Genomic DNA, 72089 nt, shown 5'->3' with positions numbered 1-72089 from the left:
AAACACCAATGAGGTCACTAGGGGCATGGGCAGGATGACCAGTGCTCTTGAGGCGCTGTTGAATGCTCAAACTGCTCATACAGCTGCTCTGGATGTGCCTGTAAGTGAGGAGAGCACTAGCAGGAGCAGCATAGGAAGCACCCTTGTCCCTGAAACAAGGAGGAGCAGGCGCCACGCTGAGGCCACAGGCCAGCAAGACAGTGAGCACGGTGAGCAACCTACACTTGTTACAGGGAAGCGAGGAAGGAAATTACTTTTACAGTTCATGGTGAGGTGAACCAGGACTGACATCATTGCAGTTAAATACTTTTTGTTTCAAAGTTGTGCTTTAATAAGCTACCTCGTTACCAAATTAAACTACATTTGGTGCATACTCCACCTGTCTGTGTCCCTTTACTTACTTAAAAGTAGTTGCGTGTGATCTCATCCCGTCTGTGTCTGCCATCAGTTGGTGTTGCAACTCCAGATGCGTGTGGTTCAGGCACTGCTTCCTCATCATCATGGTCCTCATAATCTGAGAGTTCCACTGCTGTGCCCTTCTTGACCGCAAGTTTGTGCAGCATTGCACAGGCTGCAATCATCTTGCAGCAGGTGATTGGTCTGTACTGGCGGGCACCTCCACTCCTTTGGAGGCAGCAAAACCTGCTCTTCCACATGCCAAAGGTGCGCTAAACAATGTTTCTGGTTGTTCTGTGTGCCCTGTTGTATCTCCTCTGGCTTGGTGTTGTAGGGTTGAGGTAGGGAGTGAGGATGAAGGACCGGAGGGCATATGCACTGTCCCCTATTATTAAGAGACAAATAATTAATCACATGCACACACACACACACATCCACCTGTAATACGTAGCAAGAGAGTTTCACACAGTGTGTTACCTAGCAAGTATCCTTCTCCAAATTCCCCCGCTGTCAGGCGTGCATAGATCCCACTGTTTTGGAAGATGTATGAGTCGTGGGTACTCCCGGGGAATTTGGCTACTAGGTCAGTGATCATGTACTTGGAATCACCGATCACCTGTACATTTATGGTGTGGGTGGACTTCCGGTTCCGATAAATGTACTCTGTGGCAGCCGGTGGGCATATTGGTATGTGGGTACCATCAATACAGCCAATTATGTTTGGGAAATGCGCCATCTGATAAAAGTCTGTCTTTGTCCTTAGCAGTTCAGCATGCGTTGCAGGGAAGCTGATGTAGAAATGCATTCTCTGCAACATGGCATCAAGGAATTTTTTAAAGAAACGTGACAGACAGCTTTGGGACACCCCACCCACCGCAGCAACCACACTCTGGTAACTCCCAGATGCAAGCAGGTGTAGGCTGCACCGCACCTGCACATGGGGTGGGATGGCGTGTGCCCTTGTGGTTGGATGTTCCAATAGTGGGTGAAGGTCCCTGATTAGGTCCAGGATAGTTTGGGGAGCCAGCCTGTACCTTTGTAGGATCTCTGGCTCAGTTAGCTGGGATAGAGTGATCCTCTGCCTGTACACCTGCTCCTCCCTCCTCCAGACCCTCTCTCCTTCTGCCTGTAGCCGTAGCCGCCTCGCAATGACATAGAATGCCGCCATTCTGGTGAAAATGTTGCATTTTGGGGCCTTTTTTTATACACTTCACCTGTTCACCACCTGATTTGAATCCATGGTAAATACCGACTCTTAAATACCGAATTTCATGCAAATTCGGTATTTCTGAGGTTACCTACAACTCAAATACTAAATTTTACCATTTATTATTTTCCGAATCGGTAAATTTACTGAATCGGTAATGTTTCCAAAACGGTAAATTTACCAATTCGGTAAATTTACCGATTCTGTAATGTTTCCGAATAGGTAAATTTACCGATTCGGTACACTTTCCGAATCGATAACTTTACTGATTCGGTAACTTTACCGATTCGGTAAATTTACCGATTCGGTAAATTTACTGATTCTGATGTTTTTGGCTCCCCTACATCCCAAATGCACAATACTGGTCGGTAATGGCCGAAATTCGGTAAATTCGGCCAATACCGACCGGTATTGGCCTATCTACATCTGGCCCTTACTGTTTAGTTGGCTTCCCAGCCAGAATTTCTCTTTCTTATGTAAGCTGAGGGATGCGAATGGGGATCTGAGGAAGGTGAACTAATGGATGCAGAGATCCACGCAATGTTGAGCACTGTTGTACACCTACAGCAGGAGATTGGGCCCTAAAACTCTGCCACTGATAATCTGTAGAGGAAGCGGCTAGAGTGATTAATAGAGTGTAGAGAGCATGTAGTGAGGGGTAGGAGTACCTTATTGAGGTGGCTAATGTAGAGCCTGCAGCATGCCTGGTGCTGTCCATGGTAGGGATGCGGGCTGGTGCAGATAGGCTTGCCTTTGTGGCGTCAGTGGAGCCAATGCTCAGATCTTGGCTTTTTATGGCTAGCCGCTACTAGCATTGGAAGAGCTAGACTGGCAACCCTCACAAATAGGAGGACGGGAGTTGCACAATAATGGTGGTTTAGTTCTGCTTGTCCCCGGCAAACTGCAGCACAAGTAAATGCAGTAGTCAAAGCAATGGATAAAATATTAAAACAAATTGCAATTCCCTGTGCAGCCATTAGCACATACAGAAAGTGCTAATTTGGAGCTCTGAATTTACACTGTGCGTCTACGCTGATCTTGGCTTTTTTTATGTGTGTCCGCTGCTAGCATTGAAATAGCTAGAGCCGCAACCCTCTCAAAATGGTAGCCTGGCGAGGCACATTAATGGGTCCTTCAAATATTTTTATAGTTAGTCTCAACCTGAATTGAGCACTTATTAACTGTTATAGTGTGAACAAGTATTATGCGATGAGCCAGCCTTGCCTGGGTAAAAACGACTTTGGAGGTTTTTCACTGCCAGAACATGTAAAACATTAAATATATATATATCCCTATGGGCTTTTAAGGCCTACATTAAGAGTGACCTTTTCCCTATAGAAGGTATGCCTTTTGGCATCCGTTAGCAGAATTGTTGGAGAGGTAGGAAGGGTCTTTCCAATGATTATGACTAAAAATTAGACCTCGGTATAATGCACATGCCAGCCTAGAATTTTCGTATCTCTCCTGGAGGATCCGTATCTGAGTGATGGCTTATGGTTGGGAGAGTCGAAGGTTAGGGAGAATATTGAAGTTCAATTGGCAGGTCTCTGATAAGTAAGGCAGTATCAGAACCTTTCTCTCCTGGCAGCGAAAAAAGGGTGGTCCCGGATGGAGGTGCTGTGGCAGGAAATCTGAGGCTAATGAGGACAAAAAAAAGAGCGACTTATAAGTATAACAAGCATTGGCATAGCCAATAGGTCTCGCATTTGGGACCTTATAAGTGTTTAGCCATGCAACAGTTGGTGCTGTTTCACCAAGGATATTCTGCTGCATAACTAAATACTTATAGGGTCCAAAAAGCGAGACCTATTGGCTATGCCAATGCTTGTGGTTGGGTCTCCCCCTGGAGACCACTGTATTTTGTGCTACTTACCTTATTGCAACTGCAGTATTATTGTGTATTTGTGTTGATATCTCTGTGTAGGAGATATACTAATGTGTTAGTGAGTGTTGTGTAATAAATAGACATATTTTATAAATACACTGTGTGGTTCTTTTTTATTTAACCTACACTACATGATTAAACTGGTAAGATAAGCCTGAAGGCTGCTTTCCACAGCTACCACTCTGAGAGCTTTCAACAATCTTATCAATGACCACTAAAATCACCAAAAGGGTTGTCTGGATTATTTAAGTGTGCACAATACGCTAAGCCAGCCTCCTACACCCCCATAACATTGTTCTCTTGTAGCTGCCCTTCTGATTACAAATGCGCCTGTTGTTCACATGAAGAGCCTTATACCCTACATATTTTTACCAAATGGTATTTAATCAATTTATTGATTTTTGTGATATGAAGTTGGCTATAATACAAAGTGATGAGAACTACAGTATCTGAAATCTATCTGGGAACTGCTGATCTCCTGTTTAAACACAATATCCTTAGAACAAATGTATTGAGGTATAATTAATTTACATGATCGATTAACTCTACTTTCTAATTAATTATTGGTATTTAATAATGTTTAATTTTTGCTGGCACATGTTTTTGGTCTTTAATTTACATCTGAATAACATTTAAAAAAAAAAGCCCAAACACCTGTCTTGAAGTGTAAACTGGCTGCACCACTGATAGCTGTGCCCCTGGCACATTGTTAAGAGGAATATATATTTCAAAACTTAGTTGTACTGGAACACCCATGCACCACCCATGGTATGCCCCCTTGACACAAAGTAGAGTGCTACTTTTAGAGTAACTTTAGAGCTACTTTACTTGTTTCTACTTGTTTTGTACAGGAAACTAAATCCCAATACAGCATTTTTCACTGGCTTGCGACACTTTTCTGATGCAATCCCAGCACAAAGAATTAGTGAATCTGGGCCCAAGTTTCTGCAAACCTATAGTAGCTGCTACCAGTGAGTGTGGGTGGAAGCCTAGACATTGTAGGAAGATTTGTTATTTTTTGCACAATGCAGTGCAGCAACAAAGTGGGCCTGCTGGTGCACTCATTCCCTGTCGAACATAAGCAGGGCACCTAGTGCTAAACGCAGCCTTTACACCATGGTGCAGAGGTGTATGTGTGACTGCTAGCACAGTATGACTACTGAACACCTACCCTTCCGGTACAACATCCTATGCCTAGGCACATTCTGAACCATTCCCCACACTTCCGATGTTTGCTCTACAGTGCAGCAAACATGCAATATGTGAAATGATTGAAGAAATTACATTATTTCTCCAAGGTAGCCCCTGTTTCAAGGAGGTGGTTTTTTTTTTACGCAGGGCCTCATCTACTAATTTTAGTAGATTGGGCTTTGTGTCAAAAACTGTAGGTGGTTCCGCTGATCTGCAAAGTTACACCCATGCAACAGCCTTAGACTCAAACTGGCGAAAAGCTGCTCAAAGCCGTATTTGTGCTGAGAAAAGGCCTCCTTTCCAGTGCATAAAATACCTTTTGAACTGGAAAGTGAACATCCTTCCAAGGCTTTGCGTTGCTCTGCATTACTCTGTAGTTCTTGGAAAATCTGCCCCTGCGTCTCTCTACAGAAGGAATGATGAGGTAACAGGGTTTGGATGAGCTATGTCATGGCTGTGAATGCAGGGGGGTTGCCGGATGTGCTTCCACTGCAGCAAAGTCTATGTATGGATGCTACGGAAGATTCCAGAAGTGAGAAGAGGGGCTTTCTGAACAGAGGAATGAGTACAGAAAAGAGGCAAGGGCCCTTATACGAGATGAGAGGATGACGGGCCAGTCCCTCAGCACCCAAAGACATGTTGGCGTACAAGTTGGGTCAAGAGATGGTGGTCAGTAGAGTGGCCATCCTGATACAAGCCAATAATGAGATGGGAGAGGCAGAAGTTATACCTTCTGTGTGGACAGTACTTGGGCAAGCCACACTGGTCACCAGTAATAGGCCTCAAAACCTCAGAGGTTCAGCACTCCAGACCTGTCCCTCAGAGAGGCACACACATGAGCTTCCTGTGATGAGCTCGAAGCACAACCCACCTTTCTGCTGCATCTCACAGGACTTAGATGGTCTGGACCCAGCATGAGCTCAGAGATCCGGTGCTGCTTCTCTGCACGCGTTGGTCAAGAGCACTTCCGGGTCTGTGTGTGTCAGAGAGGAGGGTGCCACTGCCCCTGCAAATCAGCATTAATGATTAGTGTCACACTCTTCTCAGAGTGACACTCGGCTGCTAAGCAATAGTCATTCCAAGTTCTGAGTATGATACATGAGTATAGCGTCGATGGGACCCAATGGCCCAGTGGAGGCCACGGGCGATGCTGAGACAGTAGTGTACACCCTGTGACCGAATCACATGCAGGAGCAGGACCACACTGACATGATGCCGCCGGGGCGGGGGTGTTGCAGAGAGGGGAAACTTAGATGCCTCTTGAGAGGAGCAAGAGGAGACTGTGTGTGAACATTGCCTCGACATGAAGTGCAGAGTACCACATAATTATTTATCTCCTGTCCCTTGGAGCATGTGCACAGTTACAATGACTTGGACAAGTATTTTTAAAAGAGCATTGTAAAGGCTGGAGAAAGGAGTCGAAAAGTGCGAGAGGGTACTCAGTGCGAGCAACAATAAACAAAATAGCAGATGTGCATAGTCATAATTGACATGTACACCGAACATGAGCCACAGGGTCGAGGGGACAGTGCTGTCAGTCAAGGGGCCAAGCGAAGGAAAGGGACCGCCGGTTTCAGGAGCGGGGGTTGCGTCGTTGCCCCAGGCGCTCGGGAGCGCATATGCGGGCGCTGGGAGTGATGCAGGTGTGGCTTTGCGGGCAGTTTCCCCGGCGGCTGTTCGCGGCCGGGGGGGTCGGAAACGGAGTGCTAAGCGCTCGTCTTCGCTGACGGATAGGGAGCGGCAGGACGGAGGGTATGACGAGGTGCCACAGCGCAGCGGGCGCAGAGGCTCGTTTGCGTTCGGTGAGGGACAGCAGGGTTTTGTGTCAGGCGGGGAGACTGTTTCCTCACAGCGCGTGGCTCCGGGTAGTTTGCATTTGGATCAGGCATTGGTGGAGGCCGTGAATGTAGCGGTCTATGATGTCCCTCATGATGTTTTGAGCCAGGTTCATGTCGATGGAGATAATACCCATGAGGAAGGGGCATTTGAAGGGGCGCATTGGATGCATAGCCCCTTGTTGTTTTCTGGCCCTCCTTCTCAGCATGAGGAAGCGGTGTCTGTGTTGGGGAGCTCGAGAGGGGAGGGGGAGTGGGCTCAAGTTGGGGAAGGGGGTGTCAGTGTAGGTGATGTTGTTGAGGTAGGGGTTTCTAGGTCGGGGACTGGTGGGCAGGTTGTGGAGTTATATGAGGATGTTGCATTCAGTAATGTGGAAGGGGAGGTTTTACAGGGGGAGACTGGCTCCATTTCTCGTGTTGATTGTAATTTGGGGCACAGTGAGGCTTTTCATGGTAGAGGTTTTGTAAGGGGTAGGGGTGTGCGTGAAGGAGTTGTGGTGGGAGACAGAGGTTCTTCTAGTTCCCTTTTTTATCCAATCGGTGTGAGACAGGTACCTGTTGGGGAATCCACAGTGGTACACTTATCTGAGGCGTGGCATGATGTTTCTCATGTTGGTGTTCGGAATGTGGTTCCTGATTCTTTTTCACAGCATGGTAGGGGTACTTGGAGGGCGTCTTCAGAGGCTGTTTCCAGTTTTGTGGTGGGTATGGTGGGCTCACAATTTGGTGGCCAGCCTTGTGGTAGGGAGCGTTTTGGAAGGGGGCATTTTCTTGGGAGTGGGATGCAGAAAGAGAGTGGGGAGGGGGGTTTGACTGGGAGTACTGCAGGTAGAGTGTTTTCGGCGGGGCTGGCGCATACAGGAATGGTTTCAAGTGATGATGAGGATGTGGTGCGGGATTCACCGGTGAAGAGGGCACCTTTGAGGAGTGTAGGTAGGGGCTTGTCTCTTGACAGGTCGCAGGCTAGGTCGGTTGATCCGTTCTTGATGCAGCAGACTAGGTCTGGCACGGGTTTTGTTATGAGGGGCCCCAGCACACCAGTCCAAACCTTTTCTTTTCAGGTAGTGGATCAATTCGGCGGTCCAGACTCGGTAGGGCGCGGTCCAGTCCACTTGCGCTGAGGTAAAGTGAGGAGGGAGCCTAGCGCGGCGATCTCTATTCCACCGAGGGAGCCCGTCGCGGTCAGCACACGAAGGGACTGCGCACCCTCGTTGGCCCCAACGAATAGCAGGTCTAGGTGGTCGGCCTTGCCGTCGGCTATGGAGCTACAGAGTCAGCATGGGGGAAGGTACAGGCGTGTACAGTCTCCTCCCCCTCCAGGAAACCGTTCTATTCATTCTGAGGTTTCTGTTTCTAATGACGGGTTGGGTAAGACCCGAGGTGTTGTGGCACATGACAATTTGGGGCTTCTGGAGATGGAGCCGGTGGTATTGGATTATGACGATGACACTCCCGAGGAAGGAGAACTGTGTGAAGGGGCGGAGGGGGAGTCCTCTCATGTGTCCCGTAGTGTTTTACAGGTGTCGTCATTTGCAGAAAAATCAAGGGAGAGACAAGAGCATGGCACATCCAGTAGGGTTCCTCGAGGAAGGACCAGGGTGGATTTCTCTGCGCCACGGAAGGAGGTGTCAACGGCGATTAATTTAGAGCCAGATGAGAGAGCACTTACACGGGCCAAACCAAACATGGTGTCTGTGGGGACGGGAGTGGAGAGAGTTGGGGGGGTGGGGAGGGGAGATTGTTGAAAGGGAGATATGTAAAGGATGCAGGTGTGGGTACAGAGGCCAGTTTTGGTTCAGTTGACGGTAAAACCGAAAGTGGTACAAATACGGAATTTATAGAGGGAGTTAAAGACCCCCTTCACAGTAAGAAGTTGAAAATTAAAAGACTGCCATATATGGGAGTCACGAAACCGTTGGGCGCTCATCTTATGTTGGCAACGAAAGAACGTATTTGGAAGGGTGAGTATGTGGAGATACTGAAGCTCCTCCACCGGGAAGTTAGGTCTAAAGAGGGCTCAAAGGAGGAAGAATATGAGCTGGCAAAACGTCCCAAGGTACCACTGATGATTGAGAATTGGACTGCGGCTTTTCTCATTTACGCAAGCGTTTATTGTGAGAAATTTCCTGAGCGCAGCGTATCTATATTTAAATACATGGATGTGATTCGGAAAGCGCAGCTAACTGGTGGGGGTTATGCTTGGGCTCAGTATGATGAGGAATTCAGGGCCAGGATGGCATGGGACTCGGAAGCAAAGTGAGGTGAACTGGATACTGATCTATGGCAACATACGATGGGGGCCGCCTCTGGGGGCAAGACCATTTTCACGGCCAGTGGTCTTCCTTTAATTTATCAGCCCTTTCAGGGGAAGCCCACCCGGGGAGGGGTGGGGAGTGGTTCAGGTTCACACTCAGGCAATGGGGCTTGCTGGGATTTTAATAAAGGATTGTGCACTAGAGAGTATTGCAAATATAGACATGAGTGCTCTGGCTGTGGAAGGCGACACCCGTTGGCTAAGTGCTGGGGGCCCAAGCCGGGAGGGGCCCAACAGGGGAATCAAGCAGTTTCAAGTGCGTCAGGGTCGTCACAACAGTTTAGAGGGGGACGGGGAGGTAGGGTCGTGCAGGGTTCTGGGCCAAAGGGCTCATACACCAGTTAGGCTGCCTCAGTTACAACGGGCCCTTCAGGAGTATGAGAACGCAGCGGTTAGGCAGAAGTTATTGGAGGGCTTTCAGTTTGGTTTTCGTTTAGGCTACTTGGGTCCAAGGGAGAGACGATGGGCGGACAACTTAAAGTCAGCTTTCGAACATAAGGCAGTGGTGCGAGATAAATTGCTTAAAGAAGTGCATGAAGGTCGGATGGCAGGCCCTTTTCATGACTGGCCGATCCAGAATTTGATTGTGTCTCCAATTAGGGTGGTCCCTAAAAAGGAGCAGGGACAGTTCAGACTTATCCAGCATCTATCATGGCCGGAGGGCTCCTCTGTGAATGATTTCATTGATGAGGAGGCGGCTTCGGTGTCATATTCCTCAATTGACGTGGCCATGTCACTTGTTGTGACAGCGGGCTCAGCTGCAGAAATGGCTAAGTGTGATATTAAGTCTGCATTCCGGCTGCTTCCAGTCCATCCAGATGATTGGTGTCTTCTGGGTATCCATTTTGAAGGTAAATGGTACGTGGACAAAGCGTTGCCGATGGGTTGTTCCATGTCCTGTGCTCTTTTTGAATGTTTCAGCACTTTTTTACAGTGGCATTTCACACACCATTCCGGTCACTCCCTGGTTACACACTGCCTAGATGATTTCTTCTTTCTGGGTTCCCCGGGCTCCGCGGAGTGCCAGGCAGCTCTGGACACGTTTCATGGGCTCATGGAGGAACTAGGTGTGCCCTTGGCTCCCGAGAAGACTATGGGCCCTGCCACAGTCTTAGCATTCCTAGGCATTGAAATTGATTCTGTGACAATGCAGGCTCGTCTGCCGGAAGATAAGAAGGCGAAAATGCTTGAACTATTGAATGGGATGTTGTTAAAACAGAAAGTACAGGTGAAAGAGATTCAAGTGTTGTTGGGGCACCTTAATTTTGTATGCAGAGTGGTGAGAGCGGGACGGACTTTTTGTCGGAGGTTGGGCAGGGCTCTAGCTGGAAGACACTTGCCTCACCATCGTGTGCGGCTGTCAGCAGGGGTCAAAGAAGATTTGAGGATGTGGACATTTTTCCTTGCCTCTTTTCATGGTGTGCCTTTGGTTAGAGACATGGATTTTCAGTGGGATGTCCAGATGTTTTCTGATGCTGCGGGCAGTGAAGGTTTTGGCATTTATTGGAATGGGAGATGGTGTGCAGAGAGATGGCCAGAAGAATGGTTGAATGGTGGCAGGAGTATAACATTTCTGGAGCTTTTTCCTTTGCTGGTGGCTTTGTCTTTGTGGGGTGAGGACTTGGCACACAAGAAGGTACTTTTTCGTGTGGACAACATGGCAGTAGTTGAAATTGTCAACCGGCAGTCAGCCAGAGATGAGCAGGTTCTGAAGCTACTGAGAGTCTTTGTGTTGGGTTGTTTGAAGCATGATATTGCATTTCGAGCCTTGCACATTCCTGGTGTGGACAATGACATAGCGGATGCTTTGTCTCGTTCACAGTGGGGGAGATTCCGTAGATTGGCCAGGGAGGCGGACAGATCACCGACCCCGATGCCGATTCATCTGTGGCAAGTAGGCAACAGCGGGTATTACAACTGGTGGTAGGTTCTTTGTCTCTGTCCACGTGTTCAGCTTACTCTTTGGCCTGGAAGGAGTTTTTGGAGTCAGGGGTGGCTAGGCGTGACGAGGTTTGGCGCCGTTCCAAAGATGTGATCCAATTTATTTTACACCTCATGGATAAAGGCTTGTCTAGAGTAACCATTGCAGGCAAGCTAGCAGGGATATCCTTCATGGGTAAACTTTTTTGGGGCTATTCCCCTTCAGCTGGTGAGATTGGCAAGAGAATGCTGGAGGGTTGGGCCATGGAACAGGGAGGTTCCACAAGGGCTAGAGCTGCTTTGTCCTGGCAGACATTGGCCCGGGTATTAGCTGCCCTGCCTTCTGTTTGTAGCGATGATTTTGAAGCTTGTTTGTTTTCCATGTTAATGGCCTTTATGTTCTTTGGAGCCTTTCGTGTTTCAGAATTGTTGGGGTCTAAGGATAAAGTGGGCATCTGTTGGAGAGACGTTATTTTGCTCTGAAGAGCGTGTTCATGTGTGGCTTTCTTCTTCCAAGACTGATCAACGGAAAGTGGGCAAAGGGGTGTGGTTGGAAGCCCGTTCTCCTAAGATTACATGTCCGCTGAGATTGGCTCGGCGCTGGCGCACTTTATCAAAAGGTTCTGACGGTGATCTGGTTTTCCAGCACATTAATACAGCTCCGGTTACAGCATACCAACTGCGCATGGTTTTGCGTAAAGCGCTGACGCAAATTGGTTTGGATGAGGACAGCTTTGGAACACACTCTTTTCGTATTGGTGCGGCAACGGAGGCGCATAACAGGGGATGGTCTGAAGGGGACATCATGAAGTTGGGCCGTTGGTCATCTAATTGCTTTCAGCGTTATGTGCGGGGAACTGCGGGGGAGGCGCATGCGTCATCCTCTTTTTCTTGAGCATTCACTGTTTTCTCTTTTGCAGGTACTGTGGCGGGGCCTCGATCACAAGCGGTGACGGTGTGGATTGTGGGCCATTCTTTCGTCAAGTGGGCCCGGGTGCAGGCTGCCCGAAGTTATTTCGGACAAATGTTGGGATTTAACGATAAAATGTTTAATATTGTTTGGAAAGGGAAAGGGGGGATGCTTTGGAAGGAATTACTTCCGTGTCTTAACAGGAGTTTGGTGGGAAATTGCTGCCCGGACATTTTGGTAATCCACTTAGGCGAAAATGATCTTTGTGCAACAAAAGGGGTTGTTCTGTTGAGGGCCATGAAGAAGGATTTACTCTCCATTAAGGAACTTTGGGCTGGTTGCCATGTTTTTTGGACCGAATTGATACCCCGCAGGATTTGGCGTGGAGCGGTGAATCCGAGAGCGGTGGATAGGGCTAGAAAGAAGGTGAATACCGAGGTCTCTCGTTTTGCCGCCAGCTGGGTTTTGGGAGAATTTCCCACAGAGAGATTCGTTTTGAGTCGGTGGAGTTTTTTAGGGATGATGGAGCCCATCTTTCCAGGATAGGCATGGATTTGTACTTGTTAGAATTACGTGAAGTTTTGGCGAGGTCTTTGGCTATGCAGCGTTGAAGGTTTCTTGTGTTTCGTGATTTTTTCCCCCTTTTTTCCTATTGGGGGGGCAGAAAGGGGGGGGGGTGGCTGGTGTTGCCCCTCCCCCTCCTTCCTGGGTGGCGGGGTCTACTTGTTTCTGGGCAGTTGGTGTCAGAATTTGGTTGATTGCTGTTTAGGTTTGTGTTACCACAGGGAAAGGATAAGTTGGTCAGTGATTGGATGATCATATGTTTTGAGGGTTTGACAGAGGTGAAGGGGCAGGCAGGGGATTGGTTGAGGATGGGCCTGGTATGGGTAAGTTCGGGATTGATATGATGACTGTTATGTTTATTAAGGATGATGTAATGTTGTATAATTTTGCTATAATGTTTTAAATGTTGTATTGCATGGGTGGGGGTGGGGCCATAAAGATGTTTAGGGGAGGGGGTGGCAGTGGGGGTCAGGTTTATTTATTTATTTAGTGAGGTCTAGTTTTGGAAGGTGTTGCCGAGGTTTATGATTTTGTAATGTGCACCTGTTCCTAATAAAGCGGCCTTTTCCACAATTCAGTTTCTGGTCTTCTTGACCCCCCCCCCTCGACCTCCCTCCCAAGGGCCCAGATATCCGCTAGTCTCAGGAGAATGGTGATGGGGAAGGTTGGAGGTCACTGCCGGAAGCCCCTGCAGGCCTGGTACTTGTTCCGGGAGGTTATGGGGGGTGGAGTAGACCTCTGTTGGGGCTCTTTAGGGCAGCATCAAACTCAAGCAGAGAAGAACACAAGGGAATATTTATGTTTCAAGAAAGGCTTTTTATTTGATTAGGTCTGGACGAATACAGGGCGCTGAAACTTGTAATAATAAATATATGCACCGAAGAACAGGTAACAGGACTGGTTAATGTGAAGAGATCTTTGAGAGGTGTGTGCTACTGTACCTTGTGAAATAATAGAAGCTAAAGTACTGCAGTGACACAAAAAGCCGAAACCAAGCACAAAATGAGAGGCGCAGCTGTGCTCATTCAAACCTCACGGAGGTAGGTGTGTGTATAGAGCCTTTAACATGGGTAAAAAGGTGGCCTGCGGTCAAGAATATGTGATAATCTCACATCCCTGAACGAGAACAGACCGTTCACGAGGCCCCTGCGCGTGACCGGCATCTCAAACTTGAGGTAAAGTGAGGATAAATTAGCAGTGTGAACAATTCAAAGAAGCCGGCCCTCGGTGTGTGCTATCAGCACAGGCACACAGCCCTCACCGGAGCTCATCAGGGGACACAGGGGGTGGGGGGTTGTTGGGGCACAGATAACACGTTGAGCCATAGCTCACGCCCCTCAGCTGGAGAGGAACGGCAATGGGCGAGCTGTGCCATGTAAATGTGTAACTACAGCTTTTCAAGCGCTGTACGAAAGCGACACCATTTCAAATCGCTCTACAAACAAGCATTAGCCGCGCGACCCGGCCGAGAGTTGTGTGCACGTGTGTGTGCGCAACAGGGAAAAGTGCTGTGCACGTCGCGCGCGCCTGTGCGTGTAATAGCAAGCTGGTGGCCGGCCTGGGGAGCACTTTTAAACCACCTACTAAATTTCTCGCCAGAGCAGTGCATGGCTGGGTCTAGCAAGACCTAAAAAAGGAAGGTGTAGGTGTGGCAAAAGGTTTATTGTTCCTTGTCGAATTGGCAGTTAAAAACTTCACACCAACACTGTAATGGTTCGCATGGAGATGTTTTACAGTGCTGCTTTAGTGGGTGGCACAGTGAGTGGTTAATCCCACTAGTAGCATTAAATTTGCAGGTTGTGTATGAGTGGTTCTATATACTAGGTAGGGGTGGGCGGAATTTGGGTAATCGCGTTACGCACATCTCCGCGAAACGGTAAAAAATCTCCGCGAACAAGCACAAATTCCGCGAACAAGCAGAATTGCTTGTTCGCGATGCCTTTTTACTGTTCGCAATCGCTGTTTGCGTGCTTGGGGGGAAATATCTTCGAACACGCATCTTGAGAACACGAACAAGCAAACATTTTGCGAAGTCTCGGAATGCAGAATTCTGGGCAATTTTGCGTTCTCCGCGGAATGTGAAATTACCCAAATTCCACGAGCGGAACGGAATTTACCGGCCAGGCCTCATACTAGGGATTTGAAAGTAAATTAAAAGCGTCAATAGGTGTTTAACAATTGTAGCATGTTTGGATGGGAGAACACGTTCTTTACCTCTGGTTAGCAGGCAATTGAAGGGAAAGATCTGGGGGAATACTATACAATACCCCCAAACTGCACTTTTTATAGTAGCACAATAGGGTTACTCATGTACTACCAAATGCTTTTCACACTAACCTATGTGCGGATGTTTTTGTCAACCCTGGCCCAATCTTTTCTATGTGGAGAGTTCTGCCATGGTTGTAAAGGTCCACACGCATATAGGTACAATATTTTGTAGTAAGTGTGGGAGAGACGGTGGAGGGACTATAAAATAAGGAATACTTATTACTAAATGGAAGAGGTTTAGGGAGGGGTAAACACGGTTACAGACAGAAAAACACCCACACACAAAATAATAAAGCCCATTCCTATTCACACACAACGGCACTCATAATGTTATTATTGCCAAAAATGACCCAAAACATTGAATAAATGTGCTCCAACTCACCCTTGAATCAAGTCTAGCTCCACACTTGGGCAAACACTCGGTCAGTTCAATTTTACCTGGTCTGTGAAGCCCGGGTGCAGAGTTGTCCTGGCTGCCCCTGGTACTGAATGGAGCTGTGGGGGAGATGCTTTTACTGCTTACATGGTGCTCCTGGGAACAAGATGGAAAAACACAACAACGGGGTGGTTGCTGATGTTGGTCAAAAGTTGGACAGAGTTTCCCCTAGATGCAGTGTTGAGTGCAGGGGTCAATTGCCAGACTGGCGACCAACAAGCCTTGGCAGCTGTAATGCTTGGAAAAAGGTACTTCGACGTTCAGTGGACCCGGGGAAAACTGTTGCTACCTGTAACTACTAAGGCAGGACTACAGTTCTCACAATGCACTAGACTATCTGAATTTGTGAAATACCTCAGAGAGTCTGATAGCCAGCAATCCTTTGGATCTGGAGCATTGCTTACCTGCAGTTTACGGGGGACTAGTGCCACTAGTCCAGGGAAGCCTCAGGGGGCCCTCTCTCTGGGGTAACCAAGAGTTAGCCTAGGACGAGTCTTGATCAGGTAGTTCCTGTGGCGTTGCCACATGGACAGGGTATTGGTCTTTTGCTTTGTGCAAGTCCTGTTGTTGCAGACACAGGTCTCTTCTTTGTCCTCTTCGATGCAGGTTGCTTAAAACTGAGGTTCTGGTGTCAGGGGTTGCCTTTACATCCTAGATTTAGGTACGTTAGGGGTGTGGCCAATGCGCTGCTTGCCCCAGTGGTTAATCTGGCCCTCAGGTGTCCAAATCCAGAAGTGAGAGGTCACCGTTTCTATCCAGAACCCACTTTTCTACCACTTTTTAAAATGGCAGAAGTCTTCCTGAACTGTATAGACCAGGCAACCCACCCAAGAGTAGTGGCCAGCTTTTTGGGGGTGTGACCGTCCTGCATTCCTAATTTCCCATGTGCCCGGGTTCAAATGTGCCTCGGGCAGGGGAAGGGCTTTTTCCTCATCCTGGAGTCAGCCCTGATGCATATCCAAGGAGGTGTAGCATTTGAAGCTCGCAGCCTTGATGTGCCACTTTACTATTCTTCCTGGAAGGGAGAAGGTGTGTTCGCCTTCTTGACCAGGCGTTTGTTCCAGACTCCTGGAAGTGATCCCACTGCCTGGCAGGAGGTCAGAATCCTATCTCAGTGGAAGCATGCGCAGGCTACCAGCCAGAGCACAGAGAAGCTGGAGCAACCAGGTGGGCAACGTTTAAGGTAGCCGACTGGGTGCATGCCACATTGCCCTCGACATGAGATTTGTGTTAGGGGACATGTTGTTTGATACCAAACATGACATATTTAGGTGGTACATAGGAGTCCACAGACCTCGGTCCTTGGAGCTCACTCTCCTCAGCAGCTCCGCTTTGCCCTGCGTCACCTCTGAAGCCTGACAGCCTGACTCCCCACTGCATGGTTCGAGTACACCCTGACTGAGACTCCCGCTCTGTGTGCTTTGTGATGATTTTTGTCTCCTTCATTTTCCTTCACTGTGCCTGCCTTTACTGTGTGCTTATTTATTTTTGTGCTTCGTGCCTATTTTGTCTCCTTAATTTTCCTTCACTGAGCCTGCCATTACTGTGTGATTATTACTTTTGTGCCTGTCGCTGTGTGTCTTCTACAGTTTCCCTGCTGCCGCTGACCCATGACTCGTCCCCCTACCACCCTGCTTTCACCTCCCAGCTGCTTGGCCCTCCCCCTCCCCTTTATAATGGCACCTGCTGCGCGGTTGTGCCGCTGCACGCCGAAGGCGCGCCTAAGGCAAGCCCAGTCGGTGCCTGTCCATGCATGGACTGCGCCCAGCGCCAGACCCCCTGGCCCTGCGAGAGCTACAACACCCGACGCCGCTACGACACCAACTTCCTCCATGATCTCAACACCGGCCACTCATCCAACTGTTCCCAGGCCTCCCTGAAGCTCACCCACAGACCCTTCTCCTGCCGAAGCTGCAGTTTCGCCAGCCTACAATCACCAGCATGCCCTGCCCCACCCGCCAGGACAGGACACAACCATCTCAGATGTATAACACTCAACACCTGCTCCATTCACAAGCACGCCATAGAACTCTGGGACTTACACGACTCTGCCTCCCAAGACGTCGCCTTCCTGATGTTGACCTGGATGACACCCTCCTCGGCGCCCAACATTCCCATAGCCATCCCGGACGGCTACAAGATAACCCGGAGGGACCGCACCAACAGACCAGGAGGAGGAATCACCATTGTCCACAGAAATACCCTCAGAATCTCGACCAGCACCGAAGACAGCTCCAGCGCAGCCAAACACCTGCACTTCCAGATCCACACCAACCCCAACACCACCCTCAGAGGAACCCTTATTTACAGACCCCCGGGACCCCGACCACAGTTCTGCGACTCCATCTCCGACATGGTCAGCATGTACACCCTTGCATCCACAGACTACATCCTCCTCGGAGACCTGAATTTCCACCTCGAGAACACCAACAACAGTAACTCCATCATCCTGTTCCAAAACCACACCAACCTCGGACTCAAACAGCTTGTCAAGTCCCCACCCACTGTGCTGGACACTAGCTCGACCCCATATTTTTGGCCAGCAAACACGTCACCTTCAGCCACACCACCAAACTCCACTGGACCGACCACCATTGCATCCACTTCACCTTCAAGAAACCCACATCGCACCACCACCCGCAACGGATCCCTCAACGCAACTGGAGCAAGGTCACTGATGACCAGCTGATCAGCACCCTCGCCAGAGATCCACCAACTGACACCACTGACACTGACTCAGCTGCCCACAACCTCAGGCAATGGATCGAGGACTGCGCCAACACTCTCGCCCCTATCAAGAAATCCCAAAACAGACACACTGATAGAAAGGCCAAATGGTTCATCCCGACCTCCAGCAATCAAAGCGGACTTGCAGAAGACTCGAGAAAAAGTGGTGCCTGAACACACAGGACAACCACGCAGCCTACAAGAATGCCAGCCGCAAGCACCACCAACTCATTCGTACCACCAAAAAGACCTCCTTCAAGGAACGCATCGATAACAACGCACACAACAGCAAAGAGCTATTTATCACCGTGAAGGAACTTTCAAACCCCAGCTCCAGCTCCAACAGCATCCCGCCGTCACAAAACCTATGCGACTCCCTAGCCACCTTCTTTCACCGCAATATCACAGACATCCATGACAGCGTCAACGCCCAGACCCGCCTGACAGCCACCGACACCACAAACTCACCCCCCCAGCTGCTCCAACCTCCTGCTCTCCTGGACCCACATCAATGACGACGACACCATCAAATTCATGAACACCATACACTCCGGCTCACCATCCGACCCCTGCCCTCACAACATCTCCAACAAAGCGAGCTCATCATCGCACCACAACTCTGAAAGACCATCAACAGCTCCTTCACGACCGCCACCTTCCCGGAAATCTGGAAGCACGCCAAGGTCAACACCCTTCACAAGAAACCCAAGGTGGACCCTAAGGACCTCAAGAACTTCCAGCCCATCTCCCTGCCCTCGTTCCCAGCAAAAGTAATTGAGAAAATCATCAACCAGCAACTGACCCACTTCCTTGAGGAACATCCTGGACCCGTTCCAATCTGGGTTCCGCAGCAACCACAGCACCGAAACTCCCTCATCGCAGCCACCGACGACATCAGGACCATGCTGGGTAGTGGCGAAACCACTGCCCTCATCCTCCTGGACCTCTCGGCCCCCTTCAACACCGTCTGCCACCACACAAATCGTACAGGCCTCCATGATGCAGGAATCCGTGACAAAGCCCTGGACTGGACCTCATCCTTCCTCACCGACTGAACCCAGAGGGTCCGCCTCCCTCCATTCTGATCTGAAGCCACGAAAATCACCTGCAGCTTACCCCAAGGATCTTCACTCAGCCCAACCCTTTTCAACATCTACATGGCACCGCTCGCCAACATCGTCCGATCACGCAACCTCAACATCGTCTCTTACGCCGACGACACCCAGCTAATCCTCTCCCTCATCAACGACCCCACCACCACCAAAACCAACCTCCACAAAGGAATGAATGCCATCACCAAATGGATGATGAACAGCTGCCTGAAACTGAGCTCGGACAAGACAGAGGTCCTCATCCTCGGCTCCACCCCCTCCACCTGGGACGACTCGTGGTGGCTGACCGCACTGGGAGTCGCACCGACACCCACCGACCATGCACGCAACCTGGGGTTCATCCTCGACTCATCACTCTCAATGACCCAGCATGTCAATGCCGTCTCCTCCTCCTGATTCAACATCCTCCGCATGCTTTGGAAGATCTACAGGACAGTCACACATGCCCTTGTCAGCAGCAGACTGGACTACGGCAACGCCCTCTACACAGGATCCATGGCCAAACTCCAGAAAATGGTACAACGCATACAGAATGCCTCCGCACGACTCGGCCTCGACATCCACTGCCGCACCCATATCACAGCTCACCTGAGAGACCTGCACTGGCTCCCAGTCAACAAGAGGATCACCTTCAAGCTCCTCACTCATGCTCACAAGGCACTCCAGGACACCGGACCAGTATACCTCAACAAAATTCTCACCTTCTACACCCCGAAGCGTCAGCTTCGATCTGCTGACCTTGCCCTGGCCAACATCCCACGCATCCACAGGATCTCAAGAACTTCCGGTCCATCTCCCTGCCCCCGTTCCCGGCAAAAGTCATTGAGAAGAACGTCAACAAGCAACTGACCCACTTCCTTGGGGAGAACAACATCATGGACCAGTCCCAATTCAGGTTCCGCAGCAACCACAGCACCGAAACCACCCTCATCACTGCCACCGACGCCATCAGGACCATGCTGGATAGGTGCGAAACCGGCTGCAGGTCTTTCTCCTACCTCGCTGCCAAGATATGGCACACCCTCCCCACCCACCTGCGACAGATTCAGGACCTGCTGACCTTCAGGAGGCGATTCAAGACCTGGCTGTTCGAGCAGTAGCTGCAACCCCCTCTCCCCTCAGCGCCTTGAGACCCTTACAGGTGAAAAGTGCGCACTACAAATGATTGATTGATTGATTACTATAATGGAGCTGCCAACCTTGGCTTTGCTGGATGCCAGACCATGTCATCGCAAGGGCTGCATATCACTTATATTGTACTTTATTGGTAAAAGCTGCTATAGGGACATACAAGCTTGCACTTACATTGCCACACCTACAATGTAAGGAACCAGCCTCCTGGGCTCAGGAGGCCTTCCTTAAGGGTGAGTGACATATATCAGAAGCTCTGCATTAACTTTGCCGCACATGGTGAGGGCAAAGTTAAAATGGAGCAGTTCACGCTGTTCCTTTAGTTTGCAATGGAAAGCCAGCTATTGGTAGTTTGCTTGGGTCACTCAGGGTGGCACAAACAGCGCTGCAAGTCCTGGGGACCCCTTTACCACCCATGCTCTCGGTACCCCTGGAACCATATACTAGGAATTTAAAAGGGGAGTAAAGTCCTTGTCAATTGGGGATGTCAACTTACACATAACAATTTTATGGAGACAGCACTTGTTAGAAATGGGGGCCTCTAGTTGGCAAGGTATGTACCTTTGTTCAAGTAGGGACCCTTGCTCGTAGTCTGGCTAAGGGGATACACACTTTACATAGCCCCTTCTCACCCCCTTGGTAGCTTGGCATGAGCAGATAGACTTATCCCAAAGGTAATGTGTAAAGTATTTGTACTCAAAACACACAGTAACACAGTGCAAACAGCACATATAGATACCACACCAGTTTAGAAGAATAAAGTGTCTTTGGGGCGTAGCTTGCCTGTCTGCAACGGAGTAGAGCTCCGACAGCCTGACTGCCGCTGAAGCAGAATTCTGGCACCCACAGAGATAAATTGTACTAAAAAAGCAAATCGCAGCAATCCAGACTGCCTGGTACTAAGAATTGGGCCCTTGGAAACAAAGTAAAGTGGCCACAGCTTTCAAACTTCTAATCGAAACTGGGACGGTCTTGCAACTGTCATGGTGGCTGAGAACAAAGGCCCCTTGAGCTGTGTGCAGATAACGCTGCAGAATGCCACAGAGGAGAATATCAGCAGCTAGTGAGATGGGATGAAAAAGGTTAACCCACAGTGATCACCTGAAGCTGGGATCCTGACAGCGAGATCGCACGAGCCCCTGATGACATAAGACACTGTGTGCACAACAGGTACAAGGCCCAGCTGCGACTTCACCCACGGCCTAATGCTGCAGGCTGCAGGCTGCAGCGGCCAACCCGAGAGGTGCATAGAATGAGCAGGTAGGGCGCTCTGACCCAAATTAACTCTGCACATCAAGAGTAGCAAACTTACAGCGTTATTAATGGAGCTGGCACAGGAAGCACAGAGGGAAAGGAAAAGCCCACGACTGGCTGCATTTGAGAGATCCAGGAAAACTCTAAGCGGTCCGAGGAGAATACATGCTAGCGGGACACACAGCGTCACAACACAGGAGGAGACACAGGGAAGAAGAATGGTCTAACGAATACGACAGCCGACAGTACAAAATAAAGTCACAGGGGCACACCACGGCCTGAAACAGTTCGAGGGGGCTACTGCAACCCAGCACACGCAACCTATAAAGAGCAGAGAGGTTGTAGGGAAGCAATGTGTGGGCACAAGTAAGCAATACGCTTTGAGAGACCCAAAAACAAGCATGGTACAGCACAACCTTCCCAGTAGATGCTAGAGTAAAGCAGAAGGAATACACTATAGGCACATAGGAAGGGAGCAAACACAGAGGCTTGCAGAGGAGAGGGCTGTGGGACAACCATGAGATGTGAGCCTACAAAGCACCATGGCGGAGGGCGTGCTTAGGAAAAGCACAAGAGACAGACTATAACTGGAGACCATACGTGACTCTACTGGAAAGTCAATAGAGACTTGGTAGCCAGCCGGACACGGAATTACCACTCCACACTGCGCTAATATACAATTTATCATTCTGATTTGAAAACACCTGGCCGTTTTCTACACTTTCATCCTGAGATAGTCCAACCAAAGACATACAGGCGGTCATTTGAGCCTTAGTAGGCCTCTTTTCTACCATTCGTCCAACACTGGACGCACCACCGATGCCTTTTACCTTTGCATGATGTTCATAGTGCTTCTCATCGCCCTGAAGAAGCCCATGTTTGGGTGAAACGCGTTTGCTGTCTAAACTGATGCAAATTGAGCACACTTGAAATACAGAACTCAAGACTGCAATCAATGACTTTTGTTTATCTAGTTGTATACCTTAGATTGCATTGCCTGCTTATATTGCCTCTCATCCTTCACTGTTTGCAAGTGGCAAAAGTTCTACAGCTCCTGAAAGCCAAGACTGAAGTTTTGGATGCATGTTCCAGTATGAACAATATACGCATAGTGGGAGTAGTGGAATCTTCTTGCATAGACAAAATGGAACTATTTGTGGAGAAGCTATTGATCACAATCCTGGGCAGAGACACATTCACAGAAATGTTTGTGGTGGAGCGTGCACATTTCTCGCTGGCCTAAGACCGATTCCGGGAGGGCATCCAAGTCCCATAGTTGCGAGACTCCTGAACTATTGGGGCTGAGATGCAGCACTTCAAAAAGCACAGGAGGTGGGCTCATTGACGTATGAGGGAATGGAGCTATCTTAGTTCTCGGATTTTACGCAACAAGTACAGGAGGCAAGCAGACAGTTTGTTCCAGCTAACTGAAAGCTTTTCTAGCCCCAACTGGAATATAACATGAAGATACCCAAGCAAACTATGGGTCCAGGCGGATGGTAAGGCACACTACTTTACAGATCCAAAATAATTATTCCACTTCCTTAAACAGCGGGGAGTCTCTGGAAGTAAACACAACTCACCACGTGGGCAGCATGGTGACGCTTAAGCAACACTAGAAAAAGAAGAACAATAGGAGTAACAACTCAATGTACAGACAGACAATTGAATGTACTTCCTGGCAGGCAGGCAGCAAGATGGCAAGATGAGAGCCAAATGTGCAGCTGTGATGCGGTTAGTTCATAATGTTGCAGAGGTAAAGCACAGATTGAGATGCAAATTGTTAAAGAGTAAGGAATGGATTTATGTGAGCGGGAAGGGATAGCATGTATTTGATCGCATCCAGGACTTAAAACAAAAAGTCATTCATAGCTTCTGTTTCACAAGAGCGGGGGAGCCTAAGTTAATACTATACAACAATTCGTAAGGGAGGGTCGGAGGGAGGTGTTTAATGACAAAACAGGCTAATACCCCCTGTGTGAACTACTTATATAACAACAAAGCCTGTAAGTCAATTGGTGCTGAGGTATAATGGTTGACACTGGTGATTTTGCATAAGAGTGAATAGGAAGAACGACTATCAACAGTGGCTGATTAAGTCCTATCAGCCCACCAGATGGCGGAGCCTCATCATGTAGGACTCCAGTACCAAGGTAGGAGTGCAGTCGCCCAGTTGTAATTTGACGACGCAACCCCAAACCATGGTATGGTCACCACAGTTGTTAGACCAAAGAGTGAGGCTGATATGTGCAGTGCAAAAAAATAAATGAAGTGAGGTGTGTTAAAATGGCTATCGAGGCAAACAAAGACCTTTATTCGCGTTTGCCTGGACGTCAGGTAAAAATAGTGAATTAACAGTGTGAAAGAATCACTGTTTTAGCTTGCTTAGTAGAAGACGAAGTAAGATATATAAAGGGCCAACATGTTTCTGCCTTAACGTGAAGGGTCACTGGCATTCGTCAGGGCCTATGTCAAAAAACTGCTACTGCAAGGGCACTATAATATGTGCAAAACTTTATAAGAAATTAGATTACAGAACCATCCTACCACATCTTCTCAGTATTTGTTCTGGTGATGCGGTAGGTCTTTCCTATATAGGAAAAAAAGAAAAAACAGAAAAGAGAAGAACAATGTAGACATTGCATATAATTCTTGCTCAAAATTCAATCTGCATCAACCATTCACAAGTGGATGATATAACTGTGCAAAACCAGTGAAAACTCAAGATACCCTCAGACTGGGCCATCACTAATTAATGATAGTCAAATGTGAAATGCATTGCATTATGTCACTCAAGGGTTAACGAGATGTACAAAATAAAAATGTTGTCACTTACCCAGCTGTGTGTGGGAAGTGAACCTCACCTCACCCGGCAACTGCTCGGACGGATAAGGCACCGCTCTAAACACATGAAGACAGACTCTGTAAAAGGTGCTTGTCTAGAGGACACGGCCTCTGTGTATTATTAAAAACCCACATACTTTCTCAACTGTCTATCACATGTATCTCACCGGTGTCTAAGGTGGCCACATCTAGTGACTATGACATACTACCCCTTCCAGTGTACTTATTAGGAGTACTAAGGCAACTACTGTGTCAAGTAATGATGGTAATTAATGATGGTTAGGACTAGTAGATAAGTAGTCACATGTTATTTAACAACAGAAATCTAGACAGCAGAATAATGGTATTGTTTACTGCTGTTCAAAACTAGTGGAAGGCACTCACTACATTTTTATCTGTTCAATAGGGTAAACCAAGGTAAAAGAATCCACCCTTAACTCATTGACCCCTTAAGTCTCTATAACCCAGGTCACTCCTTACCTGTCCGTCGGTACCTTGAGGCTCAATGACGAGCCGAAGGGGAGGCACCGATCGGACGGTCTGGCGTCTATTTATAGCGCCACTGAATCACTAATAGGGCTCAGCTGGGTTTCTTAGTCGAAGCGTTTGATTGCGCGAAACGGAGCTGCTGCACCCTCGCGCATGCGCTCAACTCGTCTCTAAACTCGCGCGCATGCCTGAAAACAGGGACGCGTGGTAGCGCATCGCGCGCATGTCTATTTTTACCGCGCTTGCATTGAATGGCGAGACACTACTGTCTTGCGCTTGCGCGTTGTGACATTGATACAGCACTGTATATTACGAAATGATACACAGTGATGGCGCGGTTGAAATGCTGGTAGCTCCGCGATCTGGTCGCTTAATCACAGGGCAGGAGCCATGTATAAACTAATAAATCCACGACCTGTTTATAAATAACCGGGCAATAGCCAAGTTAAAACAAGCATAGTTAGGAGTACTCTTTTTCTAATGACCCAATAGTTAGTACCTGAACCTAGGGGGCGTAATTAGACCCTGTACTGCAAAGTCGGCAGTGACTCAATATAGGGCTGAGATGTAAAGAAAGTCCTGGAACATCTATCATGGAGACCTATACCCCATCTATGGACGTTAAGTCATAGTTGGTGTAGGTCAGTCAATGATCTGCTGTAAGGTCAAGGGTGAGACCATGATAAGTTGTCTGCTGTAAGGTCAAGGGTAAAACCATGGACTATCTAAAACTTAGGAACCTGAAGATAGTTAGCAAAGAGCCTGGTAAGGTCAGTGCCACAAAAATGTAGCAGTCTCCAGCTCGTTACATAACTCGTAGTGACAACGAAGAGCACCAGATGGCAAGTGGACCATTTAGATGGATACCCATGGAATATTGTCATTCAATCCATCGACATCGGAATGTAATCTATAAATCCACCGTTGCTCTTTAACAAAGAGGAGATGGGAGACATTGGTGATGTGTGGAGGGATGTATGGCTGTTCCAGCACTATCCAAAACAAATCCTCAGGTTTGTGTTTTGCTTCAAGGAAGTGATTGGTTAGGCCTGTAGATTGCTTCCTGCACCGGATTGTGCTTTTGTGTTCACTGATACGAGCCTTGATCATCCGCGTTGTATGGCCCACGTACTGTTTTTTGCAAGGGCAGGTGATCAAGTAAATTAGTTTCTCTGAATTACAGTTCGTATGTTTTGTCAGTTTCCAGGGTCTATTGGTGCCAATATCTACTGTTAGGGTTTTGCGTGTCTGTGGGCACGCAGCACAATTCCCACACGGGTAATGACCTTGAACTGGATTGCTGTTCCAGAGAGTATTAGTAATTTGTCTCGTATCGGTGCGAGGTCTAGTGTGCACCAGATTATCCCGAATGGAGGGTCCTCTTTTGAATGCAAACAAAGGGCGAGGTATTGTGCCTGCTGCTGTATTGAGAATTTTCCAATGCTTAAGTATGGTTTTCTTTACTTGATTGGAAGATGTAGTGAAGGTTTGAACCATCGTCATCTGGTCTCTTGTAGTCTCTGGCCTCTTGTGTTCCAGAAGTGCCTCTCGATTGTTATTAAAGGCTCTCTTCCGCGCTTGACTTATTAGGTGACTAGGATAGTGCCGATCTTTCAGGTTGTGAGCTAGTGCTTTGGCATGTTGTTCGTATAGTATGTTGGACGAACAATTCCTCCTCACCCTGAGAAATTGGCCAACAGGTAAATTCTCACGAAGGGATTGAGGGTGAAAACTCTGGTATGACAAAAGAGAGTTGCGTGCCATTGGTTTCTTAAAGAGCTCACTCTGTAAACCTCCTTCTGCCGGAAAGATCTGGAGATCCAGGTACGCCAATTTCTCTTTGCTGCTCTCCATGGTGAACTTAAGGAACTGATTCCTAGAGTTTAACCATGTGTGAAAGGATGAAACCTCCGTTGACGTCCCTCTCCAAATTACCAGAATGTCGTCGATGTAACGTTTCCACAGTACCACCTGATGGATAAAGGGGTTACTGTGGTTCAATACATGATCCTGTTCAAACTGGTGCATGTATAGGTTTGCCAAGCTTGGCGCAAAGACACTACCCATTGAGGTCCCTGAGACCTGGAGGTAGAGATCGTTTTTATATTGAAAAATTTTTTCCATCATTGCGATCCTCGCACACTCCATAATGAAAGCGACGGGTGTAATGGTGTCCATTTGCTTAGATTCTAGGAGGCTCCTGATGCAATCCAAAGTTTCTTGTTGAGGGATTGACGTATACAGCGATTCAACGTCGAAACTCACCAAGAGGTCTGTCTCAACGTCGAATTCCACATAAACTCAATGTGGATGCCACATGCGACTCCTCCAATCTTATCTACCTTCTCAAATGCCCATGTGGCATGATCTACGTGGGAAAAACTACCAGAAAAATTAAGGTTCGCCTTAACGAACATAAATCAAACATCCGAACAAAAAATCAGAAATCCAACGTTGCCATTCATTTTAATGACTTTAACCACAACGTGGCTCAACTAAAATATTTGGTACTTGAGATTATTTGCAAAAAAGAAGGTAAAGACAACAACAAAGTTCTCCTCCAACGTGAAACGGCCTGGATTTACAGGCTTCAGGCGATGAAGCCGCATGGTCTAAATGACCGCATTGAACTCAGTGCCTTTTTGTAGTACCCAGTGTGGTACCTTGTTCACACTTTGCCCCTTGGCAGCATTAGCTTGAATGTTATTACTGTTTTTGAATCATATTCTTATGTATGTTCCTTACTACACCTTACAGCCATGCACCTATAAAACTTTGGTTTTTACCACACCCTACACCCCACCTGTCCGCCTTTTCCCTCAAACCTCACCATTCCATAACCTTTGGTCATAACCTCCCCACTTCAATATGGCGATTTGAATGCCATCTCACCCTTAGTCCTTTCACCATGTTTAAGATCGAGCCACATGACAAGTCACATGGCTCCGTCTCACTTCGCCAATCATAACTTTATGTTCCACTCCGCGGCAACTCCGCATCAGATTGCTGTTACCACAGCAGTTGACAGAACACAACCAGAAGCGTCTTGTACGCGCTCGATAAATCCTACAAGTAAGTCGGGGCCCCGACGAGTATCAAAATGCTGTTTCACCGTTTGGTTTGAAACGTACATTTACGATACTTTCCTTATTTTTCGCCTAGGTTTTCACCAAACAGACCAGCGACCCTGGCGTAAGTGTTTCAACAAGCGCTTGCATGACTCATTTTTTACCCAGTCCACTATTTTTTTACCCAGTCCACTATTTTTATTTCCAAACATCGTCACGTCTAAATCAATCCCCAAGGGTTATAAGGTATTTTTGCACACGCTATTATGCGACTAGGTTAGCATGTTTACTAGTGGGTTTTACACCATTGTAATGTTTTTTGAACATATATATATCTTCGAGTTAGTTCTACATTTTAAAGGCGTTTATCATTATGTTTTCAGCGCTCCTTGAGAAAGGGCTTTTCGGCCCGAAATGCATTGGAGCATTTGTCCTGTGTGAAAAACTACAGTTTCGAATCAATTTATTCATATGCATTAATATGGATTAAAGGAGTTCATAAAAACAAAATACGTGAACAATGTTGAAAAATTTGAACTTAAAATAAAAGAAAGCCAATTTGGAAACCCAAAGGAGTCTGTCGTGATTATGACGAACCAATAAGGTGTGCCCAGTCACAAGGATGCGTCTACACACATGGTAACGCACTCAACCAGCCATAAGACAGGAAAGACACTTAACGCCCTAGGTGACAATACTGACTAGATAGTGGATGCGCTGACCTTATCATGCAGCAGGTTTCCCATCTCACACTCAACGAATACTTATATGGGCAGATAACCAAACAGGGATGCAGCTGACTAATATAAAGATTGACAAGGAGGGAAGATATGTTATAGCCACATGCCGGAAAAAATATTTAGAGGTCGAGGTGGTAGGAGTATGCGGCCCCAATAACGATGACCCGCACTTTTACTATGGTCTCAGTAACTACTTATTACAAAGAGGTAGTATGCTACAAGTTTGGGGTGGGGATTTTAATTGTATACTAGACCCAGATTTAGATCGGTCTTGAGGCACTCCCCGCTGCCCATCAGCCCCCGCTGAAGCACTTAGGGATGTAGCGGACTGTACAAGTCTAGTAGACATATGGTGATACCTGAACCCAAATGTGGGGGGCTCCATACATTGTTCATCTACATACAACACGCACATGCAAATTGACTACTGGCTCATATCAAAGAGCATTTTAACTAGGGTGGCAAAATGCCAGCCACTCCCTCGCACGTACTCCGACCACTCCCCAGTGATCTTAGATTTAACACTACAACCACACCCCATGGCACTATTCACCTGGAGATTCCCTCCAAATTCACTGTCTGTAAGTCAGAGACAGTGCACGCAATAAAAGAATACTTTAACAACAGTTTCAGCACAGTGGACAGTTTCAGCACTGTGTGGGAAGCCTTTAAGGTGTACATCAGGGGGATCAGGCTCACCAAGCATGCAGGGGTACTGAACTATATCAGGAATAGGTTGATATATTTGGAAAAACAAATAGCAGAGCTAGAAACACAACACAAGAGAACAGAGGATGCTAAGACTTTGGGGGACATTAATACCAAAATAGCTGAATCTCAACATACTGCCAATGATGAGACTCGGCACATGGGGAAGTATGCCACGGCCAGGAGTTATGGTGAAGGGGAACGCCCTAGCGCTGAGTTAGCAACATTCCTATGTCCAAATAAAGAGCATGCAACAATAGCAAGTTTACTAGATGTAGAGGGCAAGACACTTTCGAACACGGAGCAGATAGCAGACAGGTTTAAACAATATTACGCCAATCCATACAGCACTCGTATCATATACGACGAGGCCACTACAATGGACTATTTAGAACATATACATATGCAATGGTTCGCCACAGAACACAGAGAACACTTAATGGCCCCCATGAGCCCCCTTGAAATAAAAGTAGCATTGGCAGAAATGCAGACAGGGAAAACACCAGAAAATGATGGCTTAACAGTGGCCTTTTATAAGGTGTTTCAGGATATTCTTTTCCCACATCTAGTCACGCTATATGAAGAAACGGCAGAGGCAGGAATTATGCCCCCATCAATGAGCAAAGCATTAATAGTCACAATACTAAAACCAGGCAAACAACCGCAGAACTGCTCTTCATATTGACCGTTATCTCTTTTAAATGTGGACACTAAAATATATGCGAAAATCCTAGCCAACAGACTAGCGCCCATATTACTGGGAGCTATTAGTGCTGAACAAGCAGGATTCGTCCCGGGCAGAACACTAACGAATAACCTGCGGATACTGTTTGACACCATGCAATATATTGATCCGAATGTGACGGCAGCAGCGGTATTTCTAGACGATGAAAAGGCCTTTGATTTGGTGAAATGGTGTTTCCTTAGTGCCGTTCTGTGTAAAATCGGAATAGGTGACATATACCTTCAATTCATAGATTTCCTGTACAATAAGCCAACCACAAGAATAAGGATGGGGGACACGACCACAGACCGCATTATAATCACGAGAGGTACCAGGCAGGGATGCCCTCTTTCGCCACTTCTGTGTGCCATAGTAGCGGAACCATTGGCTTGTGCCTTATGAGAATTTCATGACCATAGAGGAATACGGTATTCTGACTACAGACTTATAATATCAGCATATGCCAATGATGCCTATTATATATTCGAGATCCAGAAAGAAAACTTTCTCCAGCGAGAAATAGTCCAGTTTGGGGGCCTCTCTGGCCTCCAAATTAATTGGGATAAGTCCATTATAATCCCACTCTCCCCCAGCACGACACAGATAACATCGGAATTCCCTCTCCACTGGTCAGAAAAACTGGTCAGATACCTTGGCATACAAATACACACAGACCCAGAGTTAGTGCTCAGGGAAAACTATGGCAAAGCAATCCAGAAATTAAAGAAAGATATTGAAAGATGGATTAAATTACCCTTGTCCATGATGGGGCGCTTTGCAATTATCAAGATGGTCGTGCTCCTCAGATTCCTGTTCCTGTTCCAGAACATCCCAATGACACTGTCATGTGTGTTTTTTGACAAATTGAGATTTATGCTGCTGCGATTTGGTCTGGGTGGCTAAACAACCCAGGGAACAGTGGAAGATACTGGTGTTACCCTACGACATGGGAGGCCTCAACACCCCTGACATGGAGTTATACTACATAGCTGCACAAGGAGTCCCTGCGCTATATTGGCTAGATGATAAAAACATGACACCACATAACCATATTGAGGAAGACGCCACCTCCCCAAACACACTCCCCAGAATACTATTCAGCAACTCCAGCAAGGAGCCATCGGGTTCTAAATTCACTGAATTCGACGACACATGCCTGGAAAAGAATACTGTAATAGTATGCGGGCTCCCTGCTGTACTCCTCCCATATGAAAATATAATGGAGCACTTGGTTGTGAATAAGTCAGGAAAGAGGGGTGGTGAAGGCTCTGCTAATGCTGGGCATCACAAAAATAGGGGACCTTTTCAACAAGCATTTGCAATGCAATATGTCTCACATTTGCGAGAGTTTAAGCTATTGGCAATGTAAATGACAATGCCTTATATTTATAGGTTTTGATTATTAACACACAAATAAAAAGGCATTGCCATATACATTGCCAATAGCTCAAAGTCTTGTAAATGTGAGAACTATTCAAAGAAGTGGCTGCTCTTCTCCCGGGCTTCATAGGAAATGAAAGTGCACATGCTGCACTGAATGTTGCAGAAAAGCATGTCGTGCCTGCAGTAGGAGAAACAATTTGAAGAAAATAGTGCTTACAGACTAAAAAGACTCACTGTGTAACAACCGAAGTAAAAGAGCCAGTCCTCATGGGAGACAGCCAATGAAGACAAGGTGGTACTAAGGAGGGACTAACAAGCCTATTAAAGAATCAGAAGCCAGGATTTATGAAGGACAATGACACAAGCCAATGACAAATATGGGCGGAGAGTGGGCGGGGCTTCTATTCCATACTCTCATACAGCATGGCTCCCAGAGCAGCGCAAATGCTGCCCAGGCTTGACCTAATAAAAAAGAGCACTACTATTTCCTAATAGGTAGCCCTAACTGCTCATGAGATGCTGCAAAACATAACTATTTTGTGAGTTCCATCTTCTGAGATCCACAGACTAGAGTGTATAGTGGTCCTTCCACCCGTGGGAGGGGCAAACCTCCTACCACACTTGTGGTATGAGCAAATCTTTCTGAAGAGAACTGTTTGACCGCATGAATATGAAAACTGTGACACCTGTCGCTTTATTAAGGGTCATTACAATTTTAAAGAATATATACTGATAACTTGGAAAATCCTGATTATATGATAAATGATAGCTGACTGGATGTGGAATTTAAATACATATTGTTTCAAGTATGTATTTTAAAGTATAATTTTATGGATGCTTTTATTTTAGTCTGCAAGTGTAACATGCCCTTTTTCACTATCTGATAGATAAAGTTATGTTACATGATTCTATCATTGTGTTTTTAGGTTCAATAAAGCGATTACAAAAATGAATGCAGCGATGGCAACTGAAAAAGTCAGATAAAAGTAAACAACTGGCATTTACCTTGTGCAGCAAGAATCATGTGTGAGGGCCAGAACTGCCTGATTTACATGCCTCATTCTGATCAGTATAAGGAAAACTGTCTATGCTACATACAGGATTAAAACCTCTGGCAAATGCATTAAAATTAACATCTGATACGCCTTGCCAAGACTTAGATTGGTGCCAAAAACAAACTCCAAAACGCTGAACTGTGTCAACCGTGGAAGACTATGCATGCACCTATGCTCTGCTCTACAATCGTTTACTTAGAGTTTCTTATTGTTTCAAGATACAATGCTTTTCCTCAAAGATAAGTCAAGGCAAGTCTCCACTGTTAAATGCACAGTCTACAACGGAGCTTTCCAAACTCTGTGTCGGGACACAGTACTGTGTCGCCTGCCATGTGTGGGTGTGTCACTGGATGATGCATAGCTGCCAAGGTTTCAGATTGCCATCATGGTTCCCTCTACAATCAACGTGCACTACAAAGGATTCCACTGCATTCAGTAAATACTTCACATGAACCTCTGAAGTGCGGCTGATGGTGATGCTGCTGCGCTTCCAAATGGATTTCTAAAGACTTGTTTTTCGTCTTTAGAAATGCTAACGGGGACGTTTAAATACCTACAGGGCTGTCATTAAAGAGCAGGAGACACTTTCCAGAGCTTTCTCTGCAGCCCGAGTTCCGTTTGCCAAGTCCACAGACCTCTGGCTCCTCCACCTTTTGTTTTCTCCTTCTCTTTCTGGCTGTGGCATCATACGTGCTTGTCTGAGGCCTTAGCAGTTGGTATGCTGGTTGGCCTCATTTCAGCAGCCTCTGCTATTTTTGCTGGCCATTCACCTCTGCAGTACTTGTTAAACTTTTCTGTACTAGACTTTTGGTTCTCGTTTATAAAATGCAAATAAAATATTTGGAAATAAAAATAAGTAAGAGGCACAGCTAGAAGTCTGTGCTGATCTTGAAGGCTGGTGCTTTTTACCTGAAATGTTAGATTTAGAAACAGGCATTTGCAAAGGGGTAACCTGATTTAGTCCTTACAAGACTGTACCTCACCTGTAACATCTGTACTTCAAGAACCCCCCCCCCCGAAACTCCTTAGGTGCATCGGGCTCGCTCGCTACGCTCGCAACACTGCTTGACCGTGTCGCAAAATGATGCATGTCTAGAAAGTGTGTCATCAACATGAAAAGTTTGGAAAGCTGTAGTCTACAAGTTCAAATCTCATGGGACCAAAAGAAAGACTCTTCTGTCACTAAAATATCAAAAAATAGTAAAGCCCAATTCTAACTTCCAGCTCCATTTGCAGTTCAAATAAACAGCCACACTTGTGCTCTTGAACGTTTAGTAAAACTTTGAATTATATTAGCAAATTATAAATCCTTAGTCTAATCAGTATTTGTAGATTTACCAAAGGGAAAATTCACGTACACTGTAGTCTACCATTCTTCGTGGACTTTTTTGCATAAGTAAATCTTTGTTAAGGTAATGAAAATGTGAGGCCAGGGGTGTTATGGAAGAGAGAAGGGGATCTGTTAAAAGTGTTGTGAAAGGCCACAAGGTGGGGAAACTTTGGGGCTTATTTACAAGCCCCTTGCACAGCAGGTGCGCCACTTTTAAAATGGGAAAAAGGGGCATACTTGAGGCGCAATGGGCTTGTAAATAAGCCCTTTGTGGTTAACCTTACAGGTTTTTTATAACTTTTCCCATTCTAACCACAACTTCTGCGAAGGTCAGGAATAAGTGTTTTTCCTGGGGGAAGGGAATATTCTAGCTTTGGAAACTGTTATTCTACCATATAAAGTTGATTCTTTGCAGAGAAAAACAAAATAAAATCGGTTTAAAAAAGTTTAAAACACACTGTGAACCCCTTCCCAAATGTCATTAGACTTATGAAACTAGGCTAATGGGCTATTTATGGACATTTTCCAATGTCGTGGATCTACAAATAAGAGAGTAAGCTGAAGACAACACTGACTTAAAGGGATTATTTAGATGAGCTCATTTTGAAAGTGATTTGCATACAGTGTAACATGTGTGCATTGAGTATGGGGATTTCTCATGGAGATTAGTGCTCACATCGTCTTAATTTTTTAACTCGACCTTCATCTGCAATGAATAATAAATTGGAAAGAGCAACCTCACAACCTTCTGCCCCTTTTTTAAGTTAAGGACATCAGTAAAAGATTACATGAAGAAAGATTGGAAAAATGTGCGAGACAGAAATTCCAGAAGTCCATTTAAAAATGGTTTGTACTGTATCATAATATAGGTTTTTGCCACTGAACTATACAGGACAATGGTTTACACAAGGTCAGTCCTATCGAATTGAAACCGTTCTGTACTGGTGAAGTTGCATTTTTATGAGCAGTCTTCAACATGCCACACTGAGCTTGCGAGGCTAAAGCAGCAATTATAAACCCGAATTAAAGCAGTGCCTTTGTAACTAAGCTTCTACTATCATAACAACCTGATAATATACTAAAATCACACTTTTAGGTTTCCCTCCTGGTAACCAACATTTGAAGTGCAACAACACCACTGGTGCGATATGCAGCGCTATACACACAAAACAATAAGGGTCATTTTGCTGTAAGCAACCAAAAGTCTAGTCTGTAAATGTCTGGATAAGGGGCCTGCAGTGAATTCCGACAACGTCCTCCGGCTCCAAGACACCCCTTGTGCCCCCGGTACACTCACAAGTGTTCGACCATTGTGAGCAGAGGGGTATTTTCGTATTAATGATGTAACCTGCTTGGTCGTGGGTTCACAGACCTCCGTCATGAAGGCAAGCTGCCTTTATCAGCAGAAGATTTTGGGTACATGAGTTCTCAGACTCATTCATTTACACAATTTATTCTAATATATTTAGGTCAGGGGTCTCCAACCTTTTGTGTAGTCAGAGCTACTTCTGGCCAGTGAAAATCGTCGTGAGCTACTGAACCCGAAGCAACTCGCGCATTTTTCCGAGAGACCTCTCATGCCCAGTTTCATTGACTTTAAGCCTAATTTCATCAGAGCCCATACTGTGGTTTGAACAAAATACCCAAGACAGGCCTGACTTAAGAGTTCCCTAGAACACCAAAAGGCCACTCATTTTTCCCTTGTTTTCGTGCCCCTTTTGCCTTCTGTTCCATTCTTTTTTCCCTCGTTTTTTGTGCCTTTCTGCCCTCTGTTCCACTTGTTTTTAGTTCGTTTTTTGTGCCTTTCTGCCCTCTGTTCCACTAGTTTTTGGTGCCTTTCTGCCCTCTGTTCCACTCGTTTTTCCCTCGTTTTTTGTGCCTTTCTGCCCTCTGTTCCACTTGTTTTTAGTTCGTTTTTTGTGCCCTTCTGCCCTCTGTTTCACTCGTTTTTTGTGCCTTTCTGCCCTCTGTTCAACTCGTTTTTCCCTCTTTTTTTGTGCCTTTCTGCCCTCTGTTCCCCTAGTTTTCCCCTTGTTTTTTATGTCCTTCTGCCCTCTGTTCCACTCGTTTTTGTGCCTTTCTGCCCTCTGTTCCACTCATTTTTGTGCCTTTCTGCCCTATGTTCCACTCGTTTTTGCTTCGTTTTTTGTGCCCTTCTGCCCTCTGTTCCACTCGTTTTCCCCTTGTTTTTTGTACCCTTCTGCCCTCTGTTCCACTCGTTTTTTGTGCCTTTCTGCCCTCTGTTTCTCTCGTTTTTTGTGCCTTTCTGCCCTCTGTTCCACTCGTTTTTGCTTAGTTTTTTGCTGCCCTTCTGCCCTCTGTTCCACTCGTTTTTTGTGCCTTTCTGCCCTCTGTTCCACTCGTTTTTGCTTTGTTTTTTGTGCCCTTCTGCCCTCTGTTCCACTCGTTTTCCCCTCGTTTTTTGTGCCCTTCTGCCCTCTGTTCCACTTGTTTTCCGCTTATTTTTTGTGCCCTTCTGCCCTCTCTTCCACTCGTTTTTTGTGCCCTTCTGCCCTCTGTTCCACTCGTTTTTTGTGCCTTTCTGCCCTCTGTTCCACCAGCGCTCTCTGACGCCTTGTCAGCCATCCTTCCCACGGGATCCCTAATTCCACCATTGAGCTTACCTGCGGTGGAAGGCACGTCTCCTGGCGTTGGAAGGCACGTCTCCTGGCTGCTTCTGGTGGTGGAAGTCACATCTCCTACTGCTCCGCGCTGGCACCCGTCGCACAATGGCAGACAGTGCCAGCGCGTTTTCAGTACACGATGACGTCACAAGAGACAGACTCTCACGAGAGGATTCTGCAGCACCAGGAGAGTAGCGTCATCCTCTTCGCCCACCCCCACCCCAGCTTGGCTCCAATCTGAGCGGCTGGTTTGGGTGAGGTCTGGCAAATGGAGCCGGAAAGGCTAATAGCCCAAAATACCACCAAATACTACTGAAGGGCTACACAAGCTACTCCTGGGGTCTCCGCGAGCTACCGGTAGCTCGCGATTGACTGGTTGGAGACCCCGGGTTTAGGTACTTGCAAGCAACAGAAAGAAGATGCATGACAGGAGCGAGTTACTTTCATCAGGTATATAAACAGTAATGTAAGAATCTATTAAGTATGGAAATGGGTGTATGAATAGAGTTCTAATCTGTGGTGTTGGTTTGTTTTACCGTTCCCCTTTTTGTATTAAACAATACAGATTACAACGTGATTCAGCCCTGACGATAATCCCCATACTCAGAGGGGGATTGGAAAGGCGTCAGCTTTTTTCCTCTTCCGCCTATGAGGGATCCATATTAAGTGGGACTCTTGTGAGGGTTTACCAACAAAAAATATACCCCTAGAGAGAACAAAAATATTGATTTCCCCGTAGCGAGTCTGCTTTTGTGCTTTGAAAAACAAAAAAAGTGTAAATAACCTTAGCACAGGCAGGCTGACTACTAGTACTATTGACTGGTGTAACCATGTGAAAATGTTTAGAAGGATTAATGCATTGGCATTGTTTTAATGTTCTTGTTGTATTTTGCACAAATTTATGTTACCTTGTTAAATGAGTCATGTTCTGTAAAATGAAATGGGTAACCTTGAATGCAACAAAGAAAAATGACATTGCTTAAAAATGGTTTGAATAGATTACAATTGATAAAGTAAGGTACAATGACTGATTGTTTTGTACCCAAAATCTGCTGAATAAAAAAGCAGTATTGTAAATTGGAGGCCAGGTAATTTTTCTTTTGCATTAGATGAGTACGTCCTACCAGGCCCCCGTAATGGACATGACCCCTATGGCTTGAATTTATCAGCAGAAGAACAGCATCGGCACCAAACGTGGGTCGACATGGAAGGCTGCCATCAATGTACAAGCCACTAATTACGGGACGGAAACTTCCGAAAACCAGACTACCATGTATGGCTGCTGGTATAACAAGAAACAAAACACTCAGCAGAGGGTGTGGGGACCTACAGCACAGCAGCAGACCATAAGGAAGTGAATGAGCCAGGAAGGTTTGGAGGGAGGGACCCCTAGAGAAACAGATAAACTGAAGAAAGCGTAATGATACTGTACTTAGTCACTGCTGCTAGGGAGGAATGAAAGGGAAAAGGAGGGACAAAGAGGCAGGACTGACCACTAGAAAGCAATGATTCTTAACCACTTGGATGCTACGGTCCCCGATATTCTTCCATGTAATTTCCATTGAAATCAATGGAAACTCCATGACGACTTACCCTTGTCATTAGCATCCAAGTGGTTAAAGGACACTGCAAAAACAAATCAGATGAATTTAAGCCCACAAGAGAAGTATAGTAAAGTATACAAGAGGTTGTTCGCTTAAGCTCAACCTAAAAATGGAGTGGCGAGGGAATGGGATTCCTTCCAGAAACTTGCAGAGTCAACCGAACCTATAACGAGGTTTCAATACTTTAGAGTGAGGCATGTATAAAGGGAAATACTTAGAGAAGATATGCAGGAGCCGCTGGACATCACTGCACTAATGACCCTAATACAATCGGATTCTCCCTCAAAGCTGATAAGGAAAATATATACATCAGTGCAGGAGACACACAGACCCACCATTTCTAAAGCACAATTAGAGTGGCAGAGAGATCTGACAGAATAATAGACGTCACATTTTGGCAACATTGCTGTTCTCTGACCCGGTCAGTATTGCTGAATGGTAGACATAGGTTGATTAATTTTAAATACAGAAATAGAACATATTACACTCCGGAGAGACTTTTCAGATACGGGCTGAGCGATACAAAGGAATGTGCATATTGTCATGCAAATACATGGGATTTCATGCATGTTGCATGGCGCTGCCCGGATATTGCTAGTTTTTGGAGTAAAGTCTTCTGCAAACTGCGCTCCATTCTAGGCATTGCACTTGAAATGGACCTGATGCTTGCACTACAGGGGTAGGATAGGGAAGTCGTTTCTAGCAGCAGAAATCTGGTGGCTATTGCTGAATGCCGAGTGGTAATAAGGTTTGCGGAAGGCCCAACTCCTACAATAACGGAATGGCAATCGGACAAGGTGTACTGCAACACACAACCCGATGTATATAATGAATAATTACCCCCGCTAGCCATTACCCTAAAAATGACTGGTCTCCATTTCAGGCATATTTGGTGGGAAAGGAGGTGGGAGAAGCTGAAGGCGAGCACGACACAGAAGGGCAACATGATCTGGATAGATACACAGAGACTTTATAGAATAGGTGAGACGAGATGACAGGAGGACAGACAGACACCCAGAAAATAACAGAAGGGAAGGAAGTAATAGGTCCAGAGGTGTTAGCAGGGTAGGTGTACAACCAGGTAGTAAAACAGGTAAAGTGCGAGGGAACAGAATGTTATGGACATATATTTAACCTGGGAAAGATGGAGGATTGTGCCCTCTTGATTTACCAAAATGAGTCTGGAATAATTATCAATCCATTTTCTGGCATTTTTCCGTGCTTTGTTTTTTTATTTGAATTTTCATACGTGAAATAAGCAACAGACCAATGAAAGATAGCCGACACGTGTTTCGCCCTAGTGGTCCATTGACCGTGGGCTTTTTCAAGGCAAAGCTTAGTTGTATATTGAAGTAATCTTCGTGTTTCTCGGAAAAGACGATGTTTGATCTCTGCATTTTTTGGGTTTTTTTTTGCCCTGGACAGCAGAGATCAAACATCGTCTTTTCCGAGAAACACGAAGATTACTTTAATATACAACTAAGCTTTGCGTTGAAAAAGCCCACTGTCAATGGACCACTAGGGCAGCACCAACCCCACAGTTATCAGGGCCAATGAACTGGAATTGGCATACTTTAGAAATCAGAAGTCCAGGTGTTGGTCAGTGAGTTGCAGGTAAAGTCTCTCTGTCCCAGAGACGTCACAAAAGGAGGCAGCATACACATGCCCTTGTAGATTCTTCTTTAAGCAGGTTCAAAGCAAATTTCCAATCTTTGTCCTTTCCTTAGCAGAAGCAGCAACTGCAGCCAACCCAGCAAAGCATACAGCAAAGGGGCAGTACTCCTCCTCAGAGCTCCCCAGCTCTTCTCCTTGGCAAATGTTCCTCTTAAGTCTAGAAGTGATCTAATTCTCTGGGGTTTAAGGTCCAATACTAATACCCCAGTTTCTCTATTTTCTCCTTGTGGCGAGGATCTCTGAGTCCAGTCCAAACTAGTTCTGTCCTTTCTGGTGGAGCATCACTTCAGGAGGAGGAGACAGCATTGTGCAGAGGAGACACTGCCTATTCAGGGGCAAGCGCAAAACTTCTTCTACCACTCTGAATGCAGTCAAGGTCCATTCAGTTCAGCTATGAGTCACCCAGGAATGGAAGGACACACCTTTGTGGCTGTCTACAGTGAATGCACATCCCCAGCCCCTGGCACTCCAAAACCAGACAGTCAATACATAAAGTAGCAGAGGCACACAGGATGGTTTAACAAGAAAATGCTAACTTTCTAAAAGACTCCCTCAAAGGGCACATTTCTCCTGCACCCAACTGTCGCGCTGCTGAAAAGGAAATCCTTCCTGAATGAAACACTTCCCCCAAAGTTGAATAATTTTTACCATTTCATCAATCTTAATCCAAAACCTTATGTCATATGTCTTCCTTTTTACTTCACCACCACGGAGACAGCATGTTTGCGCTATGATTCTTTATTCAACATTTTCAAGTGCCAAACGTTGCCAATCCAGGATTTAACAGAGGCATGTGATGTCAAACATGTTTTGAAAGTGGTCTTATTATATTAGCGTGCTCCCAATGCATTTAGAATCTTTACAATTCTTCGTCAGGGGTTAACTAAAATGAAATAGAAAAAACTGTTCAACTAGCTGCTCAACCTTACTTTGTGCAAAAACCCTACTCGTTGCTCTGCCTCCACCCTCACCCTCACTAAACTCTACTGAAAACCATCTGGTATTAACACTAAAAGTGATACCCCCACCATACTCACAACCTTTCCAGCTCTCAAAGTGTACATCCCCAGTTTTACCATCATATAGAATGAATCACAATTTCCTACCAACTGACGAATTCCCCAAAACTCCAAACCACCCTCCTTATCTACCATTTACCTTCTCAGAGCCACAACCGGCAGCATGACCTCACTTCACTGCCTCTTCCCAAAACTCATACTCCCTTTCCCTGCCGCTCGGGCTGTTTTTAAACAAGGAACTCTCCCACCTGTAAACAATCAAGCCGTGATTCACTCCTCCCCCTGTGACATGTACCTGTGCAATAAACTACAAATCCCACAACGCACTCCCCGGGTGTGACAAAAGTATACCCAACAAAAATCGTATCAACCCCCCTTATACTCCAACATGTGCCAAAAACACAATCTGACATTGTGAATGACATACACATACAACACCCATTAAATTTGTGATCTAAACATGAAAAGATGTTGAAAATCGCATTTAATGAAAGAAACCCATTAAAGTTCCCCATCATTCCAATGTCAATGTTAGAAATCATTTCATTTAGGTAAAACGTTCAACTCTAGATGTTCCTTTTCTTCTGTATCCGTGATGATAATTTCTTAAACTTTATTTCAACTTGAAACCGTGGGGTGTAAGCTAATTTTTGAGGCGATTCTATTGCAAAGTAGATAAGTCATTGTTGAGCGAATGCACTCCTTTAAAGGGAAGGAGTGCATTCGCTCAACAATGACTTATCAACTTTCTAAAAGAGGCATTTTTTAACACATAATTTAAAAAACATTTTCCAAAAAGATAGATGTGTTAGTAAATTCTGCATTCAGAGAGTCTAAACTCCATTTTTACATCTTGTCCCAACGGAAAGTTATACTTGTAAGATGTTACAAAGTAACTCCAAAGTTAGCCTATGGGACAGATAACCTTTCAATAGTGAAAAACGTAATTGGCAGTATTTAATATCAGGACATGTAAAACGCACCTGCACATGTCCTACCTTTTACATACACTGCACCCTGCCCATTGGGGTACTTTGGGCCTACTTGAGGGGTGCCTTATATGTTAAAAATGGGAAGGTTATGGCCTGGCAAGTGGGTGCACTTGTCAGGTCAACATGATAGCCTAAAACTGCACGCACAGACACTACAGTGGTAGGTCTGGGATGGATTTATAGGGCTACTCAAATGAGAGGCACATCCAGTGCTGCAAGACCACTCGTAGCTTTTGATTTACATACCCTGGCAAACACTGTGCACTTTACTAGGGACTTACCAATAAATCAAAGATGCCAATCATGGATAGCCAATCATATTCCAATTTAGACAGAGAGCATTTGCAGTTCAGCACTGATCTGCAGTGGTAAAAGGCCCAGAGTCCTAAAGCCAACAAAAATAGGTCAGGAAAAATTGGAGGAAGAAGCAAAAAAACTTGGGAGTAACACTGCAAAAAGGTCATTTCCAACAGCACTGGCACTGGAGCCCGGGCAGCAGTCTCCTGCTCACTTTCGGAGTCATAGCAATCCGCATTGAAGCAAAAAGCGGAGGTGTGACCATACAAAAAGGGCACTTTTCAACACAAACACACTACAGAGATTTGGGACCTCATCTCCACCCTCACATCCAACGTCCTCTTCCTCACTGAGACCTGGCTCAACCCCACTACCATGCCTGAAATTGCCACTTAATATGCAAAGGATACAAGATCACCCACAGCATCAACAAGCCTGGTGGGGAGATCTCCATCATACACAAGAAATCCATCCAATGCACCACCACAAGTGACAATATCACCCCAGCCATGGAACACCTCCATGTCATACTCCGGACAGCAAAACCATCAACAGGGGCAATCAAGCCTCCTGTCCTCCAGGACCACGTTCAGCCTTCTGCCTTAATTGCTGACTTCATTGCCCCCTCATCATAGACACCAACAACAAACTTTTCTTCAGCAACCTCAACTTCCATCTTGATTACAACAATGAATTAACACTACCAACCTCCTGGACAGCATGAACAACAACTGACTCACCCAACTCGTCCATGACCCCACGCACACACTGCGGGCCATATGCTTCATCTCCTGCCACTAAATCAGGTACAGCCACACCACAGAATTCATATGGACCGACCACTCGATCATCCACTGCAACATCACCAGCTCACCGACCTCTGCTCCAGTCTGCTCAACACTCTCCACCGCAGATGGAGCAAAGTCCCAAAAACCAAATGTATCAACACCATCAGTGCTACCCACCTCATTCCCTCCAACAACCTAGACCTTAATGTCAGAAACTTCAATAACTGCATCACCATCTGCGCTGACAGCCACAACATTGAAGAGCATGGCGAGTCTGTTACAGGAATCTGTTTCGGCTTGCTTCGTGGTCGCAAACCCATATTGAGTTTCTTCGACCCCCACACTCGCCAGCTGATTGTTCAAGACACTGTCCTACCCAGGATGGACAATTGCAATGTGCTGCTCCTTGACTCCAACAAGTACGTGATTAAAAGGCTACAGCGCACTCAGAATGCTGCAGCCCGTGCACTGTTTGCCATACCTAGGCAGTGCTTGGTCTCTGGGGTGCGGTGCCATCTTCACTGGCTGCCCATAGAACAGAGAATTACATTTAAAGCATTCTGTTTTATTCATAAGATTCTTTCTGGTTTGGGCCCTGTGATTCTGAGCGATCTATGCATTCCCTACATCCCGACAAGTGATCTACGCTCGACCAACCTCCACCTGGTGCAAGTTCCCCGGTTTCTCAGAACCAGAATCAGAACCAGAGGGCTTTCCTTCAAGGTGCTCCCATCGGCCCTCTAGAATTCCTTGCCTCTTTCTATCCGAAACATCCCCAACCACCTGATTTGTAGAAGGGCGGCCAAGACCTGCCTCTTTTGCTGACAGCTGATTCCTCTCTGATCCTCCTCTCTCTGCTCTAGCGACGGGATGTCTCTTTGCCGTCACAGCTATGGACTCTACAAATTACATAACAAACATAACATCTACCAAAGACAGTTGAGAGAATCAAATAAAGAGACCGTAGCTTCACACAACAAGTCAAGCTCCAATAAAAGCACAGAACTCTTCAACATCATTGAAGAATTCTCCAACCCCTCAGCTGCAAAAACAACATCACCCCCTCACAAGAAGTCTTATGGCAACCTTTCAAACATCTCTCACAATAAGATTGCCAACATCTACAGATACTTCAAACCCCAGCCCATGGCCACTGACTTCTTCAAGCAACACAACAACCTCACTTCCACCATAGACATTAGACTAACCAAATGAATAGACAGCTCACCCCACAGAACATCCCCTCCATGATGAACTCGATCCACTCCGGGGCCCACACTAATCCATGACCTCACCACATCTTCTACCTAGGAGATGCAAGAATCAGCCATGTACTTACCACCTTGTTCAATATATCATGAGCCCCTACCAATGAAACCAAACCATTAACAAACCCCAGCAAACTCAACAACTACAGGCTAATCTTCCTGCCCCCTTTCCTGGCCAGAATATTAAAAAAAGCCATCAACCAACAACTCTCCTCACATCTGGAATGGAACCTCCCACTCAACTCCTCCCAATCTGGATACCACCACAACTACAGCACTGTGACAACCCTACCATGACTGCTGACAACATCCAAGCCCTACTTGACTGGGAAACAACCTTTACAACGCAGTAATTACATCGCACTACATTTACAATGCAGTGATTACAACGCATACCATTACAACGCATAGCACCACTACACTATCCAACACTTACCCTACTGTTGCACCCCCTGGAGTTAGAATAGTAATTTTAACCCCTACACTATCCAACACTTACCCTACTTTTGCACCTCCTGGAGTTAGAATAGTAATTTTTACCCTTACATTATCCAACATTTACCCTACTGTTGCACCCCTTGGAGTTAGAATAGTAATTTTTACCCCTATACTATCCAATACTTACCTTAAATGCAATGTAATGGTATGCGTTGTAAAGGTAGTTTGCGATGTAATGGAATGCGCTGTAAAGGTAGTTTTTTAATACGCGATTTAGTGTCATCCGATGTAATGGATGTTGTGATGTAAAAACTGCAATGTAAGTGCATGCGTTGTAAATGTATGCGTTGTAAAGTCATACATTCACTTGACTGAGTACAGACTGCGACTCTAATCCTCCTAGACCTCTTGAATGTATTCAATTTAATCTCCAACCATACACTCATCACAAGGGTATACAACATAGGCATCCAAGGAGCCACTCTTAGATGGATCTTCTGGTTATGCACCGGAAGAATGCAAAAAGTTTGCCTTTCCCTGTCACCTCCGAATCAAAGGAAATCTTCTGTGGAGTACTCCAAGGATCCTTGCTCAGCCCCACCCTCTTCAACCGTTATGACACCTCTGGCCAGCATTGCCAAAACCCAGAAAATCAATATCATGTTCTAAGCTGACAATACACAACTCATCCTCTCCCTCTCTGAAGATACCACCAACACCAAGACGAACTTCTACAATTGCATGACAGACATCACCAACTGGATGAAGGACAACTGCCTGAAGCTCAACATGGACAAGACAGAGGTACTGATTTTCTGAATCAAAAGCTCCCATGGGATACTTCCTGGTGGCCCTCAGAACTTGGACCTACAGTTACCCCCACTGACCACGCTAGAAACATAGGCATTACTCTGGACAACAACCTACTGTCAACTACATCTCCTCCTCCTGTTTTTTCATCCTCTGCATGCTTTGTAAGATATTCAAATGGCTACCCCAAAGCTCAAGACGCACCATCACCCAGGCCCTCATCTCCATCCGACCGAACTATGACAATGCTCTCTATGCAGGGATCGCACCTCACCTCTTCTGATGACTACAGACCATACAGAACACTGCAGCCAGGCTTGTCCCTGACCTTGCAAGGCAAACCCACATCACCCCTTACCTCAGGGAACTCCACTGTCTCCCTGTCCAGAAAGGATGCCAGTTCAAACTCCTGACCCATGCATACAAGGCCCTACACAACTGTGGACCCGTCTACTCGAACCACCGCCTGAACGTCCATCAGCTCATGTGACACTTCCGTTCCGTGTTCCTTTCTCTAACCCTCACCCCCCGCATTTGATGTCGCAGATGCGGAGGTCACTCCTTCTCCTACCTGGCAGCAAAGACATGGAACGAGCTACACTTTCATCTATGGACCTCCCCATCTCTTCAAGAGTTCCGTAATTCCCAAACACCTGGCTATTCGGCTAATCAACTGGACTCTGCCAGTGCCTGGGTACCCTTGCGGGTAACAAATATTGCTCTACAAGTTTACTGATTGATTGGTTGTCTTCAGGTGAGAGGTGGTAGCTGGTACTTCAGCCACTTCACCACACAGAACACCTTTTCTGCCACAGTCGCCTCTGAAAACTGTCAACTTCTAAGCTGTCTGCTATGCCAGTTGCTGCTTACTGATGTCTATGCTGCTTTTCTTGACAGTATCCATGACAACCACAGCTTATGTCAGGCACCTCTTGTACATTGCTTGTTTGCTGGGGATTTTGGTGACATATGGCTCCTTGGTCAGTAACAACATCTCAGACTTGGGGCTACATATGCATCTGGGGGATGGCATCTCGAACATACTCTTTAATCATTACAAAACATATACAAATTCCACTATGACTGCATGTATGAAGACATGATGTATTACATATAATACATTTCATTTGGTTTTGTTACAGGTGATGCTGGGTATGCTGTAACCCCACATATCCTCACAATCTACAGACATTAAACCATATTACCCAAATAGGTCCAAATAGAGCCCAAATATTTACATGAGCCTTTGCAGAATGCACTTTGTGGATCCTTAAGTTGTGATTCAGATGCCTTCCACCGTACAGAGATGGCACAGCTGGTGTACTCCCTGATGCAAGATTGCTGTAGAGTGTTGTGTGTTGCAAAATGTCACCATGTAAAGGGCTTACAAAAACATCTTGACCATGATCTACGGCGACATCCAAGTAAGGGTTGGGTACAGGATAAAGGCAGCGAATACTGGTTAAGGATGGATTTAATAACAATTGTTTTCTTGGGCTGCGAAATTTGTTTCTACATTTATGTGGTTAGAATGTTTTTAGTTATTGATGAATGTTGGACTACCACACAGGCCATATTTATCATCCTGAGGCAACTCTGTTTAATTTATATAATGCCATATACAAATATGCTATGCTCTAGGTAAACATACATTATCGCTTGATATGCAACTAGGAGGTTATTTAGATTATCCAGAATTACCAGGCGCACTACCAAAGTATCTGTAGAGTAAATGAGAAATTTTTTCAAAGTGGTGGTATAGGCAATGAGGCGAACGGTAAATCCTCACAACCGTTCAGAAATGGACCAAAGATTGGCCCATATGGAACATGCAAAAAACAACAATGCCCCTGCACTATACAAATGAATATGTGATCTTATTTTTTAAAATATTCAAGCACTTTTCATTTACAACATGTAAGTTCAAGTCCTCACATAGTACTCTCATGCTTTAGAAATATACATATTCAAAAACATACTTATTACATACACAACTTCTGTTACAGTTTTTGGGATGCTCTAAATATTTGGGGTTTCTCTACATACAGCGGTCTTCCTACTGCATGAAGATGTTTCTGCTCTGTATGTGGATCATTCCCTCTTGCATGCGGATATTTCTGAACTTGGGGTGAGATCTCAATCTACCACAACACACAGGAAATTACGTACAGGAGAAGGAAGCCAGCTATTATTGAGTTGTCATTCTGATCCATCCTTTCACTACAATAGTATCCTCCTCCATTCTGATGCTCCTTTCATCAAAAGAACCCCCAACATGATTAAGGGACAAGAGGACTGATGTAGAATTAGAACTAATTTGTAAGCAGGTCCTTAAAAGGTATCCTCAACTTTATGTATTCAGAGACTCAGTTTGGCAATGCAGAGTGGGTCTAAAACATCAGCATGCACAGCAATGCAGTGGGTGTCTGCATCCAGTGGGAGATTCTTGGTATCTTGCATGACACCATTGCACAGGAGGAACCTTAGAACAGTCTTGCCAACCCTCTGTGCAGAGCTGTAAGCTTTCAACCTGCAGACAGGTGCTACATTTGCTATTTGTATAATCACTTAAGAGAAGAGCCCAGAAGGTTTTAGATTGGTGTTCAGCCTGAGCTTTGTCCTAACATTCTAGTGTTATATTTGTGTTACGAAAGAAATGAAAGATGAATGTTAAAAATGGGGGTCACTAGTTGGCAGAGGTAGGTACCTTTGTCCAAGTAGGGGCCCTTCTTCCAAGTCAGGGTAAGGGGGATACACTTCTAACAAAACCCTGCTCACCCCTTTGGTAGCATGTAACGATCAGACAGGCTTATCACAGAGGCAGTGTGTAAAGTATTTTTGAACATATACTGTAATACAGTGAAAACACTATAAATGGACACCACACCAGTTTAGAAAAATACGTAATCTTTATCTAAACCAAATCAAGACCAAATGACAAAAATCCACAATAGAGCTATCTAGACATCCTTAAAAATAGGTTATTCACTCAAATAAAGTTCCCAAAATAAAGATCCCAAAGTACAGCGCCATCCACAAAGTGCACAGCATCAGGCATGGAGTCAAGCAGACCCCCAAAGAACAGTACCTTGGAAACTACAAAAGCAAAGACGGTGCACGGTCTCTGGGAGGTGATGATTCATTGGCACCGGGCGGCTTTGGTTCCTTACGACCCCAGAAGAGGTGAAGCCACGGTTCCTTACTGCGATGCAGGGGAGGTGAGACTTCGGTTCTTTACTGTGTCGGGGAGGTGATGTCACGTTGGAAGCAAGGCATTGGTTCCTTATGACAGAGCGGTGTTGTTGGATACGTCAAATATTGACTCCGCGTTGATGAAGCACCGGCGTCAGTCACTCTGTTGTTCAGGAGTCAGAGTGGGAGAGAGGGTTATACCATCCACTGACCCATTGTGTTCCTTCGCAGACAGGAGGTCAGGAAGAGGCTCAGCCTCCTCCTCCCCTGACGCGATGATTGTTATACAGACCATTATTGAATCAAGACCAAGACCGCATCGAGTTCCTTCAATCTTTATTCTCCAACTATTGGAGCTATGTCTCACTAGAAACTTCTTTACCTTTGACCAGCAAGTCAAGGGTACGTCCAAGGGGGCAATTTTTGCCCCCAATATAGCCATACTCGTCATGGACCACATTGAGACTCATAAAATACTTTTTTCCACCAACCCCTTCTCGTCTGCCATCTCCATTTGGAGACGTTATATTGATGACATTTTTCTCATTTAGCACCAAAATCTTGACAGTCTCCAACAATTCATCCATTGGCTAAATAATAATTGTTCCGGCTTGATGTTCACTAGCACAGTTGATAAATCGTCCATTTCCTTCTTAGACCTTACTATCTATCACTCGGAAGGTTCTCTCCATACAAGACTATATCGCAAACCCACTGAACGGAATACTTTGCTAAGCTACGCAAGTAACCATCCCAGAGCTCTTAGGGACTCATTGCCTTACTCTCAATTCCTTCGAATTAGAAGGAATTGTTTTGCTAAGGAAGACTACTTTAGGGAAGCAAACATAGAGGTTACCCCAAAAGACTAGTGCGCAGGGCTGTTCAAAGAGCATAGTTTTGCCCTAGAGAAGCTCTTCTCTGCCCCAAATAAAAAGAGCCCACAACCAAGATTGCCTGCGTTACCACCTTTTCACCTGCTTCAAATGCCTTGCGAAAATGCATACTAAGGCACTGGCCCCTACTTAATGTTGGCCTCTTCCAAATTGAGCGTCCTGTTTTCGCTTTTCGCAAACGCTCTAACCTTAAAGATCATTTAGTGAGAGCAGCACTCCCTAGCCCACCACAGCGGCAAACAATTGATGCACTCTGGAACCAAACTCCACTTATAGGGCATGCCAAATGTGGTTCATGTAACGTTTGTGATTACACCATGGAAGGTAAATCCTTCAATTTCAACAATGTAAAATAAACTGTAAATCGTTCACAAATTGCAATACCAGTGATGTAATCTATCTTATCCAATGTCCTTGTCCTACAGTATAAATTGGCCAGACCAAACAGACAATCAAAACAAGGATTGGACAACATCGCAGCAGGGTCCGATGAAAGACCCCCAACGCTCCGTTGGTTGAGCACTTCACGCAGGAAAACCATACTGAGAATGACATTAAATGGACTGTTTTGAAAGCACTGAAATTACCACCATGGGAGGGGACATGGCCCTCCTTTCGAACAAGGAAGAACTCAAAATGATTATACTAATGGACAGTATAAGAGGTGGACTCAACAAAAATGAGGACTAGACATCTCTCTTATAGAATCGCTGACTGCAATTTTGTTCCTTGATACTGTGCATCTTTGCTCTCTGAGAGGGAAATTGTTTCCTAATTTATTTTAATTGTACATATTCACTGGTGATATGTTGTGGCTTCTCCCTCCTCAACTCTCGTTCCAACCCCCATTAGGTCCCTGCCCCCTTCCCTATCCAACATGACCACCGCCTGCTCCCAATTCAGACGCTCTCCCGAGGTCTCCCCAGGTCCACCACTTATCCCTATACACATTGGGCCAATGCCCTGGTACCTACTGCCACTCACACCCTAAACCCTCTTATCCATGACCCCCGGCCTGATACGATCGGCCTCCTGCCACCTCCAAGATGGCCACCGTCGCAGCCACACATGTGGGACATGCACTCTTCCGCCTCACCCAAGATGGCGTAGCCACATAGAGTACTTTTAACCCGAGCCGCCCTGGCTCGTTCCCCTGACAGGAGCCATCGAGCCCACCAGCGGATTTAAGATGTCCGATTTGGGATTCTAGGTAAGACCCAGGCTTCCCCTAGAAGCACGCCGCGAGCCTTGTCCGCCCACGCAGACTCTCCTTATCAATTACTCTCCTCCTTAGATCATATCCCACTTCTGGGATACCCTCGTGACGGGACTCCCCGCTGAGACCCCTTGCATCAACACCGTTAACAATCGGTTCTTGTAAATCTCCCCAAGGACATTGGTAAGCCTTGGTAGTTAGCTTGTAATCCCGCATGGGTCCCTTTACTTCACCTTAATGCTAAAACTGCCCTCTTTTTTCCCCCCAAACTCCTAGGTCATGGCCGTAATTTCAAACGACCGCACTGACTGCTTCACCCCGAAGCTCCGCCTTCAAGTTAACTTTAACCTCCTCCAGGTAAAGGTTCACTAGTTGCTCCCTCTTACTCCTTCCCTCCCTTCATACCCACTATTCACTGCCCCAATTCCTTTCCAGCTCAGAACCCCTCCGCCCATCCAGGAAGTTCACAGGACCTTGGAAACCCCACCAAACTCCCCCACTCCAACTCTACGGGACCGTAAAATCACTAGCAAGATCCTCCCGGGTATGACAGGCCCTCACATTCAAATTGCACATTTCCCCCGCTTCAGCCCACCCAGGCACGCTCCCTTGTTATGCCCAAGAGCAACTCCCTACCGTGGTTTCATGCCACACAGCTGGTTCACTTACTGTGTTCCCCTCACTCCCTACCTGACCTCAATTTTGTCGATACCACTCTCTTTCACACTGTGGTCTTAGTCACTCTACAATGTCACAAATGGAAATCTGCATTTGGAATGAGTGACACTGACCACATACGCACGCACGTCTGCAAGGGTTTCACCTTAAGCATGGTGTGATAATCCACTTTAGCTATGACATGCAGGCCCCAGGTTTTAAACTATTGTTTTGTGTTTTTGTTCCCCCATTAATTTTCCAACAGGCTTCCAATTCAGGCAATACATTTCTAGTCCTGAGGATGATCCTTTATTTTTAATAGGATCGAAACGCAGTCGACAGTCTATGTAGTTACACACCAGTTTTCCCATTGTGTCACACAACTGTGTTTACTACATGAGTACAGCTAGGCTAATGTTTCACTTGTTACTAGCGTCTCATTATTATATAATTGCCTGCAAATACCCCACTCTTTTAAATCCCCTGGTTTTGTCCTGTTTGTGCTATATGTATTGGATACAGGATTGTGTCCCACTGTATAAATGTTCACCTTATCTGTTTAATTCTTCCAAATAATTAAATCAGTGTCCGGCTGGACACCTTCTTCATTATAGTACAGATTGTTGTCTATAATTCATTGTTCTCCTTATTGTGTTAAGTTAAGGACCCTTGTTGACTGATAAAACTATTACCCCTGGTCCTTGATTACCTAGAGGGTTCCCTTGTTTCTTTGAAACTCCTCCTCCATTACAGCATCTGTTGCTAGGAGCATGTTCACTTCGGACCTCTCCAAATGGGGCTTAAGGCCGTTCACATGCAGGACCCACAAAGGGTTCCTTGGAGACTGCAGTACATCATGTAGTTGACTTTACTCTTGCGCTCCACCACCTCAAATGGTCCAGTCCACATATCCTTGAGCGCACAAGGCTCCACTAGGGCCATGACCCACACTTTCTGTCCAGGCTGAAACTCAATCAGAATGGCATCCATATCATACCAAACTTTCATCTCCTCCTGGCTGACTGCCAGATTTGCCTGAGCGAGTTGTCCAAAATGCTGAGTCTGGTTCCTGAAGGCCATCATGTAGTTATAAAGGAAAAAAGTCCCCAAAAAATGGACAACAAGGGATATGTCCGATATGAATATTCCTACTAAGGGTGTCTGACTAAAAACAGCATGCCAAGTTCTTGGGCGGGAACGTACACAAGGATATCTTAGATCCCCCCATGAGACCCATAGTATCTTGTATAGGATCACTTACTGAACCGTTGAGTAAGTACGTAGAGGTTTTTTTACAACCCTTAGTGCAACAACAAAAAGCCTACATTAAAGATACGACCTTCATGATTAAAAAGGTCGAAGGATTGAGGTTCAATCCGGAAACACAAGTGTTAGTGACTTTGGATATCGAAGCACTATACACGAACATTCCCCAGGACAATACTATAGAGATCTTGGAAGAAATTTTAAGTGGCAATCAACAAGATCTGACGGACCATCAAATGTTCATTTTAGAGTGTATAACCTTGATCCTCAAAAACAAAATTTTCATGTACAAGGATGAACTATTTAGACAAACAAAGGGTACCAGTATGGGGGCTACATGTGCCCCAAGCCTGGCCTGTTTGTATGTCTCCAGATTTGAAGAGAAGCACATCTATAACAGGACCGCCCCATTCTATGAAAACATCTCAGAATGGGGTCGTTATATAGATGACATATTTTTTATATGGTCCGGTGAAATGGAGACCTTGAATGAGTTCTTAATCTGGCTCAATTTGGGCGATGTGAATCTTAAATTCACATCACACACGAGCAAACACTATGTGGAATTCCTTGATATTATAATCAAACAGACAGACGGCTACCTAACTGTGGAGTTATACACAAAGCCCACAGATAGGAATAGCATGCTACATTTCGATAGCAATCATCCAGCATCGCAGAAGAATAATATCCCATTCGGACAATTTCTTCGATTAAGAAGAAACTGTACCTCAATGCAGGATTTTGATATACATGCAACAACTTTGAAAACTAAATTTCTAGAGAGAGGCTATCCGAAAAGGATGGTCAGGCACGCCTATAAACGGGCGAAATATTTTAATAGAGAAAATCTTTTTATACAGAAAGATGACAGTCAAAAAGGTCCACAACCTATTATGTTTGTAACTAACTTCTCACAAGTCAGCCATCAAGTCAAAAATATCATTAACAGAAATTGGCACCTGGTAGCAGACAAAACTAGTATACCTATCCCAAAGCCTATGTTCTCATATAGGAGAAACAAAACAATTAGGAATTCTCTTGTCCATACGTACAGGGAAACGCCTAAGAATCTGCAACTGACCATTGATGGCAACCCTTTACCCACGGGTACATACCCATGTACGGGATGTGTAAATTGCACAAGTATTATCAAAGGGAACAAAGTCACAGTTAATGATAGATCGGTAAACATCAAAAGCTTTATCAACTGTAGGGCCAAAAATGCAATTTACTTGATCCAATGTACCTGTCAGAAATCATATGTGGGTGAAACATCCAGGGAAATCAGGCTTCGTTTAAACAAGCACCGCTCAGCCCTTAGAACTAATTAAATTGGGGCACCTCTCACTGAACATTGGAGGTCAGCCGGCCATGGAATTGATGATCTGAGATGGTGCGGACTAGAAAGAATAACAGTGAGTAAGAGAGGGGGCAATTTGAATGATAAAAGAAAGAAAAGGGAACAATTTTATATGTCTACCCTTAACAGTGTAAGACTTGGTCTGAATTCAAGAGAGGACTGGGAGAAAATTATTAAATAAACTCAGTAGATCAGAATAGGAACTGAAAGTTTGGAATCTGTTAGAGCACTTAGACATACTAATGATGGTGACCAGGATACTTTTTATGATGATTAAAAAACGTAAGACCAGGATACTCTGTATGAGGTTATTAGAACGTAATAATAGTTAAACATGGAGCTACCCAGGGACCGAGCTCCTGCATGACTGAATACCAATATTCCCATAGAAATATATTTGCGTGAATAATAACAGGAGACAAAATAGCAGAAATATATGTGGGCATTGGGTACATGAATAAATATAACATACAGTTATTATCGCTAACGAGGGCGATCAGGATAGTATGTATTTATTTGTGATAACGTATCAACAGATTAACTTTTAGCCATATAGGAATACAGTTCGTTTAACAACAGAGACGAGTATCCCCACAGTAATATACTTGCGGTAATAATAGATGTGAGAAAACAGCATTAATGCTTTGTATAATGGGTGCTTGAAGAATTAGAACACACAGCCAATATCGCGATTATAATATCAGAAAAGATCATAGTAGAACGATGTGTATGTATTTATTTTTGAGAACACATCAACAGATTATCTTTGAGCCATATAGGAACACAGTTCGGCTAACAACAGAGACTAGTATCCCCAAAGTAATATACTTGCGGTAATATTAGATGTGAGAAAACAGCAATAACGCTTTGTGTAATGGGCGCTTGAATAATTAGAACACACAGCTAATATCGCGAGTATAATATCTGAAAAGATCATAGTAGAACGTTTTAATATATTAGGTTCAAGCTATGCGGCCGTAACCTCCGTGGCAAAACACTAGCGCGCATTACCATAGGAACGCATTAGTGTATGGAACCAATGAGACTCAACGGTATAAAACGTCGTGAACCAATAGGAAGTAAGAAATAAAAGGTAGGATATGCGTAGTTTATCCATAGCAACGCTCCCTAGATTGGTCAGATTCTGACCAATCAGCTGACGCAGAACGGGCGCCCAACGAGAAAGCGTGAGGCATATAAACCCGTTACTACGTCGTCAGTCATTCCTTTCGTTTTTTTTAAACATCGACTGGAGGAGACGCACTGCCAGGATACAGGAGCAGGGAGGCCGAAAGAAAAAAAGAGGGTAAGTGAAAGTGAACGACTCTACCCTCGGACTGGGAAAATATCGGTCTCGAGTTTTTTCAGTTTCTTCATTTTTTGAGTAGGATAACTCGTAATTGAGCACCATTTCAAAGACCTCTAATATTAAGCAAATTGGTAAACTAAGGAGACCATATCACAAGGGCTGCTGGGTATGGGCAGCGATCACACGAGGGTGGAGCATATGAAGCCCGTGCAGAAATAATGGAGGCAGTCGAGTTATATTTTAAAGATATAGAGGGAAATTCGTTAATTGATAAAGTTGAGACATTATGGTAAATAAACGAGGTACCTTCTTGCGCTCGAACCTAAAAACGGAAGCCAATTTAAAGAGTCAGAGAAGTAGTGACAGATACCGTTGACACAGTGAGAAGGGCTTAGGAGTGACAATATGCCTAATACCTTTACAGATAACTACAGAATTACGAGTTTGGTTATCTGTTACCTGCTTACCATTGATCGAATTGAGAGAAGATCTAGTCAGCAGCGGCTCTTCAATCTAACCTATATGGTGAGTGACACAATAACAGAAAACTAGACCCCTGGCTAAGTTTTTTTGAAACATTAATGGAGGGAATAATTGGTATTTTTCAGGGAAAGAACCAACAAAAGTGGTATTTAATACGGTGGCTCCTCCTGGCAGAAAAATCCAGCAAGAACATATCCCAACCCCAGGTAGTAGATTAACTATACTATATCATAAATAAACAGATGCAGGATTTTTTATGCAAATTTATCAATTAAAGGGGAACAATTGCTTCTTCAGGTCCATAGATATATCCTGAGGCCTACAAATAGATGTAGATGGCTACATGATGAGCATTGATCTAACTCCTAAATCCAAGAGGTATGTAGCGGTGGTATTGCCCGCATAATATAAAGTAGCTACTTGTCAGAGCAACAATTAAAAGAATGGTCCGCTAAATAATAAACATTTTCATTTAGAGAGTTCACACTTTGTTAATTGAACACGGCATCCTGTGATTCGTCCTCTACCGAAAAGCCCATAGAAAACTTTTTGGGATAGTCAGCACTCTCCAGTAGAGCCATTTTACTCCACTTGGAATAAGGTAGGCGGGCTATAGACAATTCTTTATAGTATAATGGTGGGTTTAACAGCATTGGATATAAATTCCAAGGGAAAGGCAAACAAAATTTAACTGTATAAACATGTGTTGATAGTGATGAAGAACAGAATAACCAAGGGGTTAACATGAGGATGAAACTATGAAAAAAAGAGTGTGCTATTATGTTTTTTAAGCAAATGATTACTGGCACAAGTGTCTGGGATTATTGAGCAAAAATCATATGATATAGGCAACTGTAAACATATCTGTGGGACAAAGTGCGATATAGAGATACTTTTGTAGAATGCTGTACAAATGTAAAAATGGATGGTAACTCTGTGTTTTTTAACTGTTTACAATCAGTCCTGAAGAAGGTGTACTAAAAGAAAACCGAAACGCCGCATCGACTTTTGTGATTCTTCTTGTTTTTTTAATTGTTTTATATAAAAAGAATACGTTTTTATTAATGTCTAGTATTAATGTCTAGTGAGACATGTTTTTTTAAATATTGTTTTTTGAATGAACTGATGAATTGTAAATTGATTGTGTTAATAAATTTGATAACAGAGTTTTACCAAACATGTACTGTGATAAGTCTCAAATGATTATTATAGCCTAAAGTAGTGTGTGTAATTTGTGTAAATCTACAACTGTCCCTCTAGTGATACGGTTACTATCTTATAACATTATATTGTACCTTTGCCTTTCCCGCCCAAGAACTTGGCATGCTGTTTTTAGTCAGACACCCTTAGTAGGAATATTCATATCGGACATATCCCTTGTTGTCCATTTTTTTGGGACTTTTTTCCTTTGTACATTATTTTCCCCCCAGTCCCTTACAAGTCTGTATGGGGTCCTCCTCCTTTTTTATAGCATCATGTAGTTATATACATCCTGGGTAGGTCTACTGGGAGCTTTCTACCAGCCTTCTTTGACCAGACTTAGAGGTCATCTCACAGGGTGCCTATACAAGAGTTGAAAGGGACTAAACCCTAAGAACTTTTGCGGTACCTCCTTGTAATCAAACAACAGGCAGAGTAAAAGGATGTCCCACTTACACCTCATGGGTTCACCAAGATCCATAATCATGCCCTTAAGGTTCAGGTTGAATCTCTCAACCAGCCCATTACCTTGAGGGTGGTAAGGGAAGGTAACACCGCACTCCTCCCACAAACGACAAAAATCCACAATACAGTAATAAAAGTATGACTTTCAGATGGTAGAAATAGTGCAGTTGAAAGCAAATTGCAGTTGTGAAATTTTTCACACAAAGTACCTTGGATGCGTCATGCAAACAAACAAAATGGGCCGCAGGGAAGTTGATGAACTCAGGGAAAGTGATGCGTCGGTTCCTTGCTCCCGGGGAGGTGATACATTGGTTCCGTACTGCTGCGCAAGGGGGGGATGTGTCCGTTTCTTACTGGAGAGGAGGTGATGTGTTGGTTTCTTACTGCATAGGCAGGTAATGCATTGGTTTCTTACTGAGTCCCCCAACGATGCAACAGACTTTGTGCCTCAATGCGATGCAACAATCCGGTACGATGCGTGGATCCTTGCAACTGCACAGCAGGGCTTACGTTGGAATCAGTGCAGTGATCTTGGACTTTGGAGATCGTTGCATTCGATGCGACGTGCAGCAATTGCTTGAGCCACGGCAGGCGCTGAGATGGTTTCTTCGGCGATGGGTCGCAATAAAGGTACGGATGTGTCCTGCTTCTCGGTGTTGCATTGATTTTCCAGCTCCAAGCTGAAAACAGTCTCTAGATGTCCAAAACAACAGCAGGCCCCTTCTTTGCAGGTCAGAACTCCCAGCAATGAATTTCAGGGGAGCTGGTGGTGAAGTCTTTGTGTCCCTGAGACTTCAGAACAGGAGGCAAGCTCAGTTTCAAGCCCTTGGAGATCTTTTTCAAGCAGGGGATACAGCAAACTGCAAATTCCTTTCTCCATTCCTTGGCAGCAAGTAGCCACTGCAGGCCAACCCCAGACAGCCAAAAGAATGGGGGCAGTATTACTCCTCAGCTTTTCTGGCTCTTCTCCTTGGCAACGGTTTCTCTTGTTTTCCCAGAAGTGATCTAAAGTTCTGGGGTCTGGGTCCCAATATTTATACTACAAAAGCCTTTGTTCTCTGGTGGCAGAGAAGACGTGTGCTCAGTCAAAGCCGGTTCTGTTCTCTTTGGTGCAGCTTCCTGGCAGGAGGTGGAGACAGCTTTGTAGAAGGCAGACCACCAGGCCTATTCATGTGAAAGGAAATCTCCTCCCCCTACTCTAAATGCACCCCAGGACTATTCAGCCCAGCCCTGACTCATCAGACTCTCTGAAATCACTGCTCCTCCTCAGCCCCGGTCATTCCAAAGCCAGACATGCAATACACAAACCTAGCAGAGGCACAATGGATGGATAAGCAAGACAATACCTACTTTATAAAAGTGGTATTTTGAAACACAGAAAGTAAAAACCACATTCACTAAAAGATGTATTTTAACATTCTGAGTTCAGGCATATCAAACTTTATTTTCCTACCTTGTTCCCAGGGATAGTTATGTTTATAAGATTTACAAAAAGTCAAGAGCAACCAATTCAAATAACAATCATATGTAATAAATAGGTTCGAATCTTCTTGGTCAGGTCGATTTATTCTTTCAATCCATAAGCTTTAGTAGTCCCCTGTAGCCGACACGTGTTTCGTCAAGTCGATGTGTGAGCATCACTGACTTCATCAGGGCTCATTCAATGTATCATCATGAGTATTTCTAAGAGATAGTATCTCAGTACACAATCTTATCTCTTGTACTATCCATCCCGGCGTGGTCAACGACGCCAGGGGAATGGATAATCCAAGGAGTACTCTCCTACATACAGGTTAATGCATCAGCTTCAGAACAGTGGTTGTACAAAAGACAAGATTTGGTACTGAGGTACTACCTCTTAGAAATACTTGTGATGATACATTGAATGAGCCTTGATGAAGTCAGTGATGTTCACACATTGACCTGACGAAACACGTGTTGGCTACAGGGTACTACTAAAGAATAAAGATTGAAAGAATAAATCGCCCTGAAACCAAGAAGATTTGAACCTATTTATTACATACTAGCAGCCCGTCCCGACCTTGTCCGGGAGCAATCAGGCTTCAGGGCCCCGCCTGCCCCGGCCCCCGCCCGCCCCAACATTGTTCGTGGGTCCCCCGGAGTAGCAGCCCGTCCCGATCTTGGCTTCAGGGCCCCCGCCCGCCCGACATTGTCCATGGGTCCCCCGGAGCCTTACCTTATCCGCCGCACCTCCCCGCGCTCCTGAGTTGACCTGTCCGCCGCTAGCAATCAGGCTTCAGGGCCCCCGACCGCCCCGGCCCTCGCCCACCCCGACATTGTGCTTGGGTCCCCCGGAGTAGCAGCCCGTCCCGAACTTAGCTTCAGGGCCCCCGCCCGCCCCGACATTGTCCGTGGGTCCCCCGGAGCCTTACCTCATCCGCCGCACCTCCCCGCGCTCCTGAGTTCACCGGTCCGCCGCCTGTCCGACGCTCCTCTCCGCTCCTCTCAGCCTGTCTGCCGATCCTCCCCGCGCTCATGTCCGCCGCTTCTCCTCGCGCTCCTGGACGCCGCTCCTCCCCACGCTCCTGATGTCAGCACGCACGTTGCGGCCAGCGCTACTTCCATGGGACTACTTTTTTTTTTCTCGTACATTTTTTAAATAACTTATTTTTTTTTTATTTATATAGCGTATGTCCATCCGCACACCCTGACAATTACAACGATGTATCGGGTGTGTGGATTGGCGCTGTGGTTCCCGAGTTTACCAGCCTCAAACGTTCAAAGTTCTTCCTTTATAATAGTAGTATAGATGATTGTTATTTGAGTTGGTTGCTGGGGACTTTCTGAATATTGTAAGGACTGAGTTTTCTCAGCCACTGTGAGAGCGCAGGTGGCCGCTCTCTCCCTTGAAGCACCACGGAATTCGATAAACATGCAGCTACTGTGGAAATATTTACTAGGTTTGCGCAAGAGGCCCAGCCACAGCCTATTGCATGTTTATAAGATGTTAAGCAAACTCCCCATTCTATCCAATGGGAACAGGTAGCCTTGCTATAGTGAAAAACGAATTAGGCAGTATTTCACTATCAGGACATGCCACACAAACCAGGGTATGTCCTACCATTCACATGCACGATACCCTGCCCACAGGGGTACCTTGGGCCTACCTTAGGAGTGATTAACATATAAGAAAAGGGAAGGGTAGGGCCTGGCAAGGGGGTGCACTTGCCAGGTCGACATGGCAGTACCATAATGCACACAGGCTTCGCAATGGCAGGTTAGAGTTACATATACAGGCTGCCTATGTGGATGGCACAATCAGTGCTGCAGCCCACTATCAGCTTTTGATTTACAGGCCCTGGGCACACACAGTGCACTGTACTAGTAAATCAAATCAGCCAATCTTTGGAAACACCAATCCATAACAACAATTTACAAAGGGAGCACTTGCACTTTCGCATTGAACAGCAGTGGCAAAGTGTACAAAGCATCTGGACCAGCAGAACGGAGTCCAACACACAGCAAAAACCCAGAAGGCTAAGGCAAAAAATGCAGGGGAGACCCACTTCAATGGTGCCAGGTCTAACAAGATCTAACACTATCTTAGCAGACAACTCTGCTAAAACCTTTTGAAGGTTATATTGAAATTTTTATGCTTCTTTCATGAGCCAAGGACTATGCTGAATCCAACCAGTTAAGGCATGCTAAATAGTTAATTGGTTCATATAATGCTCATAAAAAGCAAAACTACCAGGGTAATTTCTCTGCAAATCTTGCAGGCAGAGCATCATTTGTATGTGCTTCTTACTCTTCCCGATTAATCAATTGTAATGTAATCAAAACAATGCTAGTAAATGTTGTAGACTCTGTAATTGTAAGATGGAGAATATACTGCATTTTTTCTGTTGCTCCCCAGAGGTGAATTCCTAAAGCTACTAAAAAAGGTGTTTGTACTCAATGGGAAACCATGGATGGATGCAATAAATTACTGTTTGGCCATTACAAACAACACTGAGTAATGTAAGGCTGTGAAATGTTTACAGATAATTTTTAAAAAGTTGTTTATTAATTGACTCTGATTTTTATTAAATTTTCAACAAAAAGGAGTGGTAAGCACATTCATAGATTAGAAAATAATTGTCATAGAGAGCATCAATGTGGGTGATTTAGGACACTGACATAATGGAGGCATTGTACATCGCATACCATAACATATGGAGGAATGTACTTATGGTGGTATGATTGACTGTATTCACTTTACTATTATTTTTTTTATTATATATAGTTTTTAATTTATTTATTTGTTTATTTCTAGGAAAGAGGATGTGTTACATCTTGTAGTTTTTTACATTTAAGATTATATCTCGTGGTGTGTCATCATACATTCTAAGGATGTTTGGAGCGTTGGACATTCTCAACGGAGTCCTGAGACAGCAGCAGTTGTGTCTGTGTCTCGGGGGTTATACTTCCAATAAACTTAAGGAAAATATCTAATATGTGTGATTTCCACTTTGTAAAAGATGTATTAGCTGACCGCTATGGTGGGAAGTAAAAGAAAGGAAAGGAAAAAGGAAAGAGAGAAGTAAAGGGAAAAGGAAAAATTGACAGAGAAATACATCCAGAGTACATGCAAGCAGTTGCAATAGAATAAAACAAAGCCATTCAAGGTCACAGTTATCTATGACAATGTCATCTTAATAATTGCAATGCAGTACAGTAGTGTCAGAGAATAGTAGTAGTACACAGTGTCAGAGATGAAGATCTATGGAGGTTTGACTAAGATGTAATGGTCTAGGTTGTTCCAAAGTGATTTATTGGCTGAGATCCAGGTTATTAGCTACACATGATCGTCTGTTCCCCTCTGGTGTAACAAAGCCTTTCCAACCATGCATTCCTCGAAGCCTTACCCAGAGATTTCCAGGTGGATAGAATAGTCTTGGGGGCAAGTGTGAACATTAGGTCTAGAAGTAAGCATTCCTCCTTTTGTAGGGTTAGGATATGTGGTGGGCTAAAAGGACCACATATGGAGAACGAGAAGTTCCTGTGGAGTTGAAGGTGCAAAATGTCTTCAACCGCATTGTGTATATTTTAAAAAAAGGTGTGTAATGAAGGGCATGTGCATAACATTTGTCGTAAGTTGGCATTCTCAGTTTTACAACTCACACAGTGACTATCTTCCAGTAGACACATGGAAGCCAACCAGTGTGAGGTCCGAAATGTTTTAGGTAGTATATATAATTTGGTTTGGGCCAGATTGGATGTGATCTTTTTTTTCTGAAATGGAGATGACCACAAACTCCCCCAATCGATAGGAGATGCATCAAGTTTCTCGCTATGACCTGAATCTGTCACCCACTTCTGCTGTGTTAGGTTACACAGTATAGAGTTTAGAGGTTTCAATTTGGAATATAATTTGGAGGTAACATGACCATCTTTTCTGATGGTTGCGAAACACTTAGGTAAAGAAGCACCCTTAAAGGGGTAAGCAAAGTGTTTGGCATTATCTGCTCTTCAGTTAAGGATGTCATAGAAAGAAGTGGTGTCAATATCATATTTTCATTTAATTTTGGAAAAAGGAAGTGGGTGATGTCTGGAACCGATGTCGCCTATGATACATATGCTTTTCACACAATAGGGGCCTTCTATGGAAAGGGTAGCATCTAGTTTGATATCTTTGAAGTGCTAAATTGATCCCCTGAGGGAGTGGTGGAATCTAACCTCAGAGAAGCGGGAGTCTAGTTGTAGAAGGACATTTCTGATATGGCTCAGAATAGGATTCCTGCGAATGGGGTGAATTTTGTTTTTTGTTAAGAGAGATGGCAAAGAAAGACTCTCAATAAGCAGCTTCTCTAGAGACTGCCATCAAGAACACAGTCTGACAATCCATCAAAACACTTCACTCCCTGAGCTGCCAGAGAGGTGATTTGATACTTCTTAAAATCCACTAGATTGGCACCTCCTTGGTTTTTAAATAACCTGAGTATTTTCAGGAAGGATCAGGTTTTTTTAGTGTTCAATAAAAATGTTTTAAATAATTGGTCAATATTGGGGAAAACTCACCTGAGCAGAGGATCGGAACCATATTTAGAAGGTAATTAAAAATGGGAGAGATAACCATTTTGATGGATTCCAGTTTACCTCACGACATGAGAAATTTCGGTGACCATCCGTCTGGAAATGCTTCAGCTTTTTCAATAGCCAATGACTCATTATGCCTAACCAATTCCAGTAATTCATTATGAACTCTAGACCAAGATATTTGAGAAAATCGACCCAGAATTTTAACATAGTATAATGACAAGATGTTTTTGTCTTGTAGAAGCTTCCATAAATCTGTTTCATTTTCTAACTTATTTATGCATTTTGTTATTAATTAAAGTTCGGGACTTGCACTGGTGCACCAAAGATTAAATAATGTATAGTGAAACAGTATTTTACTTGTTATGTTTAGATTCTTTTTTATTTCCTTTGTAAAGGTCTTAAATAATCTTTTACAATCAATAAAGATATAAGTAAGAGATTCTTCATAAGCTCTCATGCCACTGCAGGATGCTTCCAAATGGGACAATGAGAGGTACAGGCACACCCCTGCCTGCAGTCACCAGAGAGGTATTTCTTTCAACCTTGAGAGGAAAACAACACTTCATAGATGGTAACGCCTAGCTGAAAGGAGATGTGTGATACCATTTTTCTTTCAGCTGTCACCTTGCCTTCTTTGAGAGTGCTGTTCAAGGGGTTACATAATTAGTGGGTTGATCCCTTCAGTCCCAGGTAGGCATGAAGGAATGATGTAGCATGAATAGATTTAGTAGTAATGACCAAATTCAAGAACTGCCCACCGCCACTTTAGACCACTTCAAAGAGAAGAAAGGCCCAGAAACACTTCTTAAGGATGCCAGGACAACTTTTTAGAATTGTACTCCTGCATCCTTTATGGACCCAAGAGCTAATAGCATTAGCTTCCTGTCACCCAATCATGGCCAGTAGAGGGTCGTCTTGTTGTCAACCCAGAACTAAAGAGGTGCCCTTAGACATTCCCTGAATAGTCCTGCTTATAGGTGCCTCTGGAGTGTGTATTATAGTCTCCTGCTAGACAAACAAGCAACCTGCAAGTGGCTGAAGATGTGGATACTTGGGATGTGCAGACAAGGAGGTTGTATTGACTGCACTGACTTCAGATCGGTATGCCACCAGAGCCAAAAAGAGGACATTCCCAGACTGCTAAACATTGCTGCAGTTGAGGGAAAAAGGAGGAAAGTGCCAAAGTCTATTGAAAGACAACAGTTAAATTGCACCAGAACATTGGGGCCTCAAGTTTCCACAGGATCCCTTGGATTGGAAGAGGGTCCAAGACATTTAAACATTCAATAGCCAGTTGTATGCAACATTTACATCCCAGCAGCAGGTATTCTGGTAGTTGGGGCCACACAAAGGCAGTAAAAAATCCTAAGTGAGATTTAGTGTCTCAGACTCAAAAAGGCCATGCAAGTTGAACCACTTGGGGACCAGGAGAGCAGCTCCACTAATTCAGAGCATTGGGTCCTGTGCCTATGGCCATGTGAGGAAGGACAGCTCCCTGGCCAATGCTAGCACACTAATCTCTGGAAATTTAGAAGAGCAGGACAACATCTTCTTTCCCAGGTTTCATACAAGAGGGATGGTTGGTGAGAAAACTGCATGGTTGCTTTGCTTTTGGAACTGCCGTGTTGTCTACAACTAGAAGTATGTGGGTGCAGCATGATGTGAAGGAGCTCCAACCCTCCAACTCCATAGCTGGAAAAGGCCACCTCAAAAGGAACAAAAAAGTAAATGTTTACCATCTCTGGCATCGGCTGGATAAAGTAACCTACTAAGGGTCGGAAAGCACTCTAGAATGCCCTGGAATTCCCTGTGGAAGCTACAAGAAGAATCACAGCTTCCTTTCTAGTTTTTCTGGGCAGTGAGAAAATAGGCCATCCTATATCTTCCAGGAGGGTGCATTAATGAGCCTGGGAGAGTCTAGGGGTTTGTTCCACTTTCTCCCACTGTTGATCACTTGTGTGTATTCATAATGAGGAAGTACCCATTTTGTTTTGCGTCTGGGAAGTTACCAGGTAACTTGAAGAAATATGGAAATATGGGGCCCGATTTAGTTTTTGTCGTACTGAGTAAAGGCAGTCAGGGTGCTGAAGGAGTTCACTTCCACCACCCTGCCATTACTCCACACACCAAATTTAGATTTCAGCGCCAACCCTGCAGTAAAGTCTATAGATCTGTATGATCCACCTTCACGTCAGTTCATACCGAGACATTAAAATGTTTGGTGCGCAAACATCATTGATGACAGGCGCTTACAATAAACTTTTAAAAGTTGTTACTTTTCCAAAAACAAACTCGCAAAGCAAGAGTTTGTTTCTGGAAAAGTAAATACAAATGTTCCCAAAACCATAGGGGATTTCTCCCATGGAGTGGGGGGTCATTTTTCTATTTTTACAGTCTCCCACCTTCTGGATTTACGTAGTAGTGATGGAGAGTAAAATAAAAAGCTATCCAACCGCCCCCTATATATATTATGGACGGTTGAATGGCTTACATTCAATGGACCATACTCCCTCAGGCCATCGGGAGACGGTTTTTGCCGTAAACATGGCAGTCCACCTGACTCAAAATTGTCAGGCTGTTGTGATGGAGCACCCTGTCCGCCAAATTGTAATTCCGGCCTAGAGTCTTTCACTCCAGGGCGCATAACTCAGCACTGGTCACTTGGCAACTATGCCATTTCAGCAAGATATTCTTTTTTTTAGAAGCACATTTCTTGGCACCTTTATAGCCAGCTCAGAACAACTCTTAGTAGAATGAATTTGATCCTCACATCATGGTGGCAAATGTGCTACACATTTATTAAAAGATCCAGCAATTGAATTCCAAATCACAGAATTCATTGTATTTTAGCTACTTCAACGGTGGATTGCACTACCTCCTGCACATTGACATTAGTTTTATAAACCTGAACCTGAAACTCACTTAAAAGGGTCACATTGCTCGCCTCTACAGAAGAGTCTGAAAAATGTTCTCCACAACCTGGACGCATTGTGAATTGATTTAGAGCACTTCCAAAGAATCCTCACTGATGCGTATGAATCTAACTAAAGGCAGGTAGCCTTTGTGACCAAACACAGAAATCTATCAAAACCAAAACCAAACATCCACAAAGAAAAAGCGAGCCGCTTTCCACAATAACTACATCCATTCAAAACTTATCGAAAATTCGAATAAAACTGTAGTCTGTAGGTCTTATTCAAAAAGGAAAATTATTTCTTTGATATTTACGGACTATAAGTTTAATTTTACTAATAGTAATTTTATGGCTATGGAGAATCTACCACAAAAAAGATAGGACAGGCTTGTTTTTTATGTGCGGAATTCTTAATTTCGACTGCTAAGTTTCTGCAGTCATAAAATAATTCTTCGTTTCGACTGCTAAGTTTCTGCAGTCATAAAATTACTATTAGTAAAATTAAACTCGTAGTTTGTGAATACCAAAGAAAAATAAAATTACAAAAAAGTGTACATTTAGTTTTGTGGATCAGGCCCTCTGTATTTAAAATAATGTAGTCAACATAAAGCTATCTTAAATTCCCTTGCTATCTTTTTTAAGTAAACCAAACCCTAAAGCAGAATAAAAGAATAAAATTAAAAAGGTTCTGGTTAATTGAGCACAGAAAGTTTTTATCCAGATTACTGTGTTTACCAAACACCACAATGAACCAGTGTGTCTCCTACAAGGTGGTGAGGAGAATCAATGACTGCTTATTGCGCATCTCCTCAACAGCCTTAAAGGACCTGTCCATTTATGGGGAGACTTAAAACTCTACTGGGGCTCTTTAGTGGGACAAAAAGATAAGGAAAGCTGAGACGCTTCACCACAAAGGCATGTTGCAGAAAGAATATATCTCAACACCATTTAATTGATTCTTCTTTCTTTAATAAGTTCAATATGTCAAGTACAACAGACCCCATCCATCCGTGGTCAGAACTGCAATGCTTCTCAGCTCCAACTCCCACTTACTTCAAATCATAACATTCTTATCTGGAGCATTGCAGACCTAACTATTCCAGAGCGCATTTAAACTTACAACATAATATCCAGTACAGCATATCACATACCTCCCCCTTTATTATACCAAACATGTTAAATCCCATATTGTTTTAACTTCTGATCTCAAATTTAGACAACGCAACTTGCAACAATATATACAATTTGTACAAAATACATATTGCAAGGAAAGTATATGCTCACACAAAATCTGTAAACCGGGCAGGTCTCCTGCTTACCCACAACGTTTCCTCTTGACATTCTGCATTTTATTATGAACACCAGATCCTCCACTGCAGATCTTTCGATATTCATGAATACCCCTGGTAACAGGAAGATTATGTTCATGCTCCCTGTTCACCTCAGAATTTGCTTGTTCATCACATTTCCATAATGCAACCCTACTCAAATTCTAAATACGATGATCTTCAGTTTTAATCGCATTCTTGAAAAGTTTGATAACTCTCATAGATTGAATTAACTTAGCCATCAGCCCTCCTTTTCTCAGGTTTTTTATCTTCACCTAATCCCCACCATTAACCTTGGTGTTCTTCTCAGCAATTCATTCATCAAAATATTCCCTTGCTTTCCTCTTAATCTCTCTTTCCTTCTCCATTCTCAACTCTTCATTTGCAGGAACCCGTTATGTTCCAAACAATTTGATTTTACTCACCCATGCTGGACCCACCATGTTATTAGGGGATCTCTTCTTGAACAACAAAAAGGGTGTGATTCCTGTTGACAACCGATAAAAATGAAGAAACAACACTACGGTTCATCAAGGTTGGGGGAGGGGATCTGCTCCGTGATCTTAATGTGCGCTTTTTAATTGAGGTCATAAGCTTATTTTAAACTAATGTTTTATTACTTATAAACAATGCTCATATATCTTTTTTGTAATGGTTTTAATTAACTGCACAATAAATATATACTGTCTGTTGACAAATGAGGAGTTAATCATTACATGCAAACCTTTCTCTTAAGTTCCTCTATCCAATTCAAACCATTTGACACCACATACAGTGAGCACTCATTGACCACTTTATTGAAGTGATCAGTCATTCCATTAGCTGCAGAATGATACAAAGATATTGTTTCATGCTTTATTCCCCTCTCATTCAAAAGCTCCTCCGTCATCTTAGAGTATAGCTGCACAGCATTGTCCATCAACAAAGAGACAGGAAAACCTTCTCGTCTAAAAATGTCCTCCACAAATAGAATAACATCACATGTTTTCAGTGCATTTAGTACTTTTTATTCTGGCCAGTGAGAAAACATATCTATACATGTGATGATAAACTTATCACCACCTGCCACTTTAACTGAACCCACAATATCCAAAGCAACTTTGATTCAAGGGCCAGGTATGCTTTCTCTAATCACCATAGGTTGAGTTCTGCATTTTAAGATTTAGCGTATTTTTCTACATTCAATACAGTCCCGCACTTTCCTTTCTATCAAGATGTCCATGCCCGGCCACCATTAATTCATCCTTTCTCTCTCTTTAGTTATGGATATACCTCGATGACTTCCATGAGCATTCTCCACCAACCACATTCTTAGCTTACCAGATGGATCCAATCTTTCTCCTCTCATTAATAAGTCATTTTCTAATGAAAGCTCATCTTTCACCTGCCAAAATCCTTTCACTTCCTCACAGACTTTATCTTCTTCAGACTATCACTCTTTCAATCTGCACACTATTTCCAGTAGTTGTGTATCATTCACCTGTTCCTTTCTCCATTCATCTTCTTGAACTATACTGCCAGATACTGAGCAGATCCTAACACTCTCATCAATAAATTCATTTTCTTCGTCTTCTTTTTCCTCTACCCCTGTCCCATTGAAACATAACTTAGTGCAACATTCCACAATGATAATAATCACACATGGGTAAATACAAAATTAGACAATCAGACTCCTGCGAAGGCACCACCCACCTTCCATCCCAATAAACAGGCTCCTTCTCAGTAACTGAATAATTAAATTCACCTCCACGCTATGCTTTATATATTTATAGTATTGTGTTGACTTTCCCTCCTGACGTTTGCTCTAAGACTGCTCACAGCCCTTTTGTGCTAGCATATGTTCTTAAGGTGGTCTTGGCACCTGCTTTAAAGCTACACAAGTGTAATCCTTTGTATAAATTGATTTTTACTTCTTTAAATTTTTCCTCACACTTCTCCAACCAATCAAACTCCACACCTTTTTTTAAACAACTCTCTCATAGTACAACAACCTTCAGCTAATCCAGGAATACATTTTCTATAAAATTCTGCAGTCCCTAGAAACTTAACAAGTTCCTCCTTGGTGGGAGGACTTGGCATCTCCTTAATGATGATTACCAAATCTTTTCTTGGTTGAATTCCACTCCCCGTATTCCATAATTCAGAGTTAGCCCACTTTCAATTAACCTCTCCAGTACTTCATACACTCTGAATTCATGCTCCTCTTGAGTCCTTCTATACACCAACAACTTGTTGATACTGTTCTAGACCCTCAACACATTTCAGTACAAACTTAATGGCCCTCTCGTAGACAGCAGAGGCAGATATTAAGCCAAAGAGCATTCACACATACTGGTAGGTTCCAAAGTGGTGATAAATGAGTTTAACTCTTGAGATTCGGGATGCTCAGGTCCAGTGAAGTAAAGAATTTGGCACCACTAGACAATGCAACATTTCTGTGAAATTTGGTGATCGGTATAAACCGCCGCAGCAATTCCGCCGCTCTTTGGCAGTTTAGCGGAGTGGGCAGGGCCTCGTCGGCCAATGGACATACGCAGCACTACGGAGGTAGTGCTCGCGACGGCCATTGGCCGATGAACGCAGCAAAGGGGTTAAGCTGCTATCACAGCCTTGTTTAGTTCCCTCAAGTCCACACAAAGTCTGGCTTCTCAATTTGCCTTCTGAGTCATCACCAGAATCACAACATAAACCCACAAATTATCTAGTTCCGTCTTCATCGCTTCTTTAAACATTATGGGTAAGTTTCTACCTTAGGAGATACCCCAGACCTAAGCTTTATACAGTGAACATAATTCTAATGCCTTCGTAAAGACCTCAGAAAATTGTTTTCATAATTAGTTTTCTGCCTCACACCATTAACCCAAGACACCATAAGGTTTTCTTTAGTAACACAACCATCCTTCAATTTCAGCAAAGGTGTTTCATTCAGGTCCAAAAACACAGATAAATATTTCCAGTGAAACCACCTAATTAAAGAAGCTATCTTAAAGGAGACATATATTTTAGCTGGAATCATCCTGTCACAAAATTCAATAGTTCCCAAAAAATTACCCATCAGCTTGATGGGCTGTCCTCCATTAGTTCTGGGTCAAATATTAGGTTTCTTTAAGGTTACCTAGCTCTTTAAACTTTGTTAAAAAAAACTTTCTGGGTATAAACGTTATTTTTGCCCCAGAATCGAATAACATTTTTGCTGAAGAACCATTGACACGTAGCATTTTAATTGGTTTCTCACACTCTCCATTTCTTATTTGTAAAAACATGTCTTCACATTCAGATTCAGAATCCTATACAACCGCCTCTCACTTTCTTCGTACTCTTGATGGACCTGCAACAAGATGTGAAGTGACCTTTCTTGCCACATGTTTTGGAAAATCCTTCCATAGAGGACACTCTTTAAAATTAGATACATGTCCTGAATTTCCACATCTAAAACATTTTTTTAGTACTTTCTCTTCTTGCTTACTAGAAGCAGTTGGGATTCCTTCAGATTTTACTACCTATCATCGCTGGAATTCTTATTGCATATATCTTCCACACAAGCAAGAGAATGCTCACATGTCTTTGCTTTTGTTACAAACCCATTAAGTATGGGATTATCTTTCAAACATAGAGCTTCCCTTGCCTTGTCCATTACACATCCCAACATAATTTGGTCACACAATCTGTCATGAGTCATGACACCAAAATTACATGTGGAAGCCAATTTCCTAGTGCCATTATGTAGCTCTCAACTGATTCCCCTACATGTTGCACCAGTCTCCCAAAATGGTATTGTTCCAAGATGGTGCACACCTTTGTTAAGTAGTGCAAATCAAGAATTTTTAAACATATTTCAAATTCATTGAGGCCATTGGCATCATCAGGAGAAAACTCAGATAAATACTCCAATACATCCTGCCCCTCTGGACCTCAACAAAGCATAAGTAAGGACATTTCCTTTCTGCTCCCAGAGTGATACCACATACCCTAGCCTAGCGCATAAAAACATTCTTCTATCTGCGCCAAGGTATCTCAGGATTCTCTGAAGATGAAAGAAAGAAATAAAGTGTCATCTCTGTTAGACCTGGCTTGTCTAGCGGGTTTATCCCCAGACTTTTTGCTTTTGGCCTTCTGTTTCCGACCAGTTTTTGTTGGTTTTATGACTCTGGGCACTTTACCACTCCTGATCAGTGCTAAAGTGCATATGTTGTCCCTGTAAATTGTTATGATGGATTGGTGTTTCCATAATTGGTTATTTGATTTACTACTAGGTCCCTAGTACAGTGCACTGTGAGTGCCCAGGGCCTGTAAATCAAATGCTGCTTGTGGGCCTGCAGCACTGATTGTTCTACCCACACAAGCAGCCTTTCAAATGTAACTAAACTTGCCACTGTAGTGTCTGTATGCAGTTTGGTACTGCCATGTCGACCTGGCAAGTGCACCCACTCTTAACATGTGAGTCACCCCTAAGTTAGGCCCAAGCTGACCTACTCCTCACACTGGTGTATTGAATCCACTAGGTGTCACGTTCTGCATCTTGGTAATAATAATATTGCAAAAGTATCCCTCACATGCTCACACACAGACAAACAGTCTGAATCCCAACCACTAGTATCCGAACTGATACTTGAGTGATCTCAAATGTGTAACAGTCATTCCCACCAGTACCTGATGAGGCACTCAAAATGTTACTTAGAATGACAGTTTCAAAGCATCAGGATGCCACCAAAAAAGCAGTGGGCGAGCAGTGAGATTGCTGTTCCCTCATGTTAAA

This window comes from Lissotriton helveticus, chromosome 6, assembly GCF_964261635.1.
Source record: "Lissotriton helveticus chromosome 6, aLisHel1.1, whole genome shotgun sequence".
Taxonomy (NCBI): Eukaryota; Metazoa; Chordata; class Amphibia; order Caudata; family Salamandridae; genus Lissotriton; species Lissotriton helveticus.
The sequence above is the reverse complement of the archived record's forward strand: the minus strand, read 5'-3'. Positions refer to the sequence as shown.